Source organism: Callospermophilus lateralis, chromosome 9, assembly GCF_048772815.1.
Source record: "Callospermophilus lateralis isolate mCalLat2 chromosome 9, mCalLat2.hap1, whole genome shotgun sequence".
NCBI lineage: Eukaryota > Metazoa > Chordata > Mammalia > Rodentia > Sciuridae > Callospermophilus > Callospermophilus lateralis.
This window is the reverse complement of record NC_135313.1, coordinates 7,789,873-7,859,259: the sequence shown is the minus strand read 5'-3', so window position 1 is coordinate 7,859,259 and position 69,387 is coordinate 7,789,873. Positions and strand designations below refer to the sequence as shown.

Here is a 69,387-nt window from a genome sequence, read left to right as displayed (position 1 = left end):
ACCAAGTTTGTATAACATCCCCCTTTCCAGCCCTTTTTTTTTTTTTTTAAGAATTAACATCAGATTATTTATTTTGCTTACACAAAATAAGGACGAGGGAACTTCACTATTTCGCCAGTTGAGAATGGCTGTTCTCCTTCCAATCCAGATTTCTCTGGGAGGACCAGATGTGTCAGCTTGGTTTGACTGACTCCATGTTTTGTTTTGTTTTTTTCTCCCCTGGAACATTGTCTCTGTTGAAAAAGTGGCTTCACAAAGATGGTGGCAGCAGGAAAATTTCAGAATCCAAAGCTTAAAAATAAGTCTTGGGCAGTGTGGGGCTATTTTCTGTCTCTGGGGGGGATCATCCAGTGTCCGAGGTCTGGGGACAGAGGCAGAGTCCCCAGCCACCCATCTAGGAGATGTCACTCTCAATAGCGTCTGGTGTCCTGACCTGAGCTCGCCCAGGATGACGGTAGGTAAGGAGCAGCAGGTCATAGGGTCCCCCTGACCCTCTGGGAGACAGAGCTCTACCTGGGCAGACCCCGGGGCTGAGGGTCAGCGGCCAGGGGAGAATCAACGACTGTCCCCGCCTGTGGTCCCTGAGGTCCTGGGGCAGGGATGCAGGAGGCAGCCAGTGTCCCAATATGTCCCCGTCCAGGCCAGGCGCCTGGCTAAGCGGGGAGAAAGACGGTGTCCCTCCTCAGGGCCTGACCCCTGCACCTGGTCTTACTTCCTCCCCGGCACCACCTGGAAGGGAGGAAGTGACACCCAGGGGAAGGCCGGGAAGTGAGGCCACCGTCACATTCAAGTTCAGGGTGCGACAGCTCGGTCTGCCCCCCAACAGCCCCCATACTGGGCTCCCCTTCCTGGGCCACATCCCTTCTGAGAGTCATGCCCTGCCCTTCATAGACACAAGGACCCAGGAGTTCCAGGGACACGTCCATGTTTAGGCCCCCAGATCCGGAAGTGCCTCAGGCACACGTCCATGTTTAAGCCCCAGAATCTGGAAGTTTGATGGGTGCACGTCCATATTTAGGCCCCCAGATCCAGAAGTTCCTTGGGCCACATCCATGTTTAGGCCTTAGCATCTGGAAGTGCCTCAGGTACGTCCATGTTTAGGCTCCCGGATTCAGAAGTTCCTCAGGCGTCCATATTTAGGCCCTCGGATCTGGAGGTGCCTCAGGTGCACGTCCATGTTTAGGCCCCCAGATCCGGAAGTTCCTTGGGCCACATCCATGTTTAGGCCTTAGCATCCGGAAGTGCCTCAGGTGCACGTCCATGTTTAGGCTCCCGGATCCGGAAGTTCCTCAGGCATCCATATTTAGGCCCATGGATCCGCAGGTTCCTCAGGTGCATGTCCATGCTTAGGCTCTGGGATCCGGAAGTTCCTCAGGTGCACGTCCATGTTTAGGCCCTCGGATCCAGAAGTTCGTCAGGTACATGTCCATCTTTGGGCCCTCAGATCCGGAGGTTCCTCAGGCGCACGTCCATGTTTAGGCCCCCGGATCTGGAGGTTCCTCAGGCGCACGTCCATGTTTAGGCCCCCGGATCCGGAAGTTCCTCAGGCGCACGTCCATGTTTAAGCCCCTGGATCCGGAAGTTCCTCAGGCGCACGTCCATGTTTAGGCTCTGGGATCCAGAAGTTCCTCAGGTGCACGTCCATGTTTAGGCTCTGGGATCCAGAAGTTCATCAGGTACACGTCCATCTTTGGGCCCTCAGATCCGGAAGTGCCTCAGGTGTCCATGTTTAGGCCATAGCATCCGGAAGTTCCTCAGGCGCACGTCCATGTTTAAGCCCCTGGATCCAGAAGGCTTCAGGCATCCATGTTTAGGCCCCCGGATCCGGAAGTTCCTCAGGCGCACGTCCATGTTTAGGACCCTGGATCCGTCCAGCCCTTTTAAAATCTGGTTACAGTCTGAAAAGATCTTGGTTTTTGATTATTTTCTGGTTTATCATCCTCCTTTACTTCCCCACTGGTCTGTTCTTGCATCTTCCCAACACCAGGGCCACAGTGGACAACACCTGGAACATTCAGAATGAACGAATGAATGGTGATTCAGCTCCCAAGCTGTCCACTGGGGTCAGTGTCCTCCCCACTTCCCATCATGCTCTGGGCCCACTCCATGGTGTCCTTTTGTGTTTGACAGCAGCACATGACATTGGCATCCAGCTGTCCTGACTGCAGACGGGAGGACTGGGACACTCCTACAGGTGGGACTCCAAGGAAACTCTGGGGTGGGCCTGGTGTAATCCCAGCAACTGGGGAGGCTGAGGCAGGAGGATTGCAAGTTTGAGGCCAGCCTCAGCAACTTGGTGAGACCCTGTCTCCAAATAAAAAAATAAAAAGGGTTAAAAACGTGCTCAGTGATTAAGCACCCCTGGGTTCAAGCCCCAGTGCCACAAGAACAAAGCAAAAGAAAAACCACTGCCCCTGAACAGGGGAGCTGAGCTGGGCCATCGGGACTGCTGTCTCACCGGGCTCTGAAATGTGAGGGGAGTGTCCCAGAAGAGCAGGACAAAGCCACACTGCTAAGGGCCCTCTGCGGGACTCACTGGGGGCCAGCAGACCCACCCCCTGATCCAGGCGGGAGTCATGGCTGAGAAGTAAGAGATGGTTCTGGGTGAAGCTGGGGCGAGGGACAGGAGATGGTTTCTGGGTGACAGCTGGGGTAAGGGACAGGAGATGGTTTCTGGGTGACAGCTGGCGGGGGACAGGAGATGGTTCTGGGTGAAGCTGGGGCGAGGGACAGGAGATGGTTCTGGGTGACAGCTGGCGGGGGACGGGAAACTTATTATTTCAGGGTTGTATCAGCTGCACTGCTGGGTCTTTTTTTAAAACTATGTACATGTTTTGCTTTACAATAAAAGAAAAGAACAATCCACAGAGCTTGGATTTTAAGCAGTAAGAGGAGGTTTGGGTTGGGATATCCGTGTCAGAGACTGCAGGTTGCCCCTCAATCCCCACAGGCCTCTGTCCATCTTTTGTAACTGACAGATCTTAGTTTGTCTTTTTGTTTGTTTGTTTGTTTCCTGTGAAATCATTACCAAATTATTTTCATATAAAGAGGCCACTAAAAAGTTGTTATATGGGACTTTAGAAGAAACTCTTTATAAGAGGCCTATTGCTGGCAAGAGGTATTTTTACCTTCTCCTTAGCCTCTATCACCTACTTACTTTTTTGAAATAAGGATGTGATGGCTGGAGCTCTAGCAGCCATCATAGACACTGAAGGGCTAGGGAGGTAGTACAGTGGTAGAGCACTTACCTAACAGGCATAAGGTTCAATCCCCAGAATGGGAAAGAAAGAAAGAGGAAAAAAAAAAAAAGCCAAGTGTCTGGAGGCTAGAGGTAACATCCTAAGAATGGAAGGGCCTAAAGACAAAGGATTCAAGAGTTTCTAGTAATGCTTTTAAGCTTCTAGACTAGCCCTGGACACAATAAACAGTCTCAGTCTCTGGGTCTGTGCAGGGAGACAAGAGGAGTCTTTTTCTCATTTGTGTAGCTCATGGACTGTTGGTAAGGAGCACCCACCATCCTGACATCCGCCAGTCAGAGGACGGCTGCATGTGGCACTGTCCACTAAGTGTGTACCCCTGAGCCCACTGCAGCCACTCCTGCTCATCGGCCAGACCAGCTAATCACCTGTACAAAGACCAGGAAATGTGATATGCTAGGTGCCCGGAAGGCAGGGAGTCTGAGGCAGCGGCCTCAGGAGTCCACAAGGAGCCCCACGTGCTGCCCTGGCCGTGGCACCAGAAGGACCTGGGGCAGAGGGACCTGGGGCAGAGTGGGAGAGAGCCCTGCAGAGGCCGCGGCCGGAGCCTGCAGACAAGGGTTCAGTGCTGACGTCAAGGCCCAGCCTGAGCCTCCAGCCTCCAAGCCTCTGGCAGTGGATTTCATGTGGAAATTCCGGCCCTGGTAGGCTTGGTGTTTTCCCCATCTCTTTACTAGGTAGAAAATACAAATACCCTGCCAACTGGTTCAGTCACACCGGAGGCCACTCTGGGCCCAGGTGAGGGCTGGAGAGGCCTCCCCGGAGGGCAGGCACTGTCCCCGACCCCACACAGGTTCCCTCCCTCAGAGGCGGAGAGAGGAGCAGCCTCCTCAGGCCAACCCTGGAGGGGAAGGGGGACACATGCTGGAGGCACACCCAGCAGGGAGGACCAGGGGAGGTCACGGGGTCAGAGGTCTAACCCGGAAGTGGTGCTTTAAATGGACTCCTGTGAGGGGACAGAGTGAGATGGGCGTGGCCACCAGATTAAGTGAGGCATCCAGAAGGGCTGACCTCTGGCCAGGTGGGGTCAGTGCCCGGCTCGTGCTCCACCATCCTGACCTTCTCTTTCTCAGGGGCCCCTGAGGACCCAGCTGCAGACCCAGCTACCAGTGGCTTCACAGGCTCTGGTCTCCATTTTGGTGGGTCCTAGACTGCCCACTAGAACAGGTCCTTTGTGGTGTCCCAAGAACTCAGACCCAACAGACCTCAAAGTCCAGAGCCAGGACCAGAGGAGCCCACCCAGCAGGGGACAGAGGAAGGGCACACGCAGTTTGCCCCAAAACCCCCTTGGTCTCGCTGGGGCTGTCCACCTGGCCCTGCACCGCCCCCCTAAACTCTCCACCCCCAGGCTTCCCCCTGGTCCCAAAGCCCCCTCTGACTTGAGGGCTTCCCCTGAGACTCCCACTCCTCCTCCTCCTCCTTGACCCCGACTCTCCAGCACTCACCAGCTCCCAGGCTGCAGCCGGAGCCCTGCATACGGCCCTGGGGGTTTGGCGCTTGCACAGTGGAGGGCTGCCAACTGGCCCCGATGACCGTGAAGTGGGGCTGCAGCTGGGAGGGGCAGGGGTAGCATCTTCACTGTGGCTTGACTGTGCTCAGCAGGCAGCCAGGGCAGTCACTGAGGTGGGGGTCTGGCCCAGGGGCTCCAGGTACCTTCCTGAGCCCACGGGCAGCGTGGTAGACCAGTTGTCCACTCCCTCAGTGCTGACTGTAACTCTGAGGCTTGCTTCAGTGAGTCGGTGAGGCTGGGGAGAGGCCTCGGAAGGGGAGTTTCTGACAAGTTCCCCAGTGATGCCAGCAGGGTGCCAAGTGGAGGCCAACACTGAGACATTCAGCATTGAGTAGCCGGGGCTCCAGTCCCAAGTCTGCCCCCTGCTGGCAAGAGACCTCTTAGGCCAAAGAAATGGCTGCTTCTGTCTAAATTTCATCTCTAGTGGAGAGGTAAGAACCATGCTCACCTCCAGGGTAGTTGTAAGGATTAAGTGAGATGATTTGGCACATAATAATATCGGAAAGAAGTTCTTTATCAATTGGTTGAGGTGTGGTACTTTGGGTGGAAGGAAGCCGCTGGATTTTTTTAATAAATCCTATAGAATTATCCGACTTTTAAAAGTACTATTTGTGGGCTGGGGTAATGACTCAGTGGTGGAGCACCACCTAGCACATGCAATTCACCGGATTCAATCCTCAGCACCACATAAAAATGAATAAATAAAATAAAAGTATTGTGTCCAACTATAACTAAAAAATATTTTTAAAAACTTTACTTGTGGGGCTGAGGATGTGGCTCAAGCGGTAGTGTGCTCACCTAGCATGTGTGAGGCCCGGGTTCGAGCCTCAGCACCACATACAAACAAAGATGTTGTGTTCGCCGAAAACTAAAAAAAAAAAAAAATATTAAAAATTATCTCTCTCTCTAAAAAAAAAAAACAAACTTTACTTGTACAACAGCATTAATAATTAAAATTCAATTAAAAATTATATAAGACTTAATTCCATTAAAAAGAAGAAATCACCAGGTATGTTGTCACATGCCTATAATCCCAGCAGCTCGGGAGGCTGAGGCAGGAGGATCACAAGTTGCTAGCCTGAGTATCTTAGCGAGGCCCTAAACAACTTAGTGAGATCCTGTCTCCAAAAAAAAAAAAGAGCTGGGGATGTGGCTCAGTGCTCAGTTCTTAAGCACCCCTGGCTTCACTCCCCAGTACCAAAAAAAAAGAAAAAGGGGAGGGCGGAGAAATCAACAGCTCTGATAGTTTAAATATGGAAATGTCTATGAAGATTGCTGTTGTTCCAACTATCCTCTCCCCTTTCCTGAACAGGATGCTACAACTTCTCTCTTCTGGGGAAAGAGTATTCATCCAGTGCCAATGACTTTGGGCTTGACCTTGACTGCCTTTGCAGACAGCACCTGTGTGGACCTGCCCCTGAGGCATGTTGGGGCAGGGGCTAAGAAGCAGTGCTTACTTTTTCCACCAGCACACTTGTCCTTGTCCCCCACAATAGGCCTGCGCTCCAGATGGCGCTCTTCTTTGGCTTTGGAATTACAGCCACAGCTGACCCACAACCCAGAGAAGCCAAGCCACAGCCAATCTACAAAAGAAATGTAAGACAAGTGACAAACAAGCCTCTATTTATTGTTGTGAGCCACTGACATGCTGGGATAGCTTGTTACTGCAGCTTTACCTGGTGAAAACTGACTAAAAACTTCCTACAACAGACCACAGATGTGAAAGTATAGTGTGTCAAATGCAATGACTGATTAGCGGGTGTAGGAGTGATGGAAAGTTCTGGAACTAAATAGTGTGGTTGGTCATGTGACATTGTGGGTGTAGTTAACGCCACCTAAAGTGAATTGTTCACTTTAAATTGGTCAAATTTAAATTGTGTGCTACATTGATCACCACCCTCCTGCCGCCCGCCCCCCCCCCCTCTGAACTGCAGGGCAAGCCAGCTCTTGCTTAGTTATGTGGGATTTGGATGACCTTCAGTGTTGACCTCCCATATGATGTTGAGAGGAGTCCAAGATAAAACTGTCCCTGAAGAGGTAGAGGTTGCTAATGGTCCATGTTCTCCTGCCATTGGACACTTTGTGGGGTGACAGCAAATGGGCAGCTTTGGGGGTAGGGTGGGAAAGAGGCAGAGGACAAACCTCTGCTCACGTTGTGCTTGGGGCCTGGAGCTCAAACTCAACCCTGAGAGGACCAGCCCTCAGCTGAGTTAACACTGCACCTGCCAGCGCAGGGGGGCTCACATCTGAAATCCTGGCCCCTCAGGAGGTTGAGGCAGAAGGGTTCCAATTTCGAGGCCAGCCTGGGCAACTTAGTAAGATCCTGTCTTAAAAAAAAAAAAAAGGTGGGGGGAGTGGTGCTGGGATGCAGCTCAGTGGCAGAGCAGTGTCCTGGAAGGCTCCAAGGCCTGGTTCAATCCCAGCCAAATAGGCAACACCCCCACCTCCTGCACTCTCCTGAAACGCCACCGGACACTGGGGGGCAGAAGAGAGCCAGGTCAGCCTGGGGAGGCACCAAGTGGGCTCTTTCCCTTTTCTCCCTTTCCCCTTCCCCTCCCAACCCTCCCACCAAGGCAGTCCCTTCCATTGGTTTCAGAAGATGTTACCATTTTTTCCAAAGGAAATGTCTTTGCAAGTAAAACCTGAGTATTTCATCTGCTGCATCCAGTGAGCTGATGGAGGAAGTCCGTTTTTAGATGTTGAACACATTCCACACCACGTGTCAGTTGATGGCTAATTTCAGGGCTGACTGAACCAAGCCCACTCCTGACTCTTGGGGGGTATCGACTTGAAACTCTTCACAGGTGAGTGTCTCTAAAAAAACTTTAACAGCCAGACTGGTGACAATGACAAAGACAGTTTCTCCATAAGACTGGCCCGCAAGGCAAATAATCAGTGCTGCTTCGGGGAGTGGAGAGAGTAGACTCCATAATATTGTAGAGTTTAAAAAATTATCCCCCAGGCCCTCCCTCCTCTCCTGCTATGGCCAAGGACATCTTTATTCACTCAGAGATGAGTAAATTGGCACCTGCCATTTCACAGTTGTGTTAGTCAGCTTTTCTTCACAGTGACCAAAATACCCAACAAGAACAACTTGGAAATAGAAAAGTTCATTTGGGGCACAGGGTTTCAGAGGTCTTAGGTGGCCGACTCCATGGCTCTGGGCCCATGGTGAACAGAACATCATGGCGGAAGGGCATGGCAGAGGAGCACTGCTGGGTTCCTGGCCACCAGAAAGCAGAGGTGGGAGGGGCCACAGGGAGGATGCACTCTTCCAGGGCACAACCCCAGACCCACCTCCTTCAAATACACCCTATCTGGGGCTGGGGATGTGGCTCAAGCGGTAGCGCGTGCGGCCCAGGTTCGATCCTCAGCACCACATACAAACAAAGATGTTGTGTCTGCCAAAAACTGAAAAATAAATATTAAAAAAAAATTTCTCTCTCTCTCTCTCTCTCTCTCTCTCTCTCTCTCTCTCTTAAAAAAACAACAACAAACAACAACAACAACAAAAAAAAAAAACCAAATACACCCCATCTGCCTACAGTCACCACCTAGTTCAAACTAGGATGGATTGATTAGGACACAGGTCTCAAAATCTAATCATGTCACCTCTGACTATTCTTGCGTTAACACAAGTTCAAGGCAATTAAATGAATCTCTCCCAGATGCATAAGGTACTATGGATGGAATTGTGCCCCCCAAATCCATATAATTCATGTTAAAGCCCTAACCCCAGTGTGGTTCTATTTAGAGACAGGGCCTTTAAGAAGATTACTAAGGTTAAATAAGGTCAATCCAATAAGACTGGTGTCCTTATAAGAGCCATCAGGGTGCACACAGAGAAAAGGCCACGTGAGGACGCAGGGAAGAAGGCTACCTATGAACCCGGATGGGAGCCCCCCCAGAGCTCAGCCCTGACGGCACTTTGGTCTTGACCTTCCAGCCTCCAGGACTGGAGGGAAACATGCTCCCTGTTCGTGGTATCCTGTTATGGCAGCCTGAGCTGAACAACAGGTAAACAGGTTTCCTTGGTGAAATCACTCTGGGAAATGTCGTGCTCAACACTGACCTTCTCCCCTTGGAGGTTCGGAAAATTCTTTAGCTCATTCAAGCCTCTGAGAAGTTCTTCAGCAGAGGAACCTATTGTTGGCCACGTGTCCTGAGTTATTTGAACACACATTCAGTTCCTGGGGCTCCTTAACAAACTGCTGCAACCTCCAGGGCCTCACAGTTCTGGTGACCTGAGGTCCAAACCCCAGGAGTCGGCAGGATGGTTCCTTGTGCAGGCTCTGAGAACCTTCCAGACCTCCCTCCAGCTCTGGTGGCCACTGGTAACCCTTGGCATTCCTTGGCCTGTGGAGGTACGGCTCCCATCTCCGCCTGCGTCTCCACAGGCTGTACCCTGAGTCTCCTTCTCGAATCTCCTTTCCCTTTCTTTTATAAGGACCCAGTCATCTGGTTTAGGCCCACACTAAATCCAGAATGATCTCTGACACCCTTCACTGAATCACATTTTCAAAGACCCTCATTGCAAGGCTGAGAATGTGTCTTACGTCGCATATGGAAGGCTCTGGGTTCCATCCCCAGCACTGCAAAGAAAGCAAAAACCTCGCTGCAAATTGCGTCACATTCCCAGGTTCCAAGTACACTTGTCTTTGGGGGCACAATTCAACCAGTACAGAAGCCACGGGACAACCAAGGTGTCGGACTAATAGGGACACAGCTGGGGTGATTGAGACCCCCTTAGAGCTGGGATCTGAAAGGACATGCTGAGGAGGGTCTCCTGTTGTCAGTGCTCCCAGCCCCTCACTTTCACACATGCCTGTGATCCCAGTGCTCAGGAGGCTGAGGCAGGAGAGTTGCAAGTTCAAAGCCAGCCTCAGCAACTTAGGGAGCCCTAAGCAATTTAGCAAGACCCTGTCTCTAAATAAAAAGTAAGAAGGGCTGGGGCTGGGCCTGGGGCTCAGTGGTAAAACACCAGTACCCCCAAAGAGAAGAAACCATGACTAGATTGGGGACCCTGCCCTTCCTGCAATGCCCTGGGAGAGGGTCTGTTTTGGGGGGGACACTTGCATAAGGCAGTGCTCATTAGTGCAGCAACACAGGAGGGCTTTTACAGGACGGTGCTTCTGAACCTCCACAAAGCCTCCCAGAGCTCTGCTCCTCCATGCCTCCCCAGTCCCGTGGCCTCCAGGAGGAGAGACGTCTTGCTCCTCCCTCCAGAGGCCATCTTCAGTGTCCCCAGCTGCCCACAGGGCCCACTGCCCACTGTCCTGGTGCTGCTCTGCCTGCCCTGCCCACCCTCCCTCCTCCTTATCCACAGCCCTGTTTGCCTCTAATCCACCCAACAGGTGGCTTCTGGGGTCTGCAGGTTCCTGAAATGCATGCGACCAGGGACGGTTCTGACCTGGAGGTGGGCTGTAGGCAGACATTTTCCCAGAGCAGGGCCCATAGCTTCCATCGTTTCTCCAAATCCATCCCACGGAGGCTGCGACCCTCAGGGTTAGGGCTCAGGTTCAGTGAGAACCTCTCCCTAGAGCGGTCACCTGGGGAAAGAAGCAGGAGGGTGGGAAAGCCCCCCCACCCCCCGCCCCAGTTTCCCTGGTGGAAGGCAGAGTGGGAGGAGGCAGCAGGACCATCCGCAGGGACAACCTCAGGAGGCCCAGGGCAGCTGGCTGAGAGAGAGAGGACAGCAGGCCCTTGGGTCTGGGAGAGAGCTGGGGAGCCTGAGGGCAGAGTCTAGCACCCCCGTAGGTCTTGCCAACATCCCGGATCCCGGAAGCTGGGCACTGCTGGGATGGTGCCTTCAGCTCACTGGGCGGTGTGGACAACAAGGTGGGACTTGTTCTCAATCTGAATGGTACAGGGCTGGGATGTAGCTCGGCGGTAGGCCACGCCTGGCCTGTGTGAGGCCCTGTGTTCAACTCCCAGTGCTGGGGGGCTGGGGGCGGTGGTTCAAGCAGACATCTATCTCAATCGCCTCAGGATTCTATCTGAGGGCTCAGCTGGTACTTAAGGTCCCCAGGAGTACTCAGGAAGGAAGGACGGAGGGGCTCTCCCTTGTGTGGACACTTGATTTGCAGCCTCTCAAGGCTGGTCTGCACCTGGGTCCCCTTAGGCCACACTCCACAGCCACCTGCCAGGCCTCTGAGTGGTCCGGGTGGACTCCCCTCCCTGGACCCTCAGACATCTCTACAATGGTGGGGGAGGGATGGCCAGGGTGGACTGTGGAGGTGGGGGCGCACCAGAACAGTTGCCCTCAGCGCTGGGGCAGTCGGAGTGTGTGTGACGTGGGGAGGGCTGAGCACCTCTTTGTTTTAGAGAGGGGACGGGAGGGATGATCCGTCCCGGTCCAATTTTTCCACTCTGTGGACGCTGGTGGCCCCAGGAATCCCATTTGCATCAGGGCCCAGGCTTCTAGGAAGTTAAGAGAAAGGAATTTATTTTAACTTGCAAATTTGTTCTGGTAATTTAGGTCATATTTATGCATTGTCAAAAAGGCAAAGAATTGTATATGTTTAAAAATGAATAAAAACTCAAAAGACAATCCTTGCCCATGATTCTGCTGCTGGTCTCTCATGGGCTGCCAGTTGGCACGTTATCTGTGAGTATCTCACAGCTGCGTGCCTTCGACAGCCAGGGTGGATCATAATTCAAGCAATAACTGTTACTGTAGAAAAATTAGAAAATACAGTCAAAACAAATTTCACATAATCCTACTATCTAAAGATAATCTTGCGGGGATGGAGATGTGGCTCAAGTGGTAAGGCGCTCGCCTGGCATGCGTGCGGCCCGGGTTTGATCCTCAGCACCACATACAAACAAAGATGTTGTGTCTGCCAAAAACTAAAAAATAAATATTAAAATTCTCTCTCTCTCTCTCTCTCTCTTAAAAATAAATAAATAAATAAATAAATTTTAAAAAATAAAGATAATCTTGCTTTCGTACCTTGTGTTTCTTTGAATACTGATACATTTTAACATTTTGCCATGTTTATTGGCTGTTGAGATTTTCTTAGTGAAGCCAGATGTGGTGCGCACGCCTGTAATCCCAGTGGCTCAGGAAGCTGAGGCAGGAGGATCACAAGTTCAAGGCCAGCCTCATAAATTTAGTGAGGCCCTAAGCAATTTAGTAAGACTTTGTCTCTAATGAAGATAAAAAGGAATGGGGATATGGCTCAGCAGTTATGTGCCCCTGAAACAAAAAGAAGAAAAAGGGAAAAAAGTGTCTTTTATTGGTGAATAGGTTGTTTCTGCCCTTTGCATATAGTGTTTGGGCATCCAATGGGGCCACCAATTTGTTTGGGATCTTATATAGCATACATATGAATTTTTGTACTACCTATAGTTTTGTGTTTTTTTTCTCGATTTGTGATTTGTTCTTAAAACTTTGAGAGTTTGTTTGTTTGTTTGTTTTGGTACCAGGGATTGAACCCAAGGGCACTCAACCACTGAGCCACATCCCCAGCCTTTTTTTTTTTTGAAACAGGTTCTTGCTAAATTGCTTAGGGCCTCTCTAAATTGCTGAGGCTGACTTTGAACTTGCAATCCTCCTGCCTCAGCCTCCAGAGTCACTGGGATTACAGCCACCATGCCTGGCTTTTAGTGTTTTTAATCTTGTTTTTCTCTTTTGGAGTTCTCTACTGGCTTTTGTGTTTAGAGTGTAATTCTCCTCTCCCCAAATCGAATGCCTTCCTTCAGAGGTGAGCCCTGTCTCTTTCTTCCTCTTCAATCCATCTGGAAGTGGAAGTGAGAAGCTCACCCAGTGTTTTCCAGACACTTAGCCAACCATCCCAGCGCTGTTTTTATGATTCAGCCCTCCTGTCCTCTGTCCCTCGGGGCAGCCCTGTGCACAGGGCAGGCATTAGCAAAGGAGTCTGAAGTTGCTGTTGTGCCAGAGGCCAGGCTCCCTTGGCAAAGGCCTTGAACATTCTCTGGAGCTATTTCGGCCCTCCCCAGTCCCCTGCCCGCCCCCTACCTCCCGGGGAAGCCCTGACATTCCCCCTCAGTGCAGCCTCCACCTGGCTATTTACCTGAGTCTCCTGGAGTCCTGCCCCTGGGCCCCACCTCGCCCACCCCACACCCAGCACTTCCCTGCAGAGGCCCTCAGAGGACTGGCCCTGCTGGGCAGCCCCGCCTCTGTAAGGTGAGAACCCTCAGGAGCTCAGGGCCAACCCTGGGGCCCAGCGCCCACCCCTGAGGCTCATTAACCTATTTCTTCCAAACAAATCCCGCTCTGTTCTAGGTAGAATTCCCATGCCATCTGCTCCCTCCATCCCCTCTGTTTCTTGAAGGTTCCAGAAGCAGGAGTCCTGGAACCAGGCGTCCTGGCCTTGCAGTGCTGATACCCCCAGAAGCTGCCTGGGAGCACCCCGAGGGGCAACCAGCCACAGTTCAGGCTCCCAGACTCTCCCCAGGCCCCCCAGAGTGGCCTCAGTGACAGGCTGGGGGGCACTGCCCTCCCCCTAGGTGACCATGGCCATGGTGGGGGCTGCCAGCGGGGGGCCGCAGAGCCCCAGAGAGCATCAGGTCCACCTGCCCAGGAGCATCCCCTGGAGGGGCCAGACCCTGAGGCCAGGAGCAGCAGCATCCTGAGGCGGGACCATGGGAAACAGTGCCTATGGCAGCAGGAACAGGAAGAGGCCACCCTCCCTGTGACCAGGGGTCTGCAGAAGGGAGCTCTGAGTGGCTCTGAAGGGCCTCTGGCCCCATCAGTGTGCACGTGAGTCATGCACGAAGAGCCTCAGCGGAGCCTCAGCTTCCTCATCTATAAAACAGGGATGGCATCAGCACCCCCCTAGGGCCACGGGAGGCTTCAGCAGGAGTGGTCAGCACTGTCCAAGCTCCCTGGTTTACCAGGACTTGACGATGGGGATTATTTCATAGTGTAATGTATCCCAGAACACGAAGCTACACGCCTCAAACATATACATTTTCATTTCCTTGGTAAAGATGGGGCTGGGGCCTGAGCGGTGGTGCGGGCTTGGAATCCCAGCGGCTCCGGAGGCTGAGACAGGAGGATTGTGAGTTCAAAGCCAGCCTCGGCAAAAAGCAAGGCCCTAAACAACTCAGTGAGACCCTGTCTCTAAATAAAATACAAAATAGGACTGGGGATGTGGCTCAGTGGTCAAGTGCCCCTGAGTTAAATCCCTGTTAACCTCCCACACCCCCCAAAATGATGAGATTGGGGGAGAACATCTAGCCAGAAGCAGAGGGCAGTGTGGGGAGGACTTGAACTGTGCAGACGCCTCCTCTGGCTGTGAACCTGGCTCTGTGTCTCCTCTGGCTGTGAACCTGGCTCTGTGTCTCCGTCTCCACACCTGGAAGTGGGGAACACCCGCTGTGCTCAGTGCCCCATGCTGCCCTTCATGTTACCCCAGGAAGATGTCCAAGTCAGCAGGGAAGACCCCCCTGCTGGGCTGTCCAAATTGTCAGAATTAGGTGAGAACTGAGTTGAGAAGCATGAAGTAGAAAACCCCCCAATGCCAACAATTTAAGCACAGGTGTGATTATCTTCCTTCGCATAGAGGAGTTCTGGGTATTGGCAGTGGTTCTGTCTGGTGGCTGGTATGACAGCCCCAACCAAGGGACCCAGGTTCCTTCCACCCTTATGCTCTACCATCTTAGTGTGAACCTTCCACCCACAGGATTACCTCAAGGATTGTGGGAGGCCAACCTTACACGTGACTGAGTTACACTCCCGGGCTGGGTGCTGAGGCTCTCAGTTGCAGAAATGTGGCACCCTTCTTGGGTTTGAGGGTCGGTGTCTCGTGCATGGGTGTGTCTTGCCTCAGCCCCATGGGTGAAGCTACGCTCACCTGTTCCTTTGTAATATAACCCCTTGCTCTGTTTAGGATAGAATCTTCCTTGGAAGTGCCTTGTGTCCCCTTCTCTTACTGTGCCCTTGGGTGTGGCCTACCCAGGTGTCAGTCAACCTGCTGACAGTGGACATCATGAAGATACTCAGCCCCCTGAAACCTGACCCCTGGCCTCATTTGAATAGCTTCTCCTCAATAAAAGGGGTCAGCACGTGCTCTTGCTCTCTCTCTTTCTGCAGACCCTTAAGGTCAGAGGAGCCGTCACAGCGACCCCAAAGAAAAAGGTATTTGTGTCTCTTGTGTGGTTATTTTGTGCAGCCCAGTCAGCCCAGTTCAACTGGAGTGACCCCTGAGCCTTTTAGTCGTGAGAACAGAAAACCCAGCAAAGGATCAATATAGCTGCTGCTGCTCCAGCCTTACATTCCTAATAGCCAAAGGCATAAAGGGTGGAAGAGCCAAAGGATATTTAGCTTTTTGAAGGATCCTTTCTAAAGTACTGCCTAATTCTTTCTGCTTGCTTCTCTTTTGCCAGAATACAGTCTCATGTTCTTGCCTATCTGCAAGAGAGGTTGGGAGACCCATTCTTTTAGCTGAGCAGACAGCCACCCTGAACAAAACTGGGGTCTGACAGTGCCGAAGTCTCTGGCTGGGCACAAATCATGAGCCTCCACACAGCTTGTAGATTCAAACAGCAATTCTTTATTCCCGAACTCACACCGGCCGTCTACAAACACGTTCTGGGGAAATCCACGTTCTCTGCCCAAATCCCCACCTCCTGGGCTTCTGTCTCCCAAATATACTGTCTGACCCTAAGAACTCAAGAGGAACTCAGGCAGCAGGATACGCCCTATTCTAAACGGGGGAACACCCTAATCTCCTATTATGCTAAACCGGGAACACCCTAAACAGGGATCCGCCCTGGACCTTGAGCAAGGTCACCTTTCAGGAGTCCTTCCACTAGACAGCATGGGAGTATGCTGGCAAGGAAATTGTCATACCTACTTGGCTGAAGGCTCCCAGCATGACAGTAAGAACAAAGGGCAACTAGGATGGTCAACTAGCAGACTCCTCCACATTCCTTCACATGGTTCAGCTGCCTCGCCCCCATACTCCCCAAAAACTTGGGTTTGCCCATGACCTCTGAGGTGGCCTCAGGGCACCGCAGAGAATAAGTGGGTAGCAAGGGTTGAGAAGGAGAAGTGGAGGAGAAGGAGAGGTGGAGCCAGCTTCAGAGGCTCAGATAGCGGAGTGTAAAGGGGATGAAGAGAACATGGAGAGGCCTCATGTTAGGGGAGGAGGAAGATGAGGGCCAGCGAAGGAGCTGGAGAGAGGCAGCGTTGGAGAGAGCGTGGGAAGGGAGTGGGGGAGGAAAGTTGGGCTACTGGGGGCAAAACCCTGAGCGGCACCAGCTGTCACCCAGAGGTGCCCAGAGCAGCTGTGGTAGCACTCTGCTCCCAGCACCCAGCTTCCTCACCCTGCCAGTCACTCCTGGATACCAGAGGGGCCGGAAAGCTTGCATGAGCTAAAGTCAGGTGGAGTTCAAATCCCAGATTTAGTGCTTATTCATGTGACTTTGAATAAGTTGCCTCTTCCCTCTGAGGCTCAGCTGCCCCAGCAATAAGTGGGTATAAGAACAGAGCTGCACTGCTTAGAGACAGTGGGTCACGGGGCTTGGCTCCTCTCTGGTCCCTGATAAGCAGGCACCAAGTCTTACTGACAACCCCAGAGTCACAGACACAGAAGAATGAAAATTTCCAGCCCAACCTTTTTAATAAAGGGACAAGCACGGGTCTCAGGAACACCCTGGGGGTGCAGATCCTTTGTGGTTGTCTGTACCCCAACTCAGGAGAGCAGGAAGAAGATGAAGTTTGTCTATCCTGTGTCCAAAGGGTTAAACAGCCAGGGACAGTCAGAACCAGGAGCTGACCAGGTTCTGGCCTTGACTTATTCCTGCCCACGGCTGCTGGAAAACAAATGCCCTGCAGAAGGACTGGCCATTTCCAGTCCTGTGGCACCAGAGTGGGCAAAGAGGTTCTGGGAGGGGTCCCTGATGAACTCTAACTTGGCATCTGTACCCTCTTCTCATTTGCCTCAGTCACAGGCATTATGACTCCTTTCCACCCTGTGGCAGCACCTGCACCTGCATACACACCTCCATCCTACAAACGTGGCTGCAAGTCAGCCATAGCCTCGGTTCAGCAAGGCAGCCACTGGGGAGGCTTGCTGTACATGTGCCTGTGACATCACCCGCCACCCACACCCCCCTGTGACTTCAGCACTGGGACATCTTAGCCCAGCAGTCATGGCCACTCCCACTGCAAGTGGCAGAGGGCATAAATGACCACCGTGCCCTCAGAAGAGGCCAAAGCCACCAGCAGCCCCCCATATGCTCCTTCTGAGGCCTTTCTGGACAAGGAGGCTGACCACAGCCCTGCAGATGATCCGACAGGAGGGTCCCAAAGTCAGGCCCCCCTCCCTGCAGATGTCTCACCAGAGAGCAGCGCTGCAGAGGCCACTGAACTCCAAGATGTAGATGAGGCCACCTCTGAGGCCAAGCCAACCTCTGGGGACCAAGACAAGAATGAAGTCACTCCTGGCAGCAGCCAGAAGCCTGCAGAGATCACACCTCTGGTGCCCCAGGACCCAGGTGCCCAGCCGGTGTTGGTGGGCAGTCAGAACCTGCTACCGGTCAGGCTAGCTGGGGATACACTGATCCCTCAGGATGGCGTGGGCCTGCTCAGTGACTCCCAGGCTCAGAAGGGAACACCACCGCAGGCGAGGGACCCCAAGAAGCAGCTGACCTTCTACCCCAGAGCAGTAGAAGTCCCGCCCTTTGTGGGTGCTGCTGACCCAGCCACTGCAGGCGCCGGTGGTCAGCTTGACCCTCCGCCCACTGGCGTCACCCAGGTTGCTGAAGAGAAAACCAAGGGGTCCCAGATGGTGACAGGGGACGACCTGGTGGACAGTTCCACAGAACACTGGGTTCAGTCCTTCCCTCCCTTCCCAGCCTGCAATGCCCCGCCCTCGGCCTTGCCCAGCCCCCACCGGGAGACCCCGGGGAGGAGGCCGCTGGACTCCGACCTGTACATGGCGGATGAGGACCACGGCTACTTGCGCTCCATGACCAGCCTGCTGGGCGGGGGCGAGGGCTCCATCGGCTCCCTGGCCAACATCCTGGTGTGGTCCGAGCCCATGGGCATGACCATGGCCATGGCCTTCCTGACCTCCAGCCACGGCTCCCCGACGGAACTGCTGCCCAACACCGGATCCAACCTGCACTCGGTCTCCAGCATCCTGGGGAACGCCAGCTCGGCCTTCTCCTCCGGGCTGGCCACAGGGACCAGCTCGGCCCTGCGCTCGGTCACCCAGGTGCTGGAGACCGTGGAGCGGAGGACTACGGAGAGCATCCGCTCGGCCGTGCGCTTCCTGACCAGTCACCTCGCCCCGCGCCGGTTCCATGCCAGCCCCAGCTGAGACTAGATCCCACACGGAAACCCCAAGGACTCGCCCAGCAGCTCTGGAGACCCTGGATTCTCACCCCGCTCCTGCCCACCCCACCCGGGGTGGCTCCCCGGCAGATCAATAAATCACCACCAGCGTTTATTTTCTAAGCGCCAGCCTCGTCCCTTGTCCAAGCAGTGGGCAGAGTGGAAGTCAGGAGCGCCTGCCTGGCATGCAGAGGTCCTGGGGTCCACCCCAGCACCAGGTGGGGGAGGACAAGAGGGGCTCCGGGTGTCTTGCAAACAGAATGTCCTCAGCTTGTCCCATTCAGGGCCTAGGGACAAATGGAGTGACTCTGAGAGGCCCCCGGAGGGAGGTGGAGGGTGCTGAGTCGCCAGTGCGGATTCAGACCTCTGGCCTTCCGGGCCTCCCTCTCCTGAGCTGTAATGGAGACAGTAAGCCCCCACCCCGAGACACTAGAAGGCCTCAGCAACAGGGAGCCCTTACTAAGCTCACACCTTACAGCTGTCATCATTATCTGCCCAGTGGGCAGGTGATAGGGTGGGACAGGGTCCAGGCAGGGTGACAAGCTGTCTTTGTCGTGTTTGGCTTCAGACTAAGGGGATTCCTGGGATGGGGGCTTTCCGTTTTGAAGCTGGCAAGCCAGGATAGCTGCCCCCTTGGGCACAGGTCTCTTTCCTTGGAATGTGCTCTGGTCTGCATCTGAGAAGGGTTGGCAAGGAGAGCAGGAGTGAAGGCCTGGGGGCCAGCCAATGCTCAGAAAGTGGGCCTCCTTCCAGCTGCACCCAGTGCTGCTTCCAGAGGTGAGAGGTGGTGCATGAACTCCAGCAGGACGTTGGCCTGGCCTGTCACACCCTCTGCCACAGCCTGGACTGCTGTTCTTCCCAGCAGTCTCCCGATGAGGGCCCTGGGGAGAAGTCAGCCCACTGATGCATTTGTTGGACTTACATCGTGTTTCTCAAAGTGCAAACTAATGAATCAATTGCTAGAGTTTTAAAAAGGAGATTTTACATAAAAATATGGATTTTTGCCTCTTTGGAAAAATCTAGGGCCCTCTGTTTTGGTTTGGATGTGAGATGTCCCCCAAAAGTTCATGTGTGAGCAATGCAAGGTTTAAAGGAGAAATGATTGGGTTATGAGAGTCTTAATCGATCAACAAATTAATCATTGAATTAATCCCTGGGGGAAACTGAAGGAGGGTAGGATGTAGCTGGAAGAGGGGGGCATCGGGAGCATGGCTTTGGGGTGTATTTTGTATCTGGTGAGTGGATTCTCTCTGCTGTCTGATGGTCATGTGAGCTGCTTCCCTCCGCCACAGCCTTCTGCCACGATGTTCTGCCCAAGCCTGGAGGGATGGAGTCAGCCATCTATGGACTGAGACCTCTGAATTCATTAGCCAACTTTTCCTTCCCCACAATTGTTCTTGTCAGGTTACAGTCACAGCAACAAAAACAGCTGACTAAAACACCCCCATTTCTTCAGGATCACAGGCATCTAAACTGCCTAAACCACCACTTTGGGGAGAGTGGTGGTCACTGTCACCACAGCCCACCTGGCCTTGGAGTGACAGATGTCTCAGCCTGACCCCGGGAGCATGTGTAGGCCACACCTGTTTTGCAGATGGCTCATGAGAGGAAGTCTGACTCTTAAGCCCAAAGGGATGTAAAGACAGACTAGACATGTGTACCCCTGGTCCCCAGGGGCTGCCACCTTCTTGAGGTGCAGCATGAACTGTCCCCAGTTCCCATGTCATGAAAGCAAAGAATTCAGAGGAGTGAGGTTGTCAACTTAGATCCCAGTAATGGGGGAGGGGTCCTCTTAGAGAAGCAACTGAGTCAGACCTTAAGAGCAAGGGGGGAGGGTACTCCCCAGACAGATATGGTAAGAACAAGGCACCCCCAAAATATGCTCATCCAAGCTTTCAACAAATGGTATTGAACACCCACTGTGGACTAGGCCCTGCTATGCCCCCAAAGCTACAGAGGTGACCTGAGCTTTGCAAGGGACAGAAGAAACTCAAACCAGCATAAGGAAAGGATTGGTGGCTGGCACTGCTGCCGGTGTGGGCGAGGCGGGCTCCCGGCTCAGCGGGTTCTCTGGGCTCTCTTTCCAGCTGCTCCATTGCTGGCTCTCTCCATTCTCAGCTCCACCTTCTGGAGAAGTGGAGCCCTGTCCCCATTGGCCTTGGCAGGTGAGTCCCAGGGAAGCACACTGGTTCAGTACCCATGTCCTGCCCTGGACGGGTCATGCAGGCCACAGGACTGAAGTACCAGTCACCTACCAGTCACCTGACCCAGGTCAAAGCCTAGAAATGGAGGTTCATCTCAGGAGAGGGCATCTGGAGGCAGCCGGTGAGTGATGAGGAAGGGGCGTGCCCTTTGGGTCCAGGCCACCTTGAATGCTGGGCACCCTGCCTGCCAGCTGTGTTTCCTTCTCCTCTCCTGCCCCAGTTTCTTCACCTGTAAACCGATGGTTCAGTGTTGTCAGGGGTTGGACTGCCGTGAGGACTGCAGGGCTTCATGAGTCAGTGCCTAGGACAGTGCCGGCACGTGGCGGAGTGTACACGACATCAGGCTGACCACTGGTGCAGAGCCCGACGTGGAATCAGGTGCCCAGAACGTGGCTCTACCTTGAGGAGTGGAGGTGGGGGAGGGGCAGCTATGTGCGGGCTCTCACTGAGGTGGGCCGGCACTGTCAGAGGAGGACCAAGGCCTGGAGCACAGCAGCTCAGTGACGGTGGCTGGCAGCAGGGGTGACAGGGCCAGGGGTCCCCTGTGGAGAGATGGCCCAGGCCCAGAAAAGTCAAGGCTGGCAGTGAGGGGTGTCAAAGGTGACAGAGCAAAGGGAAAGGAGACATCGCAGGTGACCAGTTGGGTTGAGGGTCAGGAAAACGACAGTCACGATTCCCTGGTGGCCTGAGCCTTGCAGTCACGGGATGACACGCGGGTCACTGCCAGGTGTGGAACACCAGGAGAAGGGCCAGTGGAAGGGCCGGATGGCACTGAGGTGAATCTGGCCCATGGACCATCTGTGTCCGGTTTTTTTGTTTGTTTGTGTGGGTCCTGAGGATTGAGCCCAGGGGTGAATCACCCCTGAGCCACATCCCCAGCCCCATTTTTTAAATTTTATTTGAGTTGGAGTCTCTCTAAATTGCCCAGGCTGACCTGGAACTTGTGAGCTTCCTGCCTCATCATCCCGAGTGCCTGAGGGGACAGGTGAGCACGGCCACAGGGGCATCTGTTGGTCCTTGATATGAAAATCAGGAAGCAGCCCACCTTTCCATCTTCACTGGCTGGTGTTGACTCTTGGAGGTCCTGGCTACTCAGTAAGGACACAGCCCGTGACCAGCACAGGGGCAAGTTGGGGCAGGAACCCCCCCACCATTGACTGATTTAGGTGCTGCCCTGCAGGCCAGCCACCCGCTGTCAGCTCTGGGCTCTCCCTGCCTCCTCCTCCTGCTCTTGCTATGGGGTAAACAGTTGTGCTGCCAAACCCCAGGCAGCACATGCTTCCCAGGGGTGGGCCCCAGGCATCCAGTGCCAGACACCCTGGAGAACTCGGGCTGCACACTCAGGGCTGCAGGCTCCAACGTGGAGAAAACCCGATGCCCCAGCCCAGTATAAGTTGGCCCAGGGATAAATGAGAATGAACAGGAAACCCCAAGACAGGAGCTTGGGGACAAGCTCCACCCACAGGCAAGAGAAGAGGAGGCGGTTCAAAAAACACAGGAGCAGTGGGCAAGGGGGAGTGATCCCGCCTATCACGGGACAGGCCTGCAGCAGCGTGGGGCACTGGCTCGGGGATTATTTGGAGCTGAGGGCAAATGAGGAAAAGCAAATTGGGGACAGCTTTCTACTCTCCCCTTCTCTGAAGAGAAGTATAAATTTCCCTGTGACAGTTCCTTCTTTTCCAAACCAGGAAGAGGAGACAACCTCTCACTATAGACAGATGGTTGAGAGGAATCTACACAAACAAGCCTAACAGTGGCCCCTCTACCAGGAGTGCCCCCACATATTTACCTTCCCACAATTTACCATGCCCCAAAAGCCCAGAAACGCCTTTCCTTTGTCTTACCAACTCTCCACAAATTTATCGTCCTTTGTTAGAATGGTATAAAAGCCATCAAACCTTGCCACTGCTTTGGGAAATTTCTTTCTACAAAGCCCCCCACACCATGGGAAACTTTTAGTATCTAATAAAATAACAAACATTTTAACGTACAAAATAAAGTCTGCTTGGGCTGGGGATGTGGCTCAAGCGGTAGCACACTCGCCTGGCATGCGTGCAGCCCGGGTTCGATCCTCAGCACCACATACAAACAAAGATGTTGTGTCCCGCAAAAACTGAAAAAAATGAGTAAATGTTAAGATTCTCTCTCTAAAAAAAAAAAATCTTAAAAAAAAATAAAAATAAATAAAATAAAGTCTGCTGTCCTTCTGTCTTTTGTCAGTTTCATTCACAGCCCCAGTAATAACCTAAGAGGATGAAAGACTTTTTTTGAACCCCCAAAGCCTCCCTGTGGTTCATGATTTTAGGTGCATGAACACTGAATAAGGGGGCACACGGCTGGGGAGAGGCAGTTAACAGAAACAGAAGAAAGGGACAGCGGTAACAGTGGTGAGGATAACGGGGTGGCCCTGGGAAGGTGTGGAGAACTGGAGGCAGGACAGAGTTAACACTCAGCCCTGGGAGGCCAGCCAGCTTCTCAGGAAGCCAGGGAGCCTTCTCATTTACATGGTAGGTGTGACACCTGACAACAGGCGGTGTTTCTCTGGGATGGACTTTTGGATTATGTTCTGCCAGGAAAGACTGGCAAGCAAACAGGAGAACTGCTGAAATGGCCATTTAGGCTGGGCCAAGAGTCAACAGGACAGGCCCAGTGTCCTACCATCTGACCAGCAGGAGCTTGGCTAGGGAAGTCATCTGCAAGTCCGAGCAGCGGTCAAAAGGGACGCCAGCCCAGGGTGTGGTGGACGATAGGTTCGGCCCTCTCCTCCCCCTTCAGTAAAGGACTTGTTCCCGCAGGTGCCAGAGCACTGGAAGTGGACAACCTGCAGCAGCAGCCCCTTCAGAGCTACCGTGATGTCCCCGAGGCTGGCTGGGGCTGGCATCGCAGCCTTGACTTCTCCCTCTGTCCACTCGGCTTCTTCTCTCCTCACTGGGCATGATCCCAGAGGAACATCCTGGACACTAAACCTGACTCAGAGCCCACACCCTGGGGGCCCACACCAGGGCCACGGCTGCTAACCCTTCCCATCTGAGTGTGTGTGCCAGAGAGAGAGAGAGAGGAAGGCAGAGAGACTCACAGTCAAATGATGGGGAAGATTTAAATATTGTTTTTTTAAAAGAATATCTGTTTTGTTAAAAAAAAAAAAAAAAAAAAAAAAAGAATTAGCTGGGTATTGTGGTGCTCACCTGTAATCCCAGGAACTCGGGAGACTGAGGCAGGAGGATTGCAAATTCAAAGCCAGATTCAGCACATTAGTGAGGCGCTGAGCAATTTAAGGAGACCCTGTTTCAAAATAAAAAATTAAAAGGGCTGGGGATGTGGCTCAGTGGTTAAGCGCCCCTGGGTTCAATCCCCGTACCAAAAAAAAAAAAAAAAGTTAGAAATTTGACATCACTTTAAGACTGGTAAAAAAAAAAAAAAAAAACACTAAAGCCAATCTTTGTCAGTTTTCCTGGCTTTGGAAGGACAATATTTTTGTTCCGTTAGTGGCCACACGGCTAATTGGCCAGACTCGCTAAGTGACTGTGGTCTGGTTCTCGGGTTTGGTTTTAGGAAGGATCACTCTCCAGAGCAGTGATCCTGAATAAGGGCATTCCAGGAGGAGGATGTCATAAGGGGTAGGTAAAGGAGGTCTGGAGGACACATTTAAATATTCCGGGGCCAGGAGGGAACCCTGTTCCTGGGGATCCAGAGTCCCTGAGCCTGCGGGAGCGCCCCCTGCGGGGGAGAAGGCAGCACTGCCTGCACCAGGGCGCTGGGCCGGGCGCTGGGGAATTTGAGCCCGGCGAATGCATCCTAGGAAGCTCTTAGGAACAAGGACAGGAAGACCGAGGGGCACAGACGCTCCCAGCAGCGTCGCTGGCAGAGCTGAGCAACAGCCCAGCAACGGGGCAGAGCAGCTCTGAGACCAGAGCACCGATAGCCCAGCGGTCTCAGGCCCGGCCCAGCCGCCGCCAATCTCAGAACCTGAGCCTGAAGCAAGCTGGCCTGCCCTGTGGAGTCCCGCACAGGTGGACACTGTGGTCCTAGGGGAGGGCCTCCATGTCTCCAACCCTCCATTTCCTCCTCCGTCAGGTAGATCTTCCATTTGCCTCATAGAAATACTGTGATCACCAACACATTTTTGCTGGGCATAGTGGCACACACCAGTAACCCCAACAACTCAGGAGGATGGCAAGTTTGAGCAGCCTCAGCAACATAGCAAGGCCCTAAGCGACTCAGCAAGATCATGTTTCAAAATTTTCAAAAAAGGCCTGGGGATGCAGCTCAGTGGTTAAGCACCCCTGGGTTCAATCCTCAGTGCGAAAATAAATAATAACATTATCTTTTGCTGGGAGCCATCAGCCAAGTAGGTATGACAATTTCCTTGCCAGCGTACCCCCATGTTTCTTTAGTGGAAGGACTCATGGAAATAGGACATTTTGCAGCTACATTGCATGTAAGGTGACCTTGCTCAAGGACCAGGGCGGATCCGTGTTTAGGGTGTTCCCGGTTTAGCATAATAGGAGATTAGGGTGTTCCCAGATTAGAATAGGGCATATCCTGCTGCCTGAGTTCCTCTTGAGATCTTAGGGTCAGACAGTATATTTTGGGAGACAGAAGCCCAGTGGAGGTGTGGATTTGGGCAAAGAACGTGGATTTCCCCAGAATGTGTTTGTAGAAGGCCGGTGTGAGATCAGGAATAAAGAATTGCTGTTTGAATCTACAAGCTGTGTGGTGGCTCCTGATTTGTGCCCAGCCAGAGACTGCGGCAATCTTTTAAAACAGAATGCTAAAGTTCAAACGTGTCCCCTCAAAATTCATGTGTCAGAAACTAATCCCCAAATTTATATTGTAAGGGTATTTGGAGGTGAGACCTTTGAGAGGTAATTAGGAGACAATGAGGTCAGTAGGGCAGTCCCCACGATGGCCTTGGGGAGAAAGACCCAAGTTAGCATGCTTGCTCTGACTCACTCAGGAACACCCTCTACCATGTCGTGATGCAGTGAGACTATGCTCTTGCCCTTCCTGCCTCCAGAAGTTTAAATGAACTTTTTTTGTTGTTGTTTGGTTTTTTGTTGTTGTTGTTGTTGTTGTTGTGTTTTTTTGGTACTGGGAATTAAACCCAGGGGCATTTTACCACTGAGCCACCTTCATAGCCCCTCTTTTTTGTTTTGTTTTGTTTTGAGACAGGGTCTCACTAAGTTGTTTAGGGCCTCACTAAGTTTCTGAGTCTAGTCTGAAACTAAACTTCTATTCTTTTTTTTTTTTTTAAAGAGAGAGTGAGAAAGGGAGAGAGAGAGAGAGAATTTTAATATTTATTTTTTAGTTATCGGCGGACACAACATCTTTGTCTGCATGTGGTGCTGAGGATCGAACCTGGGCTGCACGCATGCCAGGCGAGCGCGCTACCGCTTGAGCCACATCCCCAGCCCTAAACTTCTATTCTTTATAAATTTCCCAGACTCAGGTATTTTGTTATAGCAACAAAAAATATGCTGAAACAACATTTAACAGTGGGCACATGATGAAGTCAATTTTCTTCCTTCTTGCATTTTCTGTATTGCCTGTGTGTTGTTCAGGAAATGACAGAACCCAAAGTGAGTAGTTTAGACACAAATGGCATTGATGGGCTGTGTCACGAACAGCTAGGAAAGAAATGGCTTTGGGATGCCTGGCATGGGGGACCCAAAGCTGTCAGGACTGTCTCCATCCTCCTGAGTCACTTGTCTCCTCTACTCCCATGGCTTCTCTCTTCTCTCCAGGCTTCTCTTCTTTTCAGGCTCCTGTAAGCTCCAGGTCCATAGGCTTGTGCCTCCAAGACTAGAAAGGAGAAGTCTGTCTCCACTCTGATCAGGGCAGCCTGGGTCACGTGTAGGAAAGGCTCATCCAGCACTCCCAGTGCCTCTCTCAGCAGGCTGCTCTGCCCCACCCTGAGCCATGCTCCTCCCAATGAGGACCTGTGGCAGCCTGTTCCTCCAGGCTCCTCTAGGTCTGGGACTGCAGGTAGCACCCTAACCTCCACACCTCTTGCATCTTTAGTTTCCCCAGCAGACAAAAGTCACCTTTCCCACAAACACAGGCCAAAACAGCAGGTGGGACTGAAAGATTGCCCAAGGCCACCCACAGCCCACTCCTAGGCTCTGGGCCCTGGGGCATGGTCACCCACTATTGGAGAACTTGCCCACAACTTTTTTATTTTTATTTTCTTCTTTGTTGTACTGGGGATTGAACCCAAGTGTGCTTTTGCTACTGAGTTATATCTCTAGTCATTTTTATTTTTTATTTTGAGACGGTTTAAGTTGCAGAGGCTGGCCTTGAATTTGCCTTCCTCCTGCCTCAGCCTCCTGCGTCCCTGAGATTACAGGTATGTGCCACCATACCCAGCACAACTTTTCTTTCTTTCTTTCTTTTTTTAATAAATATATATATATTTTTAGTTGTAGATAGACCTTTATTTTATTGATGTATTTATATGTGGTGCTGAGAATCAAACCCAGTGCCTCACACAGGCCAGGCAAATGCGCTACTGCTGAGCCCCAGCCCCAGCACAACTTTTCTTTAACCATGTGGTTTGGAAAGAGCCAAAACATTCAGCTCTTTCAGTATGCCCCTCAACTCCTTGGATTCAAGAAAGGATTCCTCTGAATCTCTGAATTTTAAATGTCAACCAATGAAGAAATAGAATTCACCCAAAAGTTTGGGTTTGTGTTTGGGTAGTGTAAGCCCAGCAATTTGGGAGGGTGAGGCAGGAGGATCACAAGTTCCAAGCCAGCCTCCACAATTTAGCGAGACCCTGCCTCTAAATAAAAAATAAAAAGGGCTGGGGATGTGGCTCAATGGTTAAGCATCCCTGGGTTCAACTCCTGGTACAAGGGGGGTGGGGTGGAGTCTGTTTTGTTACTAACCTTCTGTACTAGTACTATTCAAAATAGAGGAAAAACATTTCCCACAGATGGCCTCCACCATAAAGAACTTGAACAAAACGAAAGTTCCTCTAGCAAGAAATGGTTAGGAGTCTCCAGCCAGGAATGGTAAGAAGGTAGGTGAAACAGGCAGGCTCATGATGGCAGAAGGCCCCTGGCCCCGGGCTGAGCTTCTGGACCTTGTCTCCCAGCCTGGGCTTCTGGCTTTCAGCACTCTGTATTCTGCTAGGGTGAAACTGCAGAGAGACACCCTAAGAACCAAGCCCACTGTCCCCACTCCCCTCACCCAGGGGCACCTGGCCTGGCCTGACTGCAGCCCCAACCCCGGGCCCAAGCAGTGATGGAGGCGAGGGCCACCCAGCACCCAGGGGCAGACGCGGGAGAGGAGGAGGTGGCCGGGATGACAGCAGAACGCTGCGGGCCGAGCTCAGTGTGTGCTCCCCCAAGGCAGGTGGCCAGCGGAGATCTCCTGGGTAACCAGAGGGAGGGAATGCGAACGCCGCGCGCTGCCACCTGCTCCCGGTTAGAGAGCAGGTCGGGGCCTGGTGGGCAGCTCCGGCCGGAGAGACGGGGCAGTCAGACGGGGCGAGCGCGAACAAAGGCCTGCGTCGCGGGGGAAATCCCGGCGGGCTGCCCGGCGCCCGGCCACAATGGGCCTTTCTCGGGCCACGGGAGCGCGGCCCGCCCGACGTCACGGCGGGCAGCCTGGCTGCAGCGGCCGGGCGGGCCGCTCCCTCCGCGGGCAGCGCCGCGCAGCTCGGGGCGGGCGCGGGGCTGGAGGGGCGGGTCCCAGGCCGCGGCCCCGCCCCCGCCCTGCCCCGGCGTCTCCCTGGCGACCGTGACCTCAGCGCCCCGGCGAGGAGGGAGAGTCTGCGACGGTTGCTACGCAACGGGCCCGGTGACGTCAGTCTATTGAGTTTGGTTCCCCAGGCAACTGGCCGGGCAGCTGGGCCGGGAACTATTTGTGTCTGTCCCCAGAGGGGCCGTGGAGCCTCCGGGGTCTGGCGCTGCCGAGGAAGTGCGCTCCGGGCCGCGGGCAGGCGGGGACCGCGACACAGAGGCCCTTTCAGGCCGCCGAGGCCGCCGACCCAGGCGGGGCGGGGTCCGCGCCCTACATCAGCTCCCCGCCTTGGCTCCCTGCGCCCTGCTTTTCTCCCCCTCGTGTCCCGTGTCCCGGAGGCCCCTGGACCGCCCGGCTTTGTCCTATTTATAAACGCTTTCCTGCGTAAACCCTGGAAGAAAGGGGCTTCTGTTTGTGGCAGCCCGGCCCCGCCGCCGCCCGTCTCTGGCACACAGTAGGCGCTCAGTGCGGCAGGCATTCCCTGGGACTGAGGACGTTCTCTGCCCTTTCGAGCTGCTGGGTGCCTCTAGCATCAGAACCCCTCGTCAGGTCTTGATATTCAGCACCTGGTCGCCTGCCCTGGGTGCCCTGGTGAGCGGATGGGCTACAGGACTTGTGGCCACAGTGCAAAATACACGGAGAGGTCCCTTGCACATTGAGGGACAGTGCAGATGAGCCCCCATCAGGTCCACTGAGGATGAACTGCAAAGACAATGAAAGTGACAAACACTAGGGTAAACTGAGGCAGACAGCATCCCTCATGGAAGAGAAAGGAGGCTCAAGCCAGAGTGGAGAAGAGTGTGAGGGACAAGACATGACAGGAGTGGAGCAATCTCAGGTGTCCAGAGGTAAAGCAGTGACCTGAACCTTGGCCTACACTGGGGGAGGCCGGCCAGTGGCTCAAGACTCAAGACTAGTAGGGATCTCAGATTCAGGAGATGCAGTCTACCCAGGCCTCTCCCACACTCCTTCCTACTAGCACCATGTCACCACAGGGTAATATTCAGGTCCCTCACTACTGGTCTCCAGGGAGCTGCCGCCACTTCCCCCAGCCTGGTAGTCCTAGCACAGCATCCAGAGCAGCCATCTGCCCAGGAGCCAGGGCACACTCTGTCTGGCCCTGGGGAGTACCCTCCCATCCCTGTCAACTCCAGCGTCTCATCAACAGCTGGTGGCTGCCATCTGACAGTCTGACTGGGGGCTCTGAGTGCAGCAGGCAGCAGGCCTCTCTGAGACAGCAGTCACTAGGCTGGCTTTCCAGGACAGCACCTCTCCACAGTCCAATCTGCAGCTGGGACAAGTCTCCAACTTACAGCCCCTCCTTACATGGTGGAGGTGGCACCATGATCCCTGTTTTATGCACAAGGACACCAGCTCAGGTGTTGCACACCCTGAGGATGCACCTGGGCCCACCTACCACCCAGGTTCCCCAGTCTCTCTCAAATGATCCCTCAGAAACTGGCCCTGGGCCCATCTTCCAGACCTGCTGAGCAGGACCAGATTCATAATTTGAACGACCCAGTACAAAATGAAATCTTAAGGTGCTGGAGTTGTGGCTCAGCAGTAGAGCGCTCACCTAGCACACGTGAGCACTGGGGTTGATCCTCAGCACCACATATAAATAAAATAGAAAGTTATTTTAAAAATAGTCTTAAAAAAATGAAAACTTGCTCAAAAATGATTAAGAGCCGGGTGTGGTGGCTCACACCTGTAATCCCAGTGTCTTGGGAGGCTGAGATGAGGATTGAGAGTTCAAAGCCAGTCTCAACAAAAGCAAGGCACTAAGCATCTCAGTGAGATCCTATCTTTTAATAAAATACAAAATAGAGCTGGGGATGTGAGTCAGTAGTTGAGTGCCACTGAGTTCAATCCCTAGTACCAAAAAAAAAATTAAGAATTTCAAGGCAGCTGGGTACAGTGACACTTGCCTATAATCCAAGCCACTCAGGAGGCTGATACAGGATCACAAGTTTGAGGCTAGTCTCTGCAACCTAGTAAAACCCTGTCTCCAAAAAAAAAAAAAAAAAAAAAGAGGCTGAGGATGTAGTTCAGTGGTAAAGCACCCCTGAGTTCAATTCCAAGTACTGGGGGAGGGGGAGCATGTGCCTATGGTCTCAGCTACCCTGGAGGCTGAGGCAGGAGGATTGCTTAAGCCCAGGGGTTCAGAGTTAGCCTGGACAACAGAATAAGGCCATCATCTAAAATTCAACACAGTGACAGGAAAGCCTTAAACTAAGAAAAACTAAGAATGGGACCCTCTGAGCTTGGCATGGTGGCACATGCCTGTAATCCCAGTGATTTAGGAGGCTGATATAGGAAGATCCTAAATTCAAAACCAGCCTTAGCAATTTAGTGAGGCCCTAAGCAACTTAGTAAGAACCTGTCTCAAAATAAAAAATAAAAGGGGTTGGGGAGGTGGCTCAGTGTTTAAGCTACCCTGGGTTGAATCCCTGCTACTAAAGAAAAAAAGGAATGGCACCCTGTGTGACTACAGGTCCCATGCTCATGAAGCTGGCCGGAATGCTAAACCCTGGACACCACACCAGCCTCCTTTCTTTCCTGGAGAGAGTCCCCTCATCCCTCTCTCAGGGTCCATCTGCTGGCCTCTCCCAGTGCTGCTCCTGGCTACTTGTGAGGAGCACAGTCCTCACCTCCCACTCTACTGTCTAGGCCAGAGGGGGTCCTCAGAGGTCCAGCAGATATCAGGGTGCCCAGTACTTTCCTACCAAAGGACCAAAAGCAACAGGACCCTTCCGGAAACACGAATTTGCAGATGCTGGAAGTTTCTATCTCTCTTTAGCTAAAGAGCACTTGCTCTTGGAAAGAATATGAAGGTTGGGGATGTGGCTCAGTGGGAGGGCGCTTGTCTGACATGCATGAGGCCCTGGGTTCAATTCCCCAGTACCACACACACACACACACAAAAAAAAAAGAACAAAAAGAGTCTATAGGCGTCTCCATGAAGTGTCACAACTGCCTGAAGAGAATCTGATATTTGACCAGCATTAGGACAACATGAAAGAATAAAAGTCAAGGACATGTTTGTGGCTTCCCAGGGTCTCACCCATGATTCATCTCACTCTGCCCTTGGGAGCCAGGGGAGAGAGCTCCTGCCTCAGCACCCCCTGGGCTCATCTCCTCCCCGCCCCCCCCTCCCCGGGGTCTGTTGGCTCCCCGTACAGCCCTGCACTCTCTTCCAGCTTATCTGAATCCCACCTCCTATCCACGTGAGCGCCCCTTGATAGTGCTATGCTGTACTGTCCAGATCCCCTGCAGGACGGGAGGACTTGTTGCCTGGATGCTGCAGACTACAAATGAGATGGTCCTCAGCCGTCAGCTCCCTCTGAAGACTGCCTCAGTTAGAGCCCAAGCTCACACCTCCCCTTCCTGGGCAGCCAGTGAGGGTGAATATGGGTATAAAAAGATCAAGTCCCAGCTCAGGACAAGAAAAGACCATCCCTACTCCAGAAGGCTCCATGGAGTCCGCTGAGCCTCCCCTGGGACTGCATCTCAGCTGATCTCCCCCACTGCCCTCCTTCCAGTGCCTTCCGCTGATGCTGACCCAGGAGGACAACCTGGCAAAGCTTCTGCAGGTTACTCTCCTTCTCGGAGTCACCTTCCATGAAGCCTTCTCTCACCTACTTGGGCACCTCTAGCAGTTTCCACCCCTGCAAACACACAGTAACAGCAACTCATCCATTCAACAGGTCCCCGTGGAGGCCTACTGTGCACCAGGTGTTCCAAGGGCTAATGGTAAAGCACAGTAAGGTGGACATATCCTGCCCTTAGTCCAGCAGGGGAGCAGGCAAGAAGGAATACAAAATATAAAGCAATGACATGGGACCTAGAAGCCCTATAAAAACAAGGCAGGAGGATTGTAAGTTCAAAGCAAGCCTCAACAACTAAGCAAGGCCCTGAACAGCTTAGTGAGACTCTGTCTCAAAATAAATAAGAAAAGGGTTGGGTATGTGGCTCAGTGGTTAAGTGCCCCTGGGTTCAATCCCCAGTCCCCCAAAAATAAATAAAAATTAATGAAACACCCAGGCACAATGGCAAACTTCTATAATCCCTGTGACTGGGGAGGCTGAAGCATGAAGATCACAAGTTTGAGGCCAGCCTCATCAATTTAGCAAGGCCCTCAGCAGCTTAGTGGGACCCTGTCTCAAAATGTCAAAAAAAAAATAGTAATAATTAAAAAGGGCTGGGGATGTGGCTAAGCGGTAAAGCACATCTGGGTTAAATCCCCAGTACCAAAAAAAATCAATAAAACAATGGTACAGTAGAGAATGTCCCATTGTGGCTGGGGGCAGCTGCTCTAGATCAAATTTCATCTAGGTCAAGGGCAGCCTCTCTATGGAGGCGATGTCTGAGAAAGAGGCCAGGCCCTGGTCAATTTGAGGGACAAATACTAACCAGGACTCTCCAATGGGAAAGAGTGGAGGCGTTGATTCAAGTGGACACAAAGTTACATCTAGAATAAGGCTGTGATGGCAGGTGAATCAGAGGCAGGGCCAGATGAGCAGGGCCTGAAAGAAGAATCAGGCTTTCATTCTGAGTGAGGCAGGAGCCACTTGGTAGCTCTCAGCAGGGCAGCCCTGGACGATTAGTTTCCAGCACACTGGCTGCCAGACAGAGTGTGGATCCATCCTATGTACCCCTGCTGTTCAGCACCCGAGCAGTTCCAGAAGTACTTCTGGAAGTGTTGTGTGACCTATTCGTTTCAACCTCTGAGACCAACTGGTTGGTGCTCAGGGGTGGAGCACAAACTACGGACTGCCTTGAGCTAAGTAGGTAGTCAGTAAACATTTATAGACGCACCAGTTGACACTTGTGCTTCAGTAAATCCAGAGCCTTCTCAGTGTGGTCCTCATGCCACCATCAGCACCACTTGGGATCTTATAAGGAATGCAGAATCCCGTGCCCCACCCAGATCTATTGAATCCAAATTTGCCACTTAACAAGGTTCCCAAGAAATTCTGATGCATGGTAAAGTTTAAGAAGTACGTCTAGGGGCTGGGGATGTGGCTCAAGCGGTAGTGCGCTCTCCTGGCATGCGTGTGGCGCTGAGTTCGATCCTCAGCACCACATGAAGATAAAATAAAGATGTTGTGTCCACTGAGAACTAATAAATATTGAAACATTTATTTCTCTCTCTCTCTCTCAAAAAAAAATAAAATAAAAAAATAAAAAGAGCAGAGACTCTTACTTTAAAAAAAAAAAAAAAAAAAGTACTTCTAGGCTGGGCATGGTGGCACAAGCCTGTAATCCCAGTGGCTAAGGAGGCTGAAGCAGGAGGATCACAAATTCAAAGCCAGCCTCAGTAACTCAGCGAGGCCCTGTCTCTAAATAAAATATAAAAGGGGGCTGGGGATATGGCTCGGTGGTTAAGCACTCCTGGGTTCAATTCTCATTACAAAAAAAAAAAAAAAGAAGAAGTAGTAGTAGTACTTCCAGAGCTGGGGATGTAGCTCAGTATAGTGTGCTTGCCTAGCATGCAAGCTAGGGAGTGCGGGGCGCTGGGGTGGGGGCAGCTCTTAAGCCCAGCTAAGATGAAAAGGAGTTTTGATTGGAGTAGGGAAGGTGCATTACAGGCTAAGATGAGGCTGGGAAGGAAGCAGATGTGTATGGAGGTCAGCGGGTTGAAGCCCAGAGCCCCAGGGGAAGGTAAAGATTCCAAGAAAGATAGGAGAAGGCTCCATCAGAGTCCTCCTATGAGTCAGGCTGCATGGGTCTGGATTCTGACTTTGCCTTCCTTTAGCTGGGTGACCCTGGGCGAGTTACTTGCCTGTGAACTTCCCCCCTGTGTCCTGTATAAGCGGGGATAACAATAGTGGTACCACCCAGGGTCGTTTGGAATATTAAATAAGATAGCACATAAACACTTACTTAGTGGAGGGCCAGGCACAGCATGAGTGTGGGGAGCAATCAGCAAATGTTAACTGTGACACCGCCAGGTGTGGTGGCACATGTTGCTAATCCGTGACTCGACTCGGGAGGCTAAGGCAGGAGGATCACAAGGTCAAGGCCAGCCTGAGTAACTTAGAGAGAATCTTACCCCAAAAGATAAATAAACCAAAAGGGCTGGGAACTCAGTGGTAGAGTGCCCCTGGGTTCAGCTCACAGTAACACACCCACACACACCCACACACACCCTAAATTGTGTAGGCCAGGAGCGGGCACTGAAGGGAGTACTACGGCTTGGGTTTTATAAAGGCCAGTATGCTAGAGCACCAAGAACGGGCAGTTGGTAGGGCTGCAGGTGGAGAAGTCACCATACGGGGGCAAGGGCACTGAGAGGTGCCCCAGAGCTCAGGAGGGCAGTCACTGGCCTTGGGGCTGGGGGAGGCAGGGACCAGGTGGCTCTGGGCCTGGAAGTGAGCTGTGGGAGGTGCCTGCTGGGGTGAGGAGGGGGAGCTCAGGGGCTAGCACAGAGGGAGGCCCAAAAGAGAAGGGTCAGGACCAGAATCTGAGAAGAAATACTCAGCCAGCCACAGAGGAGTAGTGGGTGCCATGGGAAAGAGGAGGCCTCTCAAGAGGGAACAGGGAGGAGGCGAAAAGGAGGCGTGGGAAGCAGGAGATGAGCCCTGTGAACACACAGTGGGCTCAGCTGGGGACTCTCCCTTTATTTTTATTTTTATTTTTAGTTTTCGGCGGACACAACATCTTTGTTTGTATGTGGTGCTGAGTATCGAACCCCGGCCGCACGCATGCCAGGCAAGCGCGCTACAACTTGAGCCACATCCCTAGCCCTGGGACTCTCCCTTTAAAGTGGCAATCGCCCTGAGTCACTGAGTCTGAGAAGTGACTCACCTCTCACAGACAGGAGGCAGGACGAGTAATGAAACTCACATTGATGGGGCGCTACTTCTGTGCCTGACAGATTTGGCAAGCCCTTAGTGCATTAACTTAATTAGACTTCATAGTACTACCTAGAAAGTGGTACTATGACCATCCCCATCCCCATCCTGCAGATGGAGAAACTGAGGCCCAGGGGGGCTAAGGTTATTCCAGAACCTTCGGCAGGTACAATAGATTCAGCAGCACCTGGTGTTTACAGCAGGCTCTGTTCTGGTTGGCTGATGCCTATCTATCTAGTAGTTATTCAATATTTGGGCTGTTGCCCTGGTTACACAGCTGAATGGAATTCAAACCAACCCTGAGCGACGCTGGGAACCAAGATCCCCTCTCCAAGGAGGCAGCTACCAACCACCCAGAGTCACCTCACGACAAGCGTTGTGTGTCAGTGGGCTCTGTGAATTACAAAGCACAGTATAAATAGCAAGTTTGTTGATTCCTCCGTGGCAGAAATGAGAGAAGCCTGTTGAAGTGGAGGAAGCTGGTCGGGAGACAGCCCAGGAGATGCTCCTGTGGGGAACAGCCGTCTCTCTGCTCCCTAAACACAGGGAGAAACTACCGCAGAAGAAAAGTCCTTTGGAGAATGGAACCTTGACATACCGGTAGCCAAGAAGCTACCCAGCAGGTTAGGAACTGGCCACCAGGGGGTGCTGTTCCCCCAATCTTCCTCGCACCGGACCTTCCCATCTGCTAGCAAGAAACCAGGATTTAGGAGTCCTAAGGAGCAACCACTCAAGACTTTGAGAAACTGCAAGGAAGGGAGAGATGTTGGGCAACGGTGCGAGTTGATCTCTGTCCCACCGGGAGGAAGGGCAGGATGGAAGGGGAACGTATATCCACTTTCAATTACCAAAACAGCACTGTGGAGGAGCTCTTGCTCCCATTTCACAGATGAGGAACTTGAGGCCAAAGGATGGATAGAATCAGAAGAGGGACAAGCGAAACGTTTCATCTGATTCCAAGGTCAGTCGCCAAGGTATCACAAGTAGATACCAGTTCATTTCACTCTGTGGGGTCACTGGTGACCCTTCCCTGTTGACTTTGCATTAAATCATGGCCACAGTTATGTTCTCTGCTAGGCTGTCCCCACCCCATTCCCCGGTCTTTTTCCCCCCAGCCTATGGGGCTTCTTCTTGAACCTGAAACCTTTTGAAGTCTTGGGCTTCGGTGCCTCTGACTTCCAAGGACCCTCACCCCACCCCACTCACTACCCATCTCAACACCCACCTGGGCAGAGTGGATGGCTCCTGTTCCCACCGACTGGCTCTGGGCCACCATAACCATGTTCTACCCTACAATCCTTTCACAACCCAGGGACCCCAGGGTCGGGTTTTACTCCTGGCACACCACCCGGCAGCACAAGGAAACAAAAGGACATTTGAACCAGGAAGAGGCTGTGCCAGCTCCCACCAACTCCTTTTATGGCCTCTGGGCCCAGTTCCTCCTCCTTCATAAAAAGTCAGAACTGGAAAAGTCTTAAGAGTCACTGGGTCCTCTTGCGCCAACACTTTCCTTTTCTACAGAAAAACCCGTTGTGCCACCTACCCGTCCTCAGCCACATGGACAACTTACAAGACCAGGCGAGGCTGGGCAGCGACCTGCGCCGGAGGGAAACTCTAGCCCGGGGGCGGGCAGGACCCGGGCACGTCTGCCCCACCCCGCCCCCCAGGCCCGTCCCCGCACCTGTTAACCCCGGGCGGGCCTCACCACGGCTTCCCCCAAAGTCCCTGCCCCCCTCTTCTGAAGTTCTCCACGGAGCCCCGGGGCCCCGCCCTAACGAGCCTCCATTTCGGCTCCCCCTCCTAGCCCCCCCGCCCCGCCATCCAACCGTCTCCTTCTCTGTGCCCTGGGAGCTGTGTGTAGCTCGCGTGTCTGGGCGCACGTGCGTGCAAGTGATCCTGTGTGTGCGGGCTGAACTCGCCACCGCGCACGCGTCGCCTTGGGGCTGTCGCCTGCGCGGGCCGCGACTGGCTCCCGCAGCTGCGTTCAGCAGCCAGGTGGCCGTGCGCAGTGCTGCGTGGGCCCCGCGCGTATTAGCCCAGGCCGCCTGCCGCTCGTGGCGCGGAATACGTGAGACCCGCGGCATCTGGGGCGTGGGGACCCATATTCCTTTCCCGCCCTACATTTTTCCTGCTCCGGGGGCCTCCCCTTTGCTCCGCGCGGCGCGCCCCGGGGCGGAGGCCGGGAGCAGCCCCGCCCGGGCCATCCGGCTAGGGTGGTATTGCTGCCGGGCTCGCGCCGCCCCCGCGCCAGCGCCTCGATGGGTTTTTCCATGACTGCATCCGGCCGCCGGCCGCCTTTGTTCCCGCCGTCCCTGGCCTGCCTGCGCGCCTGCCCGCCTCCTCCCTGCGCGCCCGGGTTTTTCCAGGGCTCAATTGGAGCATGGAGGAGCCGCCTCCCCGCCCCCGGTCTCCCGCGCCCAGAGCAGGCCCCGACTCCTCTGCTGGAGAACCCAGCCCTCCCAGGCCCGTCGCTTTGTCCCTTCCACCCTCGTCCGCGTCTCCAGGACTTGTGGCCTCAGCCCCACACTTGTGCGCAAAGTTGGTCATCACCCCGACCTGCGCGCCGGAGTATCTGGCGAAGGCGCTGTCCGCGTCGCGGGTCTCCCCGCCCCCGCCCCCCAAGACTGCACGTTCCTTAGAGCGGGGGTCGCCTCTGCCTCGGGGGTGCAGCAGGGTTTCACACTCTCCCTTAGGGGCTGACCGCGCGGTCTGGGGTTTGGACACCGGGCAGACGGCGGAGAGAGCTCGCTTGCCCACGGCACCGGGCCGGGGGATGACCGCGTGGCGGGAGGGCAGCTCCTTGTTGATACAGCGCCCATCCCCACGGGAAAACGAACACACTTTCAGGCAAAAGCAGTAGCACTCGGGGGTCTCCTCCGTGACCCCCCAAGCCCCTCCTCGCTGTCAGGAAGTCAGGGAAGGTGGACCAAGAAGGGACTGTGGAGAAATGGGGGGGGGGGTATTTCACAGAATGAGGGCAGAGAGACCCGCGTCACTCCCTGGGGCAGGCACGGGGCCCTTGGTCCCCATATGCCGCATGGAGATTGTGCGTCCTTGGCCCCGTGTGCCAGCGCTGGGTAGAATTCAGTCTGTGTCTCCGCTCAGCCACTGCGCGTTCCTGGGAACCCCCTGGCTATTAACCCCGCAGGTTGGCGGAAAGAGTGTCAGAAACGCATGGTTTGCTCCGGAGAAGCCAGACTATCAGGATGGCCTCCAGGCTGAGGACGGGGTATGGGGGCATCTTCGCACAGGAAAGGGGCCCCGAGTTAGGAAGGTGACTTCTCCTGGGCGGATTCCTTCCCACTGCCGGTAGGAGGTGGCTCTCAGACCTCCGGGATCGGGAGGTGAGGGACACCCAGACCCCTGCTGGGGGCGGAGGCAGGGGTGGCCCCTTCCGTCCTGAGGGCCGGCTTCCTGCGGTTCAGCCGGCTCAGCCGAGTCCTCCCTCCACCACCCGGTCCCTGGGGATTATTATTTTTCTTGAGCAGGAACCGGGGCCTGCAGGCTGCTTCCTCCCGCGCGGTCATTTTTTTTTTTTTTGTCAGCTTCGCCGGCTCTCCCAGGTGTCCCTTGTGACTAGGCCCCTCTCTCCTCAAACCTTTTATTTGCTCAGAAGCTGGGGAGCCCTCACCCCCCACCCCCAGAGGCCTGGCGTGGGAAATCCAGCGCAGCTGGGTTCCCTCCCGCTCACAGATGTCCTTTGCCCCTGTGGAATTGGTGGAAGGTCCCAGAAACCGAGGCAGAGCCTTAGCTAGGGCCCAGCACTGTCCCCATCGCCTTCACCCACCCCATCCCCCACCCAGGAGACTGAACCTTGGTGTCTGCAGCGCCTCATCCACTGCCCCTGCCCCATGTTGAATGAACAAGCAGGGCCTCCTTAGACCCTCTTAGAAGCAGGATGCAAGGCAGTTCCCACAATGAAGGCATCTGGCGTCTTCCTTTGCCCTGCTCTGGTAGTTTCACGTGGTTTCCACCTGCCCTCCCTGGCCAGGCCCAGACGGGAGGACTCCTAGTGGAAAGAGAACCCATGCGCAGATGCCTGCTGTATGGCTCCCAGACCCAATTCCCACAGGAGGCAAACATCCACTGTCTGTCACAAAGAGTTGAGCAGTTGTACCCACCAGCTCTTGTTTGCTGTCCTTTTGTCCTCAGCTGCCCTGGCCCTCCACTTACCCTTCAATCCTATTCTTGCTCAGGCTTAGAATCTGGAGACCTGGCCTTAACCACTAGTCTCCCCCATGCCCTCCACTCCCTCTCACATGTGTTCCAGAAGTTCTCTGGGGGTCAGGGTGTTTTTCTTCCCTTTAAAGGAGTGAGAACAGACACACAGTGGTTGCTTTGATCTCAGTGGGCTCTAAGAATGGAATGAGACTTCCCACAATGATAGCAAACACTTATTTAGCATTTGCTACAGCCAAGCTCTTTATGAATACTAATTCATTTCACCCACATAACCACGCCAGGAGGGAGTCCAGCTTTTGTCTCCACTTTATGGATGAGAACAAGGCATGACAAGTGACGGAACTTGTCCAGGGTCACACAGTGAGAAGCTAAGCTCGATGCACCACAGGTACCTGCTCCAGAACCCATGCTCTGATCTTGCCCATGTGAAATTTTGCACCATAGATTTGGGAAGCGGTGCTGACTGACACCCACAGCTCATCTGTGAAAGAGGAAGAAGAGGGTAAGTGCTGGGGTTAGGAGGGCTGGGAAGAGCCTCATCTGTAACGGTGCTGTCTGACCCAGCTCCCACTTAGGGGCTGTTAAAATTGCTTTATGGTTTTTTTCTTTTTAATTATAACTGTCACCCAGAAATTTATGACAATAATAACCACCTTGCTGGTAGAAAATTCCAGTCTGCTACATGACTACAGCTGTTGGTGCACGCCTATAGTCCCAGACACTCAGGGAACTGGGGTAAGAAGATGGCAAGTTCAAGGCCAGCTTGGGCAACTTAGACCCTGTCTCATAAAAAGGAGGGTAGGTATTGAGACTTGAACCCAGAGGCACTTTATCACCAAGCTTCATTCCCAGCCTTTTTTATTTTTTATTTTTGAGACAGAGTCTCACTAAATTGCTTAGGGCCTTGCTAAATTGTTGAAGCTGGCCTTGAACTTGAAATCCTCCTGCCTCAGCCTCCTTCACTGAGATTATAAGCATGTGGCACTGCACCTAGCTCCCTGTCTCAAAATTCTTTTTTTTTTTTTTTTTTGTTGTAACTTTATTTTACTTATTTTTTTTTATATGGTGCTGAGGATCGAACCCAGTGCCTCACCCATGCTATTAGGCAAGAGCTCTACCACTGAGCTACAGCCCTAGCCCCTCAAAATTCTTAAAAAGGAGTGAGGGCTAATGACACAGCTCAGTGGTAGAGCACCCCTGGGTTCCATGATTAGTACCAACAAAAAAAATAAATAAATAAAAATTAACAGGGAACTTGCTCCTGATTCTAAGAGGAATCTTGTGGACAGTATGGACATAGATCCACCGACAGAGTGTGATCTGTCCAGACTCTGCACTCCATGACTTCTGCCTACCTTGTCTTTCATCATGCCTGGCTGCCTGCCGCAGAATGCCCTCCTGCTCAAGTCCCTCTTCCTGGATGGCTCTTCTCCCTACTCTGCCTGTTGATTCCTACATTTAAGGACCCACACTTGTTACCTGTTCCTCAAAGCCTTGTTTTTTCCCCCAATACTGGGGCTTGACACAGCAGCTCTAAGTCTCCGTGTTTGTGAAATGAGTGATGAAGCCCGGGGGCCTTCCTCTGGTACCTCCTGAGCAGTTGCTGGCTTCCTGACAGTTTTGGGGAATGTATAAGCTTAAAACATGCCCTTGCAATCCTCAGCACCCTAAAACAAAACAAAACAAAAAAAATTCCCCAAGTAACTGCATCTGGATATTCCAATTTAGTGATGTCCCCATGAACTCGATATTTACATGCTGAGAGCCTAGGGACTTGGTTTACCTGTCATTGATCTGACACTTTGGGGCTGACTGTGATTAGCCAGTAGGCTCAACAGCATTCTGAGGCTGGTGGTGGTTTCTCATGGTCAGGCCTCTGCAGTGCGTTAGAAGACGGTGAACATCCCCTGGCGGTGCTGGGAGATGTGTGATTTATCTGAAAAGGGAAAGGGACTTGAGCAGCTAGTTCAAAAAACAGGTCCAGCAAGGCGAGGCCCTTTGGGCTTGCTGCTCGGCACCACACCCCTGCTGCTCCGAGGAGCTGTTCATACCCGCAATAGGGCAGCCCCATCCACCAGACCTCACGGGAGTGCTCCACATGGTCGGGGTGGGGGGGACTGGCAGTCTTGGGCCCCAAGAGTCAGACTGGCATCTAGCCATAGCCCACCGCGGCCCCCCACCACACCCTCCTGGACATTCCAGGCAAGTGTACATGCCCCTGTGTCCAGGTTCCTAGACAGTCTCCTGCCTTGGAGGGGGGGATGCTCCCCGCTGCCTGATCCCTGGGGCCTGGCAGGGCTTCGCAGCCTCACTCCTCATCCTCACCGCAGCTTGGAGGGTTTTCCTGGCTGGGGCCCATCCCTGCACCTGGGGCCTCCATTATCTTGGCTCAGAATTTCCTAGGCACGCCAAGTCCTCATCAGGACCCCTCCTCCCACCCCCAGACACAGACCAGGGCCTTCGGTGGTCCTTGGGTGACAAGGTTCCTGGAAGCCACCTCGCATTTGCTTCATCCACTGGAACTTGTTTACTGCAGTTCGCAGCCTCCCCTGGGCTGGCGGGAGCCTTCTCCCCGAGAGGGAGCCTGTTTGTATTTGCTTCCTCATGGCCCTGGTGTGCCCTTCTTGCCTCCTGGGCAGAACCCATGCCCTTTCTTTATTCAGACTGTGAGGAAATGGTCCCAGGACCTCAGCAAGCCTCCCTGCCCCACGTAAACACTGATGCCCTCCTCCCGGCTCTCCCTGGACCCCCACCACCACTTTGGTGTCTTCTCTTCCTACTCACTTTTCTGCCTGATCCTTGAGATTTGGTGACTGCAGTTTGGGTCTGACCTCTCAGCCAAGGACCTGGCATGAGTCAGGCTTCCCACTCAGAATTGGCAGCAGGTTCTAGGGGACTGCTTCCTGCACTCTGTGTGTCCTTGGGCTGCCACTGCCCAACCAGCTCTAAGCCCAGGATACTGCTTCATCCTCCCCGCACAGTTCTGCTGCCCTGGTCTCTTCCCCAACCAGCCAGGTTGGCCCCAGGCAATTTCTAGTTGATGGGATTAATACAAACTCCAAGGAAGGGAGGGGGAGGGGAAGAGAGAGAAAGCTCTCTCAAAAAAATCCATATGAACATGATAAAAAATTAAAAAGCTGCCAGATATGACAGCACCCAGCTATAATCCCAGCTACTTCGGAGGCCGAGGCAGGAGGATCACAACTTCCAGGCTGCGGCTACTTAATAAGACCCTGCCTTGAAATAAAAAGTGGTGGGAGAGCTGGGTGCTGTGGCTTATGCCTGTAATCCCGGCAACTGGGGAAACCGAGGCAGGAGGATCACAATTTCAAAGCCAGCCTCAGCAAAATAGGAGGTTCTAAGCAACGTAGGGAAACCTTGTCTCAAAATTAAAAAAAAAAAAAAAGAGAGAGGGTGGGGGCTAGGATAGGACTCCATGGTTAAGCACCCCTGGGTTCGATCCTAGTACCCAACAAGAGGGCTGGGGATGCTCACTGGTAGATGCCTGGGGGGAGAAATTAAAGGCAGAAACACCCACAGAGCCTGAAGGTACCCTTGCTCCTGAGTTGCCATTTGCCCAGGTAACTTTTTGGTGTTTGGCAATTTTCTTGGCATAAGTACTCCCACCATGGCTGATTTCAAGCTGCCAGAGTGACATCAGTGACTGCAGAATTGAGAGGAATGCACCCAGGTGTCTGGAGAAGAGCCAGCCCCTGCTCGCCACAGTAACAACATGTGAGCGGCGTTCGAACACACAGGCAGAAACAGAAACAGAGTGAACTTGTAGACACCGGCACCCTGCTGCGTATGCTATGCCTACCCAACCTCAGTAAGATGAGCCAGGCACAGCAAACAGGGCAGTGGAATGTATGTGCCACCCTCACCTGCGCCTCCCAGAAGACTCTAGGCATCCAGTAGTCACATGTGGTAGAAAACCATGGAGGGAGCCAGGCCAAGTGGTTCACTTCCGCAATCCCAGCAACTTGGGAGGCTGAGACAGCAGGATCGAAAGTTTGAGGCCATCCTCAGCAATTTGGCAAAGCCCTAAGCAACTTAGTGAGAATTTGTCTCAAAGTTAAAAATTAAGAAAACAAAAAAGAGTCTGGTGATGTAACTTGGTGGTAAAGCCACTGGTTGAATCCCTGTTACCGAAAAAAGAAAATCAGAGGACCATCGGGTAAACAATGGACAAGTGATTTAAGAAGCTAATAGTGGTGCCAATTTTGAAAAAGTAATAACTGTGGCTTGAGTAAATCTTGAAGAGACAATATGCTAAATTCTAATCCAGTATTTAGGAGTTAAGTGAGCCCTTAATTCAGGACAGGGTTTAAACTGTTCTTCTAAGAAGAAAACAAACAAAACTTCGACCAACTATATTTGAAACTTCAGATCCAATTTCCCAGCCAGAGAGAATTCTGGAACCAACAACACCTGGAGAGAGAAGCCTCATGGGGTAATGTCGCTCATGGGAGTATGACTGTGAACTTTCTTGGTCTTCATTAGAAGCCCTGGTTTAGCTGGGGAGGCTGAGACAGGAGGATCATGAGTTCCTCAGCAACTGCGAGGCACTAAGCAACTCAGTGAGACCCTGACTTTAAATAAAAAATACAAAATAGGGCTGGGGATGTGTCTCAGTGGTTGAGTGCCCCTGAGTTCAATCCCTGGTAACACACACACACACAAAAAAAAGCCCTGCTCGTCCCAGCCTAGAGCCACCAAGACACTGCCTTGATGGCTGCCCAATACCCCTCTGGGCTCTGCTAGGAACCATTTGCTCTTTGAAGCAGGTACGTAAGCAAAGGGATGCAGCCCACTGGGTTGCTAGGTGGCTGCTGTCACTCTGCCTCCCGGCACCCGCCTCAGGCATTCTGCCACCTTGGCCAGAAGGACAGTTAGGTCTGATGTCCACCTGGTCAGGGCTACTTCCTGGAAAGCTGCTTCTGGTAGACACCAAAATGGTGTTTCCTAGACCCGTTAGATGCGAAGGAGACCTCTGGGCCTCATGCTGTGCTGGCCTTTGTGAACCCCTCACCTCCCCGTGTCAGTCCTGGGAATGACCCAACAAGCAGTGGTGAGCTTTAGGGTCCCAAGACATTGGCGTGTAGGGAGGAAGTGTCTGTCTCATGGCTGGACCTGAGCAAAAGATTCATTCTGAATGTTCAGATGAGCAGGTGCGGGGACCCCTTTGCATTTGCTGGCCCCTGTGAAATGACAGTGTTCCCCTGGAAGCAGGTTGCTGTTGCTGATGCTCCTGGCACCATCTTCTCCAGGGAGACCTCTTGAGCAAACCCATTAATAACGAGAACACGGGAATCTACAAAGTGTTTAATAAAGATGTATACAAAGTTCAAGGGAGCTTCAGGCTGGAACCAGAGAGATGAGAAATCTTTTGTCATATGATGTACACATGAGGACGGCTGCATTTCTTTTGTTTAAGTCAGCAGAAAGGGTACAAATGGGTTGGGTGCAGTAGCCCATGCCTGTAATCCCAGCAACTCTGGAGCCTGAGGTGGGAGGATTGCAAATTCATTCGAGGCCAACCTCAGCAGCTTAGTGAGACCCTGTCTCAAAATAAAAAATAAGATGAGCCAGGCATGGTGGCCCATGCCTGTAATCCCAGCAGCTTGGGAGGCTGAGACAGGATGATTGTGAGTTCAAAGCCAGCCTCAGCAATATGGAGCGCTAAGCAACTCACTGAGACCCTGTCTCTAAATAAACTACAAAATAGGGCTGGGGATGTGGCTCAGTGATCCAGTGCCCCTGAGTTCAATCCCCGCTACCAAAAAAAAGAAAAAAGAAAAAAAAAAAAAAAACAGTGAATCTGAAAATAGTGAGTGCTGGTAAGGATGGACTAAATGACTCCTCTCAAATACGGTCCCTGGGAGGTACTCTGGGACCACCTAGCAACACCTAGGAACGCTGAAGTTGTGTGTATGCTGCCCGTGGGTGTTCGTTCCCCACTAAGGTTTTGGAACAGGTGTTCAAGAAAACAACACAAGATATCTATTGAAGCACCGATGTTTGCTGTAGAAAAAAAAAAAAAAAAAAGGAAAAACAAGCTGTCTCAGCAAAAGAAAGGACAAAATGAGCCTCTCTTGCTCCTGTAGAGTCCACGCTGCAGTTAACATGAGAGGACAGGATCTGCCGCAGCGACGTGGGTACCTCTCCAAAACGTAAGGATTTATGAAGCAGGTTTCCAATCGAACTGCAGCGATTCCATTTACATAAAGATTCAAAACACAAAAATAGCAAATTCTGTGTAGATGTGTGTTTGCCGTGTAGCCAAAGAGGAGAGCACACGTGGGTGATCATGCTGGCCTCGGAGGGGTTACCTCTAGAGCAAGAGGGAGGAAAAAGACTGCAGGATTCTAGCTATTCCTGCAAAGCTGCCTTCTTTCTGTTTTTCATTTATTCTGCATTTATTGGTGCATCATAGCTTTACATAACCAGTGTTCACTTTGACATAATCATACACGCATGGGGCTTGATTTACCCTATTTTAGTCCCTGGTGCCCCTTTCTTTCTTTCTTTCTTTCTTTTTTTTTAAATATTTATTTTTTAGTTTTCGGCAGACACAACATCTTTGTTTGTATGTGGTGCTGAGGATCGAACCCGGGCCCCACGCATGCCAGGCGAGCGCGCTACCGCTTGAGCCACATACCCAGCCCCTGCTTTCTTTCTTTAAAAAAAAAAAAAAAATGTGGCTGAGGTCACGTGCCTAGCATGTGTAAGACACTGGGTTCGATCCTCAGCACCACATAAAAATAAATAAATAAAATAAAGGTCTATCAACAACTAAAAAAATACTTTAAAAAAAAATGTGGGGGGCTGGGGATGTGGCTCAAGCGGTAGCGCGCTCGCCTGGCATGCGTGGGGCCCGGGTTCGATCCTCAGCACCACATACAAACAAAGATATCGTGTCCACCGAAAACTAAAAATAAATAAATATTTAAAAAAAAAAAATGTGGGGCTGGGGATATGGCTCAGTGGCAGAACGCTGCCTAGCATGCAGGAGGCACTGAGTTCGACTCCAGCCACCACATAAAAATAAACAAATAAAATAAAGGTATTGTCGGGGCTGGGGATGTGGCTCAAGAGGTAGCACGCTCGCCTGGCATGCGTGTGGCCCGGGTTCGATCCTCTGCACCGCATACAAACAAAGATGTTGTGTCCGCCGAAAACTAAAAAAAAGTAAATAAATATTAAAAATTCTCTCTTTCTCTCTCTCTCTCTTTAAATAAAATAAAATAAAGGTATTGTGTCCATCTACAACTAAAAAAAAAAAAATGTGGTCAGGTGCAGTGGCACACACCTGTAATCCCAGCGCCTCAGGAGGCTGGGGCAGGAAGATTGGGCACACACCTGTAATCCCACAGCCTCAGCAAAAGTGAGGTGATAAGCACTCGGTAAGACCCGGGCTTTAAATAAAAATACAAAATAGAGATGGAGATGTGTCTCAGTTGTAGAGTCCCCTGAGTTCAATCACAAGTACCAAAAAAAAAAAAAAAAATGTGGTGGGCTGGTGGTGTATCTCAGTTGGCAGAGTGCTTGTCCAGCATGTTTGAAACCCTGGATTCTATCCCCAGTTTCAGGGGGAAAAAGGGATGAAAATAACGCAAAATATTACCATCTGTTTATAGTAGTGAATACATACATGTGTGTTACATTACATTTAATATTTGTTGATAGATAATGCCCCCCCAAAGATGTACCCCACCATCCTAATTCCCAGAAACTATGAATTTCTCCTTATGTGGTAAAAGAAACTTTGCAGATGTGCTTAGTTATCTTGAAATGGGAAGATTAACCAGGTGCAGTGGCACATGCCTGTCATCCTAGTGACTCAGAGGCTGAGGGAGGAGGAATGCAAGTTTGAGGCCAGCCTGGGCAATTTGGTGAGACCCTGCCTCAAAATTTAAAAAATATCTGGGGATGTAGCTCAATGGTAAAGTGTTCCTGAATTCAAACCCCTGTACAAAAAAAAAAAAAAAAAAAGAAGAAGAAGAAGAAGAAGAAGGAGAAGAAATGGGAAGAGTATCCTGAATTATTATTTGGATGGTCCAATGTCATCACGAGGCCCTTGTAAGAGGGAGGCAGGAGGATCTGAGTCAGAGAGCAATCATGACAACAGAAGTAAGTTGAGGGCTGGGGCGTGGCTCAGCACATGTGAGGCCCTGGGTTCGATCCTCAGCACCACATAAAAATAAATAGATAAAATAAAGGCATGGCGTCCAACTACAACTAAAAAATAAATATTAAAAAAAAAAAAAAAAGAAAGAAAAAAAGAAAAAAGAAAAGAAGGAAGTTGAAGTAGGGCCAGGGTTGTGGTTCAGAGATAGAACTCTTGCCTGCCACATGTGAGGTACTGAGTTTGATCCTCAACACCATATAAAAATAAATAAATAAAGTAAAGGTACAACTAAAAAATATTTTAAAAAGAAGAAGTTTGAAGTGATGTGTTTGGAAGATTCAGGAAGGGACCCAATAAATTTGTGGTTTTTTTAAGTCACTAAATTCCTGGTAATTTATTATATATTACTGCAGTAGGACACTAAGCCAGTAGGAATGCTTCATAATTTCAGCCTTTTGTTTGGTTTTATTTTATAATATTAAGTTGGGAGAACACTAGCAAGGCCTACGCCATCTGTTCCTTCTTCCCATCCTTCATCCTCCAGAGGAGAGGGCTGTGCAGGAGTCTGCTCCACAGCCACTGCGTTCCAGAGAGTTCTCTGCAGTAGGCAGAGCTGCTGCCCGTGTCCAGTGGCCCTGGTTGTCAGAGGATGCTCAGGATGTTGGGGTGAGCGGCAGGGAGCTGACCCCTTGCTCCCTACAGCTGTCAGGGGCCCAGGAGGAGGAGCTCCACAGACACTCCCGCTGACTTTCTCCACCTGGTGATGAGGCCATTTGGACTGGCCAGGTCGTGGGTCTTTGCCTGGGAATGGAGACTCCAGATGATGGATGGCCAGGTCCTCCTCCGAAGCAGAGCAGCTCACCCTGGGCAGGAGCCCACCAGAAGACCCCGAGAGCTGTGCTGTGCGGTGAAATGCCGAGTGAATGCCACTCGCTCAACAAAGCTGGGCTTGAGGACAGGAAACGGAGAAGAGTGGGAGTAGGAAGAGTGGGGTTCAGGAAGAGCCCTGTTCCAGAGAAGGCCAGTGTGTATTTGCACATGTGCCCAAGTGAGTGATTGTAAGGGCCCCCGATAAGAAAGCAGAGTGTCAGTGTGTGTGTGCACAGTATGTTACACTCACATGTGTGCACAAGCAGAGCCCTGGGCCAGGGCCATGGGGAGGGGAAGCAGGGCAGAAGGAGGAGGTCGAGCCACAGACAGAGGAGGCTGCAGAGGGTCCTCTTGAGTGGAGAGCAAGATGGTTCTTCCTTCTGCAAATCTGGAAACCAGGCAGGAAATGTACCATTGAGGGCCTGGCAGGTAGCCCCACCTGCCCAGGGTTACCCCAGCATAGGACCCGGGGATAGGGGAGGACAAAGGATCACTCCATGTGGACCATCTGAATTGTTGTACAATAAATATGTATTCCACCCAGTTGTAAAATCCAAAACAGACACCAGAATAACAATGGGTTCCGATAATTTTTATTAACCACATAAAGGCCGAGATGCCCTGGCTGGGATGTGGGGCTGGTGGTACTGCTGCTTCGTCACCACACACGGGAAGCAGGAAGTCCACTTGAACCCTGGAGCTTGAAGCCAGCCTGGCCAATGTAGACTTTTGTTTGTTTGTTTGTTTTTTGGAACCAGGAATCAAACTCAGGGCGCTCTACCACTGAGCCGCACCCCCAGTCCTTTTTATTTTTTTGAGACAGGGTCTCACTGAGTTGCCCGGGCTGGTCTGGAGCTTGAGATCCTCCTCCTCAGCTTCCTGATTGCTGGGATTACAGGTGGGCACCACTGCACTCAGCAAATACAGACATTTTTGAGGAGAATAGTAAATGGATTTTAGGGGGACTTGACAGGGCTGAAGAACATACACTTACACTGCTTCCAACAAGGTTTGTTGGGCCTGAAGAATGGACAATGGCTTGTAAATGATTCTCTAGGGGACAAAATAGAGGACAATGGTGTGTGACAAAGTCTGCAGTGTGCCTTCAGACTTTCTTCCTGTCATGGGAGTTAGTTAATGGAAACTCAGGGAAGGGATCCGTGGTCCTTGTTTTTTTCCCTGGAGGTCTGGACTTCAGACGCAAAGGGACTTGGCAGAGGAAAGCCAGTCCTGCAGGGGAGAGACCTGGGAATTGGAGGGACCTGGATTGAGAGGAGGGTCTAAGGCCTCTCAGCATGTCCCAGGGCCAGGCTGAGCATCTTCTGAGACCCAGGGATATTAAGCACAGAAAGCAACCGAGTGACTCAGAGCAGGATCAGGCAGTGGGACTTTCCAGTAGGGGGCCTCTCAGGGGGAGTGCAGGGTCAAGGAGAGCAGGAGGTGAGGTGGGGAGGCACAGACACCCACCAGCAACCTGCTGGGGCCTGGCAGGAGCTGTGGACATATGGGCTGTCATGTGAGGAGGGGTCCAGGCCTGAGCCCCCATGCCCCAGCCAGTGTGTCTCAGCATTAATGCTGTTAATAAAAATTATAGGAGCCCATTGTTAGTTTTGTATTTTTCTGTTTGTTTGGTTTTGGTACGGGGGACTGAACTCAGGGCACTTTACCACTGAGCAAGTCCTTTTTATTTTTTATTGTGAGACAAGGTCCCACTCAATGGCTAAGGTTCTCACTAAGCTGCTGAGGCTGGTCTCGAACTTCCTTCTGCCTCAGCCTCCAGAGTCACTGAGATCAAGGTGTGTGCCACAGACCCAGCTGGAAGCCACTGTTGGTACTCAGATCCTGCACTAGGTCCCAACAGAATAGTCTAAAAATCAAAACGGAGTCACTCACAATAACATTCTAGCCTTTTCCAGAAATAAAGATAACGGGTTAATGGCTGGGGGTGTCCCTCAAAGATGAGCGTTTGCCTGGTATGCATGAGGCCGTGGGTTCTGTCCCGGCGCTGAAAAAAGAAGTCAGGATTAGAGAAATAAAAGCCAAATACTCCAAACAGAGCAGTTTAAATCAGCAAAATAATGGATTCCTTTTTTTTTTTCTTTGTCATTACATTAAAAAGTAACCGGAAGTAACCTGATGTCAGCTGATGAGTCACTTTTTTACTACTCTGCTTCCCTGTCGCTGCCCTAGGGGGGAAATAACTTTGAATCAGACCAATCTACTTTTCCACTTCTAGTTTCCGTTTCTGCTGTCTTCAGGGTTTTTCTGTCTATAAAACCAGCCTCTTCTGCCCACTGGAACACTTATTCTAAGTGTTGTAAGTGAAATGCTAGAATTTCAATTCTAGAATTGAAAATAAGCCAATGAAGTTCTCTTAAACTAAATTGTTGTGATTTTGTCCTCTGACAATGTTTTGCATTTGTGGGCAGCCAGAAACCTGTGCCTGTGACTAAAAATAAAGTTCAAACACTTTAGGGCTAACACGAGGGGACAATGCAGTTGCATTTTTCTTTCTTTTTTTGTGTGTGGAGGGACAACAGGGATTGAACCCAGGGTGCTTAACCACTGAGCCACACCCCAGCCCTTGTTTTTATGCATTATTTTGAGACAGGGTCTTGCTAAATTGCTTGGGACCTCGATAAGTAGCTGAAGCTGGCTTTACACCTGCAATCCCCCTGCCTCAGCCTCTGGGCCACCGTCCCTGGCATTGTTACTTTTTTCTGAAGCAAGCTGCACTGTGCTATTGTTTTGCTGACCAGCCAGGCCATCAGAGAAGAGTGGGCCCTGAGAGAGAAGGACCAGGAGGGTCAGAGTGGGAAGCAATGGTCAGACAAAGGTATCTAGGGCAGGACCAAAGGAAAGTGGGAGTCTATGGCAGATGCACCAAGGGCCAGGAGCAAGAGACTGCGGCTTTGGCTGAGGGGCTTTGTCAGGCACACCTGCCTGCATCCTGCCTGCCTGCATCCCGGGCACAGGACTGCAGGGAAGGTAGTTGGGGGTTGGTGAGAAAAGGGGCAGTTGGAACCCTAGATCCACCAGGCAGGCTCCATTTGCTTTCCTGACTTGCCCTGGGGAGGAGCTGTCCTGTTAGGGAGAGGACAGGCCTGGGCCCTGTTACAGGACACAAGGAGGACACTGAGAGGAGTGGACTCAATGACCTGGCAATGGGAAGCTAGGTGATGTGGCAGGTTTGGTCACCTGTTAGGGAGCATTGACACCTTTCACAGGTCCCAGGAGACCTTCACCCTGGGAAGGCCCAGGACAGCCCAGCACCTCAGCGACAGCCAGGTTAGGGACAGCATGAGTCTCTGTCCCAGCCTGTCCATCTGTTCCCATTAGACTTAAAGATACATGGCTCAAGTCAGACAAGGTGGTGGACATCTGCAATCCCTGTGACTAGGTTGGAGGCTAAGGCAGGAAGATTGCAAATTCAAGGCCAACCTAAACAATTTGATGAGACCCTGTCTTAAAAACAAAACAAAACAAAACAAAAAAAAAAAACCTGAAGTGCCGGGAATGCAGCTCCGTGGTGGAGCTGCTTGCCTAGCATACAGGTGGCCATGGGTTCAATCCCCAGTTCCAAACACAACCACAAAACAGAGACACTGCTCAGCCTCCTGGCACTGATGGCCTGTGATCCATGCATAGGCCTCTTCCCCAGAGCTGCCCACCTCCACCTGCCCACTTCTCTCCACACAGTCTTCTTCTCCCCTTACTCAAAGTGACAGGAGCAGAGCCAAGGAGGGGCTGGGGGAGCCTTAGGCCCACCCTGTCCAGAATATATCCTTTTTAGCCGGGCTCAGTGGCACACACCTGTAATCCTAGTGGCTCAGGAGCCTGAGGCAGGAGAACGTCAAGTTCAAAGCCAGCCTCAGGAAAAGCAAGGTGCTAAGCAACTCAGTGAGACCCTGTCTCTAAATAAAATAGAGACTAGGGCTGGGGGTGTGGCTCAGTGATCGAGTGCCCCTGAGTTCAATCCCACGTACCAAGAGGGGGAAAAAAAGAGAATACATCCTTTTTGGTTTCATGTTTTTTGCAGTGCTAGATATTTTTGTTGTTGTTTTTGTTTTTTAATCTTTTTTTTTTTTAATTTTTAGTTATTGATAGACCTTTATTTTATTTACTTATATGTGGTGCTGAGAATCGAACCCAGTGCCTCACACATACCACGTAAGTGGACTACTGCTGAGCCACATGAGCCCCAGCCCCAGCCCCTGAAGTGCCTGGTGTTTAAATGCTCTATCAACTGAGCTACACCCCTAACCCTGCATATTAAGATACTGCATATTAAGATACTAAAATGCAAATGATGTTGTGGCACAACAGGTGCAGAATTCCAATGGACACAATCTAAAAAAAGACCAGAGAAATGGTGGTATAGTCAAGAAAGAGAAAAAAATGTATAAAAATAATTTATTCTGGGCTGGGGTTGTGGCTCAGTGGTAGAGTGCTCGCCTAGCATGCATGAGGCACTGGGTTCGATCCTCAGCACCACATAAAACAACAACAAAAAAAGATATTGTGTCCACCTATAACTAAAAAATAAATATTTTTAAAACTCATTTATTCTTTCTGTCTTCATGACTGTACTGCAATGAGCATTTCTGCAGCTACATTTCAGAAACTTTATGTAGATAAGGTGGAGTTGATGGGTCAAGAGGTCTTGGTAAATTTAAGGCTTAATGCTCCTCCAAAAGGGGTATTCTGATTACTGGATTCCTGGGATTACTGTTCATCCCTAGAGGTAATTAGCAAGTCCCTTCCCATCCGTGGGTGTTCACTTGCTAATTTGGTAAATAACAAGAGGAAAGTTGCTTAAATGGTCACATTTTACTCTGCTTTGAGTCTTGTGGTTAGTCTTCTAGGTATTTGCTTCTGTCTGCCTCATTTTTTGGGGGGGGGAGGGAAACCTGGGATTGAAACCAGGGGCACTTGACCTTTGAGCCACATCCTCAACCCTTTTTTGTAATTTATTTTGAGACAGGGTCTCACTAAGTTGCTTAACTTCTCACTTTGAACTCGAGATCCTCCTGTCTCAGCCTCCCAAGATGCTGGAATTACAGGTGTGCACCATGTTTTGCCTTTTGAATTTATTTTGCTGTGGGTTGTCTGATCTTTGTGTATGTATGCTAGGGATCAAAACCAGGGCATTGAGCATGCTAACCACGTGCTCTACCACTGAACTACACACTCAGGCCTGAGGTTTTAGCATATGGACATTTTTCATTAAAAAAAATTGGGGGCCTGGGGTTTTTGTTCAGTGGTTGAACGCTTGCCTCACATGCATGAGGCACTGGGTTCAATCCTCACCACATTAAATAAATAAATAAAAGATATTTAAAAAAAAAACAAACAAATTTTGGCTGGGTGTGGTGGCACACACCTGTAATCCGAGCAGCTCAGGAGGCTGAGACAGGAGAATCACAAATTCAAGGCCAGCCTCAGCAACTTAGAGAGACCCTGTCTCAAACTAAAACATAAAAAGGGCTGGGGATATTGCTTAGTGTAAAGTGCCCCAAGTTTCAATATCCAAACCAAAAGTAAAAATTTTAATATGAATAAATAAATCTGCCCAGGACAATGGCACTTTCTTGTAATCCCAGCAACTCTGGAGGCCTAAGCAAAAGGATCTTAAATTTGAGGGCAGCCTCAGAAACTTTGTGAGACCCTCAGCAACTTAGCAAGACCCTGTCTCAAAAGAAAAAAAAAAAAAAAAAAAGAGCAGGAACATAGCTCAGTAGTAAAGTACCCCTGAATACAAAGTGCCCCTACTGCAAATAATTTTTTTTTTTTTTAAGAGAGAGAGAGAGGGGCTGGGGATGTGGCTCAAGCAGTAGCGGCTCACCTGGCATGGGTGCGGCCCGGGTTCGATCCTCAGCACCACATACAAACAAAGATGTTGTGTCCGCCAAAAACTAAAAAATAAATATTAAAATTAAGAGAGAAAGAGAGAGAATATTTTTTTAATATTTATTTTTCAGTTTTCGGGGGACACAACATCTTTATTTTATTTGTATGTGGTGCTGAGGATCGAACCCAGAGCCCCGCACATGCCAGGTGAGCGCCTTACTGCTTGAGCCACATCCCAGCCCTACAAATAATTTTTTAAAAAATAAATCTGGTATGATTTTTAGTTTGTTTGTGTCTTTGGTGAGGCATTGATTAATCTTTCAGGTAAAAACAGCAAGGATAGAAACAAATTTTGAGGGGGTTGGAATGTAGCTCAGGGGTAGAGCCCGTGCCTAGCTTGTCGCGCATATAGGAGGCTCTGGGTTCCATCCGCAGCCCAGGGGAAAAAATGGACAGGAACTCATAGAGGAAAGGGGTGAGGAGTTCAGAATGACGAGGCCTGTCAAGAAGCAGTATCAGCAGAGGTCCCAGTTCCTGAGGACAGTTGCTCCAGGTTGAGAAGGAAGAGAGGCCAGGGGTGGTGGGTCCTGGAATCCCTTGGTAGCTTGGCCCCGTGGTGGTGGGAAAGAGGGCTGCCAGGGAGGGCTAGGAAGCCAGCTTACCCAGTCCTAAGCCAATACAGTGTGGAAATGTCCAGAGAAGGGGACAAACTGATGGAGTTCAGGGAACAGTACCCAAAGCACAGCACTTTTGTTTTTTGTTTTGTTTTGTTTTGATTTTACAGTACTGGGATGAAACCCAGGGCCTCGGGCAGGCACAGGGGCAAGTGCTCTACCTCTGAGCTACACTCCAACCCTGACCTTGCATTTAAGAAAACCCCAGAACCAGAACAGTCTCTCTCACCTTTCCCTCACCCTTCACCCTGAAGCAGGCCACAGGACCCTCATGTGAAGTTCCTCCCTGTTCCCAGAGGAAAGAAAAATCTTATCTCTGAAGAGGACGTGGGGACACAGAGGAATCTGAACAAACAGGCCTTGCTAAAGTCCCTGTTAATTGCTATCGGCTCAGACTCTTTTATCCCATCAGATTGCTCCACAACCACCCACTTCTCCACCAAAGCTGGCATGAAATCCACACAGCTCGACAGGACTGGGCTGGGGCTCAGTGCGAGTGTCTGCCCAGCACCTGTCAGGCCCTGGGTGCACTCCCCAGCACTGCGAAAAAGGAAAAGAATGCACAGCTTGGACCAGATGTGGTATTGCACTTCTGTAATTCCAGTCTTTCAGGAGGCTGAAGCAGGTGGATGGCAAGTTTGATGCCACCTGAGAAATTTAGTGAGATCCTGTTTCAAAATAAAATTTAAAAGGGCTGGGGTGCAGCTCCGTGGCAGAGCCCTTGCCCAGCATGCCTGAGGCCGTGGGTTCCCGCCCCAGCACTGCCAAAGCAAAGCAAAACACACCTTCAGAACTCCACCTGTTCTTTGGAGTATTCATTTACCAACATCCCTTGGTCACTTAAATAAATTTGTATGCTTTTTGCTTTTCTCTTATTAATCCTGTATTTTTTTTTTTTTTTAGTAGGGACTTCTCTATGATCCTCCCTGTGGGCAAGGAAATCTTTCCTCCCCTATAGATTCCACACAGGGGGGAAGTTCCTGTGCCCAGCCAAGGGCACAGCTCTGCCCTAGGACAGCCACCAGCCAAGCAGCACACAGGAAGTTCTGCTTAATCACAAACAAGGTCTGTGTGAAAACCAGCCCAGGCGGAGCCCTCAGAGTTGAGGGGCGAAGCCTCCAGGGTTTTTCCTATACTTCTCCAACTCAGAAGTGGTGGCTGTTATTTTCCTGCTTATCAAGTTAGAATTTTAAGAACCACTGGAAAGTTGGGAAGATTACCTGTCTCCTACCCCCAAAAGGTTGAAGCAGACCTCAATTTAAAAATTGTTCTCTAAAATAATTTAAAAGTGTCCTCTAAGTATTCACTTGAGTCTTTAGTGTTTGCATGGATGAATTTGAAAACAAAGGTCAGAAGCATTATTTGTAACTTACTGTAGGCATTTCAAAAGAACAATCCCTGGCCAGCCCTTCGAAGTTACAGAAATAGACTGTTGGGTCACTGGCTGATTAAAATGGAAAAGCTGAAAATTTTCCAAGAGGAAACAAAAGGAGTCTAGACTGACCACTCAGAAGAGCGTGTGTGACATGGGGCAGCCATAGCGGTGGGGGCCTTGCCAGGATGCTGTTCAAATCTGGGTGTGGACAGTGGGTTCTTTAGCTGCCCAGCTGCTTGTGACCAGGAGGCTTTCTCGGTGGATGTTTGTAGGGACAGGGTTTTCACGGGCAGCCTGACTCCTGCAACTCTGCCCATGCCAAACAGCACGAGAGTGTGTCATCGACGTGGGTGTGCATCTGTGTTGCCAGGCAACCTCGTGTGTCCAGGCGTGTCTGTTTCTGGAGTCCATAGCAAACCCTGTGTGGCTGGTATCCAGGGCTGGGATCGTCCTTGTGTGACCATTCTGATGACCACTGGCCTCTAGTATTGGGACTCACGGCTGGGGTTCTCCCACATTGCTGTCTCTGGAGGTTGTGGCCATGTTCAAGGCCCTCTTGTCCTTGTTTTGGACAGTTGAAGGCTCTAGAAGCACCTTGCTTGTGGTAGAGAGTTTAGAGGGCAGAAGCTGTTCTTCCAGAAGCCCCTGCTTGGGGGCTAGCCATGGGTATCAGGTGGCTTTGGCACCTGCCCAAAGCCTCTTACCAATCTTGCAGGAATCTTTTTGTCTTCTTTTTAAGTGGTGGGAATTAAACCCAGGTGTACTTTACCACCAACTCACATCCCTAGCCACCCCCACTTTTTTTTTTTTTTAAAGAGAAACAGAGACAGAGAGAGAAAGAGAGAGAGAGAGTTTTAATATTTATTTTTTAGTTATTGGCGGATATTACAACTTTGTTTGTATGTGGTTCTGAGGATTGAACCTGACTGCATGCATGCCAGGCGAGCTCGCTACCGCTTGAGCCACATCCCCAGCCCCCACCCGCACTTTTTAAAGAAAACTTGAGACCCAGCTCTCCAGGAATCATTTTTTTAATATTTATTTTTTTAGTTGTAGTTGGACACAATATTTTTATTCCATTCATTTATTTATTTTTATGTGGTGCTGAGGATCGAACCCAGGGCCCCGAGCATGTTAGGCCAGTGCTCTACCACTAAGCCACAATCCCAGCCCCTCTCCGGGAATCTTTTGAATTCAATATTGGCAATCAGTTCAAAGTCTCTTAGCACCAAGGTTTGTGATCATCTAAGCAAAAACAAAATGTCTAGAAATGTAATGAGGTAGACTTATATGTGTTTAAAATGTGTCAAAAGGAGTTTTTTAATGGAGAACTATTGTTTGAGTGGCACATGCCTGTAATTCTAGATACTTGGGAAACCAAGGCAGGAGGATCACAAATTTGAGAACATCCTGGGCAACCTAAAGAGACCCTGTCTCAATAAAAAATAAAAAGGGCTAGCGGCTGGGGAGGCTGAGACAGGAGGATCTCAAGTTCAAAGCCAGCCTCAGGTACTTAAGGAGGCACTAAGCAACTCGGTGAGACCCTGTCTCTAAATAAAATTCAAAATGGGACTGGGGATATGGCTCAGTGGCCGAGTTCCCCTGAGTTCAATTCCCAGTACCAAAAAATAAAATAAAAAGGGCTGTGAATATGGCTCAGCGATGGAGTGTGTCTGGGTTCAATTTCCAGTACAGGGGCGGGGCGGGGGAAACTTTAAAACATTTGAATAAGGAAACCAACATCTTTGGATTAACCAGAGAACTTTCTAGGATGATTCCTTTGCGGTTCTGTCCTATTTTGATTTTGGAAAGACCCATCTTAACACTCCAGAGGTGGAAGCGGGTTCGGGCCAGGAGGCGACCCCCTCCTGCCTCGCTCAGCCCAGGGAGCCGCCCGGAGCGCGGTGCAGCCCGGGGCGGCCGTCGTGTTTTCCCGTGTCTCTGGGTGTGTCTCCTCGGGTGGGGCACCAGCAGGCTCTAGGCGTGTCGCACCTCCGGGTCGCCGCCTCGGCGGGGAAATTCCAGGGCCGATCCCGCCGCTGGTGAGACATTATTTCCCGGGGAGGAAACCGCTGTGCGCGGCCGGGACCGGGACGCAGTGCCCTTCGGGGAGGGGCTGGCCCGCCCGGCCCCGCGCGCCGGTAAATTTAGACCTTCTCCTCGGGTCCAGCCGCGCCGCGGGGACCGGGCGGGGAGCGGAGGGGACCCTGTCCCTCCCGCGGCGTTTCGGGGCCGTGAGGACTTGTCATGGGGGAGGGACGGAGGAAAGGCCGAAGCCGGAAAAACGGGCGCTCGCCTGTTTCGGAACCGGGCCGTGTCCGGGGCCCCACTAACTCACTTCACTCATGGGAAAGTATTGTCCCACAGCTGTTTGTGCAGAGTCATCAGCCCCTGGAGCAACCTGGATGGAGACCAACTCCGTCCCCATTTCCTGTCTGGTGGAATTCCAGAGGAGAAAGGCACTGAGTGCACCCGAGAAGCGCGCCATGGGAACGCGCAGCAGAGGCACCCACAGCTCCAGACCACTGACCTCTTGGTTCTGGTCTCTGCTCAAACGCCCCTTCCCTGACCATCCCCGTCAGCTGTCTGTCACTCTCTGCTCCTCACCCGTCATTTTCTTCCTAGTGCCCCGTATCAACGGACAACAGCACGCGTTCTCCTACTGGACAGGCTCTTCTCCAGAATGCCAGATCCAGGAGAGCAGGCCTTGATTGTGCTCACTGCCGTGTCCCTGGTGCCCAGAGAAGTTGATCATATTAAATGAACAGTTAATATGCGCCAGGTGCTGTGTTGTGTTTCACAAGAACAATCTAATTCATGAGGACGCTCTGAGGGTTTTACCCAAGTAGAAAATGAATCCCAGAGAGGTGAAGATTACCCTGGCATCTGTGCTCCTGCACCTTCCTTTAACCACTGTAGCCACATGAGAATGTGCCCTTCCCAGCTTTGGACATCCTCTGCTGTAGAAACCACCCTCCGTATGGTCCACACTTGTGAGCTCCCCAAGCCACACTCAGGGATGCTGAGCCAAATCCCAGCACCTGTCTGCCCACCCCAGCCAGCCCAGCCTTTGGGGATAGGGTGGGGAGGAGAGGTGCACTCATGCCCAAGGGATCCACAGTACACCTCTATGAAGAGTTGTTTGGTTTTTAGACCAGAATTCCACTTGCCTAAAAGCAGAGCCTCCAAAAAGAATTCAACTTGTCATAATTCTCCCTGGAGAGTTTTACAGCCAAGGAAGATGGAAAAAGTATTGTCATAAGATATTATATCTCCCTCAGGTACCGTGGCACATGCCAGTATTCCCAGTGACTCAGGAGGCTGAGGTAGAAGGATCCCAAATTCAAGGCCAGCCTCAGCAACTTAGTAAGACCATTACTTCAAAATAAAAATTTTATTTTATTTTTTTTAAAGAGAGAGAGAGAGAGAGAGAGAGAGAGAGAGAATTTCAATATTTATTTTTCAGTTTTCAGCGGACACAACATCTTTGTATGTGGTGCTGAGGATCGAACCTGAGCCGCATGCATGCCAGGCAAGCGCGCTACGGCTTGAGCCACATCCCCAGCCCAAAATAAAAATTTTAAAAGTCTGGGAATGGGCTGGGTTGTGGCTCAGTGGTAGAGTGCTTGCCTAGCATGCATGAGGCATTTGGCTCGATCCCCAACACCAAAAAACAAAACAAAACAAAAAAAAAAAAAACTAAATAAACAAAGGTATTGTGCCCATCTACAACTAAAAATATTTATTAAAAAAAATTCTGGGAATATAGCTAAGTGATAAAAATGGTTAAATCCCCAGTAAAACACACACACACACACACACACACACACACACACACACGTATCATCTTTACCATCTACTCTCCACACATTTGTCCTTTTAAAAAGTTACTAGTTTTTCCATAAGTGCTCTTTCACCCTCCCTTCTCCGATTTACATGTCCCAAATTCTAAACACCTGCTTAAATCACATTTTCCTGTGAATTCCTGCCTACCGTACATGTCTTTCCTCTTTTTAATCTGTCTGTTGCTGGTTTAATTTGCAGGCTCCAGTAATTTAACCTATGAGGATGGAGGAAGGTAGCTTCTCCTGCCAAACAGATTCTCAGTGTCCAACACTGCTGGTGCCTTCCCTCCAATGGAAAAAAACTTGCTGACCCCTTGCCATCGCTGGTGTCCAGGACACCTCTACAAGCGAATTTATCTCCCATCGAGTGTGCATCCAAGGGTACCATGATCTCTACAGCTGAGTTTCCTTCTCACAAAGTGAACATATGCTAGAATGTATGCCTCACCCAGGAGGGCCACCATCTAGCGACAGGGTCAGCAGATCTTAGAGGTTAAGTAGGCACTTACTGTGGGGGACTCACTGTGGTCTTCAGGGCAGCCCCTAGCTCTGTGGGAGAAAGGGAATCCCTTTTGGAGGACCAACTCGGTCATCTAACTCCCCAAGGATGGATGGACTCAGCAGAATGCTGTCTTCTTACTTGCTAAGAGGGGCCAGAATGAAAGGGGACACACAGGCCATGTAAGCTATCAGGAGAAGCACATCTCCCTCAGTGCAAGCCTATTCATGAGCATGATGGGTAAAAACTAAACTTGGGCCTGCTCTGGGCAGGGAAAGAGAAGCCCATGCCCAGGGAGCTCTGCAGGGGCTGTTTAAACTCTGACTTCCTGGAACCCTGTAGCATCTTTCTGAGGTCAATGATTTCTGTCTGACTTGTGCAGTGAGCAAATCTGGGGATCAGACCCAACTGGCTGCAGATATAAAGAGGGTGGCACTTATTATCAACACCAAGGCACTTGAGAAGGCAAGGTTAGTCTGTGAATAGACAGGGATCATGGTATCCCAACACCTGGATGTGGGGACATCACAGATAAAGTCCTGTACCCATAGTCCCGTACCTCTGGCTCCTGCCCAAATTTCTCCCATATGTTCCTTTTCTTTTTCCTTTTATCTTGTTAGTGCTGGGATCAAACCCAGGGCCTCCCACGAGCCAGGCAAATGCTCTACCACTGAGCTCCACCCACGGGTCCTGGGTGTGTGTGTGTTGGGTCTGGGTAGCATGTTTTGAAAAGCAAATCTACCTGAAAGGAGTACAGAACTCAAAGTAAGTAAATGAGTTCTAGAGCTGACCAGACGTTTCTGTCTACATCTAGGAATGCCTATTTCTATGGAAGACATTCTTTTTTAGGGGACTGCTTAGAAATGATTTGAGAAAAATAAAGAGGAAAATAACAAGGAAGAAGCTACTTTTTGTAGATGAGGACAAAATTTCCAAGACAATTTTGACAAATAAAAAAGCAGGGTGTGGGCCAAGTGCCTCACAGATTCGTCTTTAGGAAACAACAGCCAGGGCTAGAACACATTCATTTGGCTGTAAGCAGGTTAGACAGCCCTGGAAGGAGAGAGAAGCTGGCAGAATCTAAGACTGAGTGGGAGGATCTTCCCATCACATTTCTTTTTCAACTCTTGGATGCTGACCCTAGGTGCCTGTGTACCAGGTCGAGCACTTGCCTAGCATATGGGAGGCCCTGGGTTCAATCCCAAGTATTACTAAAACAAACAAACAAAAAGGGTAGTTGGGGTCCTACTCACATGCTAAAGCTCCAGCTGTGGAGTGCTCTACCTCTGAGCTACATCCCTAATCCTTTTTTAAATTTTATTTTGAGGCAGGGTCTCACTAAGTTGCTCAGGCTGGTTGGTCTCAAGTTTGGGGTCCTCCTTCCTCAGCCTCCCGAGTCTCTGGGATTTCCTCAGTCTCCTGAGTCAGTGGGATTAAGGGCTGCTTGGTGCAGTTGGGTTTTGTTTGTTTGGGGTACGAGGGATTGAATCCAGGGCTTCAGACATGCTAAGCACACACTGTACCACTGAGCTATAGCCCCAGCTGGAGTAGTTGGGTTTTAAAAGTTCATTGGTCCTGATGTTGAAACCACAGCTGCCCCTTCCTCTAGCTCAGACCCCAGTGACATTCTGTAATGCTGACCGGCATGGGTCAGGCAGCAATGGTCACCAACTGAGGACCGAGGTATCAGGAGAACCAGAACAAGAAGCATCTAACTAAAGCCGCCAACCCCAGGTGCTGTGTGAGCCAACCCCAGCAGAGGGCAGCCTGTGGCCACCCTTGTGGCCATCCTTGTGGCCAAAGCTCTGAGGTTGGATGCTGAACCAGATAGTTAAAGGGTCCCAATTAAGATTTTTTTTTCAAATGCAAAGATCACTCCGTGAAAATAATCTGCAGAAACATTCCAGCATCTCCTTTGTCCCAGAGCAGCTGAGAAAATGGTAATGGGAATGGAACCAAATGGAGGTTATATGAAGATTCAAATTCAAGGGCTAAAGGGCACAGCCAATTAGAAGGTCACTGGCTGAGCCAATAGCCTTGGTACTTTTTCAATACCCATTTAGTGTGGATTATAACCTACAGCCTTAACACTTTTCCAGTGTTTAACATGGATTTTGATCAATGCCTCTACCCAGAAGCCATCTAAGCCCCTAGACTAGTACATTCAAGTGAAAACCTGATATCAGATTGTGAGAGTTCTCTTTTCTTCTCACTTTAATAAATAAATCCTACTCCTTTCACTTTTGCACCCATGGATTACATTCTTCGAATTTGTGAGACAAGAACCCAGACAGAAACTGGAGGGAAGCTGCTGGGGTCTGCAGCGACACTGAGGCCCATGCCTGCCACTAAGAGTTGCAACACGCCACTAGGAAGTAAGTAGTGGAGAAAACCAGCTCTGGGGGCTGTGATCCTCCCCTCGGAGCTGAGGCTGGCGGGCAGCCCCTGCTGGGATTAGCTGCTAACAGCACAAGCCGCTCTCTCAGCCACAGAGGCCTCCAGCTATGCAGATCTGACAGCAGAAGCCAGAATCTACTTTTGTTTCAAGCTCTGATTTCAGTGCCAGGCCACATGTGCCACTGAGGAGTGGTGACAAGGGACCTCAGAAGGGAAGGCTGACAGGGTAAATTTAAAGGCAGAATACCTCTCGGTAGGGCTGGGGGGAGTGTTGCTTCAGCCCACTGGAGTCTGGTGAGACCTACTCATCCTTCTCAGAGTGAAGTCTTTAAATGCATAAAGTAAAGCACCCAGGATTATAAAGAAAATAAATTATATTGAAATATGATTGCCATGAGTGCTAGATAATTTTTTTCTTTGGGGGGTGAATATCAAACCTGGGGCCATGCATATGCTAGGCAAATGTTATACCACTGAGCTACAGCCACAGTCCTAGTAATTCTTTAAAAACGCATTAAATAAGACAGGCGTAGTGGCACACAGCTGTAATCCCAGCGGCTTGAGAGGCTGAGGCAGGAGGAAAGTGAGTTCAAAGCCAGCCTCAGCAATGATGAGGTACTCAGCAACTCAGTGAGACCCTGTCTCTAAATAAAATACAAAATAGGGCTGGGGATGTGGCTCTGTGGCTCAGTGCCCCAGAGTTCAATTCTCAGTACCGCCCCCCCCCAAAAAAAAATTAAATAGCCAGGCATGGGGACACACACCTGTAGAGTCAGCAACTCTGGAGGCTGAGGCGTGATGATCACATGTTCAAAGCCAGCCTGAGCAACATAGCAAGGCCCCAAGCAACTCACTGAGACCCTGACTCAAAATAAAAATACAAAGGGCTGGAGATGTTACTCAATGATTTAGGGCCCCTGCTTTCAATCCTGGTACCAAAAAAAAAGTATTAAATAGGCAGGAGACAGTAGCCCATGCCTGTAATCCCAGTGATTTAGGAGGCTTAGACAGGAGGATCACAAGTTCCAGGTCAGCCTCAGTGATTTAGCAAGACGCTAAGCAATTTAATGAGACCCAGTCTCAAAATTAAAAAATAAAAGGAACTGGGATATAACTCAATAGTGGAGTGCCCCTGGATTCAATCCCCAATACCACGAAATAAATAAATAAATAAACAATCAGATCGGATGATGGTAAACTGGTGACCAATGAGATTTTGAGGTTCTGATGAACATGAAAAATATTTCAAATACCTTTCACAACTGCAGTGTAATAAGAAGACACCTGGCCTTTTGACCCGTGGAAGTCCCAGGAGCCCCTGTGTTACTGTGATGCAAGGTCAACATGCACAATAGAAGGAAATGCTAGATTTCAAGGGAAGATCATGGGACATTGTTGATTTTCTGGGGTCTAACTTCACTGGCACTTTCAGGAAAACTCCTTAATGGTTGGCTGAAAATCTAAGGCATAAAGTTTTCAAGAGGCACCAGGTGGAGAAGAAAGGATGGATTTCTAGACTTTCTGTCCAACCAGATTTGCTTCGGCTGCCTGTCAGCTAGTGTCCAGACCCCTCTACTGCCCCAGGACGCAGGGCAGGAGGAAGACCTGGGACATGCCCAGCGGCAGCCCGGCAGCCTGTCCCTCTGCCCTGGCTGGAAGCCGGTCCTTCAGGCCCTCTGGTGAAAAAAGAACATCAGGCGAGGCTGACCTGGCCCAGAGAACTGGGAAGACCGGTCAGGGCTCCTGGTTCCTTGTTCCTCTGTCTGCAGCTGCCCTATGAGTGGCACAGTTCATTTCACCTTGGGAAAAGTATCCCTGGCCCCCTCCCCTGCTAATAGCCAACTACAAGGAACTGGGGAAAGCGCTTCCCCTCCTCCTCTCCTCTGGCTTCAGGATTCCACTTTGCAGGGAGCTTTGGGGCTGACCCTAAAGAGAGCTGCCCGAAAGGTTCAGCTTTGCTTGACCCATCCCACTTTACTTCCGCAGTCCTGGCTTGGCTTTTCCATTTTGTTTATTTGGTTTGCTTTTACACTTGAATTTTTTCCCCACTCAGCTTCCCAAATCTCTGGAATTACAGGCAAAATATTTCTATCACTCACAAATATTTCTAACACATAGAAAAATACTAAAGTAACTGGGGCATGGTGACAGATGCCTGTAGTCCCTGATACTCTTGGAAAGCTAAGGCAAGAGGATTGCTGGAGTTCAGGCCAGCCTGGGGGCAACTCAGCAAGACCCAGTCTCAAACCAAAAAACAAAAAGGGCTGGGGATGTAGCTCAGGTGGTGGAATGCCCTGGGTCCAATCCCTAGTACTGGGGGAAAAAATACACACACACACACACACACACACACACACTTATATATGAAAAAAAAAAATAGTAAAATACTTCCCACTTACCCTCTCACCCAGATTTTACAATTTTTAGCCTTTCACCACACTGTCTGCTTTCTTTGTCCAGCATAATTACCTCTAGTGCCCTCTTGCCCCTCAGAAGTCCGAGACTGAACAATTTAATGCAATACCTGACCCAGAACTGTATGCTGTAGATAACAGCAGCAACAACAGAACTATTAAGGATACTCTTGGATCAACCAACAAAATAATAACATAAATAGGACAGATAGATAGAAATCTTATGTCAAAGTCAATTTTACTGAAATTGATGAAAAATTACTGGGGCTAAGGCTATAGCTCAGAGGCAGAGCACATGAGGTCCTGGGTTCCACCCCCAGTATGACAGTCGTCCACCTCATGCTTTGAACACAGCCCTTGCTGATCTGCCACTGAGACTTATTTTTGAAAGAGCCATGTTTCTTTCTCTTCCTCTCTCCCTCCCCTAATCTCTCCCCTCTCTAATCTCTCCACAACCCTAATCCCAGGGAAACAGGATTACCTTTCTTTCCCATCCTAAACAGAGTTATCTGTCCTTGAGCACACAAACTCACCACAGGGATGAAGTCATTTAGAAGATCTAAAAAATGACTGTCTCCCGAATTAATAATTGAATTTCAACTCCAATAGAGAGAATGTGGAATGTGGCCTTTGAATCCCTGTCTAAAAACCCCTTTCCACCTGATGGGCAGAATCACACTCTGGGAGGAGTACCCTGTGCTGCTCCTTTGCTACCAAAATAATAAAACTTATTTTTTCCTTTTTTTTTTTCAAAACCTTACTTTCGGAACTGGGGTTGTAGCTCAGTAGTAGATCACTTGCCTTTTTTTTTTTTTTTTTAAAGAGAGAGTGGAGGGAGAGAGAAAGAGAGAGAGAGAGAATTTTTTAATATTTATTTTTTAGTTTTTCGGTAGGCACAACATCTTTGTTTGCATGTGGTGCTGAGGATTGAACGCGGGCCGCACGCATGCCAGGCGAGTGCGCTACCTCTTGAGCCACATCCCCAACCCCAGATCACTTGCCTTGTATGCACGAGGCACTGGGTTCAAATCTCAACACCACATAAAAATAAATAAAGATATTGTATCCATCTACAACTAAAAAAATATATTAAAAAACAACAACAACAACAACAACTTACTTTCATTATAGGATTGACATGGGGATAAGGACCAAGCTTTCAGTAACACCAGTACCACCACCAAAAAAAAAAAAAAAAAAGTGTGTCTACACATACATATACATGTGTTTGTATATGTACTGTGTGTGTGTGTGTGTGTTGTGTATGTGTGTGTATGGAAATAAAAATTAAATAGAAAAAAAATGTTAATATAAGTGAATCCAGGTAAAGGTTAGAGGGGTGTTCTATTTGCATTCTTGCAATTTTCTGTAAGTTTGGAAAATCTTACCAAAAACCCCCACATGTTGGCAAACCAATAACCAGCAGTAGCACAGGAGGTGCCACTGTCTGCCACTGCCTGTCACTGCCTGCCATTCAGCACTGGTCTCTGTCGAGAAGCAGCAGGGGGTGGTGAAGCAGTAGAGAGGCAGCCAGGTGGGCTGAAGCCGCAGCAGACCAGGCCTGAGGTGCATGGGCCAGCGCCAAGGTGAGCCAGGCCAAGCCAGCCCATCACCCTACGGCAGCCTGGCTGCACACAGTGGGGATGCCCACTGCAAGAGCACCTTCCACGCAGCACTGCAGCTCCCGTTGAACATGTGCAATTCAATGACTTCAACCTTTCGCTTCCCAATCCGGGAGAAAAACTGAAGAAAAGCTAACCTGAATGGGATTCAGGGCCCACCAATAGCGTTGTTACTTTCCCAACCCTTAATTAGCATCAGTTTGGACCAATAGCAGTGAACCGAGTGCTAAATCAACCCCTAGACTAGCACACTGGGATGGAGGAAACCTGCTATCAAGTTCCCTGTTGCACTGCAAGAGTGTGTTCCTGGGGACTGGGGATGTGGCTCAAGCGGTAGCGCGCTCGCCTGGCATGCGTTCGGCCCAGGTTTGATCCTCAGCACCACATACAAACAAAGATGTTGTATCCGCCGATAACTAAAAAATAAATATTAAAAATTAATTCTCTCTCTCTCTCTCTCTCTCTCTCTCTCTCTCTCCTCTCTCACTCTCTCTTTAAAAAAAAAGAGTGTGTTCCTGTTTCTATTCTTCAATGAATCCTACCTACTTTTCACGCATCCTTCCAGGTCTATGGATTTCCTTCTTTGAATTCATGAGACAAGAACCCAGAAAGAAGAAGAAATTGACAGTGAGCTGCTGGGGTCTGCTGCAACGTGGAGGACATAGCCCACCATTAAGAGATAGGACACTTGTCGGTGGCAGAGGCCTACACCTTATGCAGACCTCACTTGCCAACAGAACCAAAGAATCAAGTTTCATCTGAAACCTCCGTTTCATGACAGGCATACACCTGTAATCCTGTTACTAAGTCAGCCCTTGTCCCCAGTGCCAATCCAATAACAAGGACATAGTTTTGAGGAAGAGGGAAAAATATGTTTTATTGCTTTGCTAGCAGAAGAGAAGCACAGGGAACTCCTGTCCCAGAGGCTGTGATTCTGCACATCACGGGGAACAGGGAATTTTTAAAGAGGTGGTTCAAAGGCTACACCCCACATGTTCTCTGTATGAAGCTGCAATTCACTTGTTTTTTTTTTTTTTTGTTTTTTTTTTTAAAGAGAGAGAGAGAGAGAAAAATTTAATATTTATTTATTTTTTTTTTAGTTCTCAGCGGACACAACATCTTTGTTTGTATGTGGTGCTGAGGATCGAACCTGGGCCGCACGCATGCCAGGTGAGCGGGCTACCACTTGAGCCACATCCCCAGCCCTGCAATTCACTTGTTAATTTGGGAGAGTCATTTCTGAGATCTTCTGGTTCCATCCCCAAAGTCTAAATTGCTTGATTCCTGTGCTGGGTATGTGCTCAAGACAGATAACTCTGCTTAGGATGGGGAAGAAAGGTAATCCTGTTTTCCCTGAGATTTAGGAGGGGGAAGATTAGGGAAGAGGGAGAGAGGAAGAGAAAGAAACTTGTAGGTTTTAAAAATAATAAGTCTCAGTGGCAGATCAGCAAGAGCTATATCCAAAGCATAAAGTGGACCACTGTTAATTTCTACATGTTACTTCTATGCAAAAATGAGTGGTGACATCTCCAAGTTGCTTCTTGCTGAGAGAGGGCAAATTTGGGGGAAGTGACCCAAACTCCTTGTTCTCTTTCAGATGGGACATAGATAATTAAGGGTATTCAGCATCAGGGTAGTCCAGAGGTACATGGTGGCAGTTGGTAGGTGACTGAACAAGGGCAGGGATCATCCTAGGACAACAATAAACAAGATAGCAAAGATTTTTTTGTAAACAAGTAACACAAAAGCAATTAGTATTTCAGCCAGTCTCTGAAAACCATGAAGATAGTAACTCATAATCATACTAGTGAAAAAACAGATTAAATTTATCTATCTAGGAGGATGGGAAGATTTGTGAGTCTTAAGATCGGGCTCAAATTGGCTCAGGACAAACTTGAGAGTCTAGAGTCCTTTGCAATAGTTATTATTAGGCACTCTCACACAAAACCCTTCCTTTATAACTTCCAGCTTTACCTGCTTTTGGTATGTCTGACACAAGGGTACATCATAAATTACATTTTAAGAAACCATTGTCTTCCTTTTTAAACGTCCATGTAGGATGGTGCTCAGGCTATACTCTCCTTCCAGGTGTTTAAGACCAATCTGGTCAAAGTTGACCTTGTTCTTATGTACTCTTTATGTCAGCTGAAATTCCTCAGGGATCACCCCTGGAAACATTGGAGAAGTCTCTTGGTTCCTTAAGCCTTCCTCTTCCAGTGGTGCTATCTTCCAGGTTGGGGCAGGATCTTGCTGACCATATGTGGCTTCCTTTTAAAGCATCAGGAACATTTCACTCTCCAATGACCCTCCTCTTTGCAGAATGTGCACTGATTGGCTTTCTGATCTCTAGGGTTCTCTTGATCTCCAATTGGCAGGTAGAGTGACTCTCTAGAGGTGCAGGGCCCTTAGAAAGTGTAAGGGTAAAATTTCTAAGCTGCTTCTAAACTGCAAGCCCTGAGTTAAAGTGTGAAAGACCGGGCATTGTAAAGCTTCTAAGCTACAAGTCTTGCGTTAAAGAGTAAAAGACCAGGTATTGTTAAATTCCTCTGCTACCCCCAAAATCTGTAATCCCTGTAGCTGTTAAGACAATACCCAAACTGCTCAGTAAATATTCTCACTGACTCCCTGGTTGTCTAATAACCTGG

The 69,387-nt window shown here is 50.7% G+C and overlaps 1 protein-coding gene and 2 long non-coding RNA genes across 3 annotated transcripts; 2 read left to right on the top strand and 1 right to left on the bottom strand.

Annotated features, from left to right (window-relative positions):
• Window positions 1-16,925: 16,925 nt before the first annotated feature.
• Window positions 16,926-18,062, top strand: Tex44 (testis expressed 44). Its single transcript, XM_076866417.2, has one exon. It carries the CDS (start codon window positions 16,926-16,928, stop codon window positions 18,060-18,062), a length of 1,137 nt encoding a protein of 378 aa, XP_076722532.1.
• A 21,282-nt stretch (window positions 18,063-39,344) lies between these two features.
• LOC143407462 (uncharacterized) lies at window positions 39,345-41,931 on the bottom strand. Its single transcript, XR_013092352.1, has 4 exons — window positions 41,850-41,931; window positions 40,849-41,001; window positions 40,545-40,732; window positions 39,345-39,546 (listed from the first exon to the last, which is right to left on the bottom strand). It is a non-coding gene; the product is annotated as an uncharacterized LOC143407462 (long non-coding RNA).
• Window positions 41,932-57,913: 15,982 nt separating this feature from the next.
• Window positions 57,914-58,741, top strand: LOC143407460 (uncharacterized). The gene is made up of 2 exons (XR_013092351.2): window positions 57,914-58,007; window positions 58,333-58,741. It is a non-coding gene; the product is annotated as an uncharacterized LOC143407460 (long non-coding RNA).
• Window positions 58,742-69,387: the final 10,646 nt, after the last annotated feature.

Coding starts and splice junctions, on each gene's coding strand:
- Tex44 (XM_076866417.2), top strand. CDS start 16,926: ATGACCACCGTGCCCTCAGAAGAGGCCAAAGCCACCAGCAGCCCCCCA.